The 61,198-nt window shown below is 43.8% G+C and overlaps 2 protein-coding genes, 1 long non-coding RNA gene and 1 pseudogene across 3 annotated transcripts; 2 read left to right on the top strand and 2 right to left on the bottom strand.

The window, feature by feature from the left end:
- Positions 1-4,513: 4,513 nt before the first annotated feature.
- Positions 4,514-5,402, bottom strand: LOC121454442 (annotated as a pseudogene).
- Positions 5,403-9,173: 3,771 nt separating this feature from the next.
- Positions 9,174-20,780, bottom strand: Plgrkt (plasminogen receptor with a C-terminal lysine). The gene is made up of 6 exons (XM_041661675.1): positions 20,627-20,780; positions 19,725-19,785; positions 17,417-17,503; positions 11,520-11,650; positions 10,912-11,021; positions 9,174-9,575 (listed from the first exon to the last, which is right to left on the bottom strand). Exons 3-6 carry the CDS (start codon positions 17,495-17,497, stop codon positions 9,454-9,456), a joined length of 444 nt encoding a protein of 147 aa, XP_041517609.1. The 5' UTR covers positions 17,498-17,503; positions 19,725-19,785; positions 20,627-20,780; the 3' UTR covers positions 9,174-9,453.
- Positions 20,781-20,854: 74 nt separating this feature from the next.
- On the top strand, positions 20,855-24,219 carry LOC121454374. The gene is made up of 3 exons (XR_005975226.1): positions 20,855-20,998; positions 23,422-23,472; positions 23,943-24,219. It is a non-coding gene; the product is annotated as an uncharacterized LOC121454374 (long non-coding RNA).
- Positions 24,220-27,154: 2,935 nt separating this feature from the next.
- Cd274 (CD274 molecule) lies at positions 27,155-46,615 on the top strand. Its single transcript, XM_041661647.1, has 7 exons — positions 27,155-27,206; positions 31,858-31,923; positions 32,894-33,229; positions 38,616-38,900; positions 40,975-41,082; positions 42,713-42,772; positions 43,822-46,615. Exons 2-7 carry the CDS (start codon positions 31,872-31,874, stop codon positions 43,842-43,844), a joined length of 864 nt encoding a protein of 287 aa, XP_041517581.1. The 5' UTR covers positions 27,155-27,206; positions 31,858-31,871; the 3' UTR covers positions 43,845-46,615.
- The last annotated feature ends 14,583 nt before the right edge of the window (positions 46,616-61,198 follow it).

Below are 61,198 nucleotides of genomic sequence, written 5' to 3'. Positions count from 1 at the left end.
ATGGTATGATAGACCACGACCTCCCGAAAACTTCCTGTGACCACCCTCAAAAAATTACTTCACTCAACTGCCAACTGAGATAAACCTGGCACACAGGTTACACCCTAAATGATCTGATTAACAGCACCCCCATTCAGCAGGAAGCAGTTTGGAGAGAAAAAACTGCGCCCATGTTCCCAAAATATTGTTTGTAAATGTTCTTTTACATTTAAAGGGGGAAATGATATAGGTATGAGTAATTTGCATTGGTGTGGATTTTACAGTTAATTTTGTTATATGTATATGTATTTCTGATCTTGATTAAGGTATTGTGATTGTGTAGTTCATTTAAAAATGTAATGTATAATTAAGAAATATAGGTTAATGGTTAATCATCAATAATAGTCAAGCTTGTAGTCATGTTAGTTAGATTTTCTAAATATATAGAGATACATTTCAGTTAGAGAGACATTCTTCATATCTTTCAAAGACTGCAGGATATGGCATTTAATGTTTTAATAACTTAGGACTTTTCATGACAATGAGACATATCTGCTCCTGGTGGCACCAATCTACTTCGAGAGGAAGATGGGCATCGAAGAGGATCCTTATGGAGTTGGATAGCCATTTGGGCAAGAAACTGCTCTTGCCTGGACTGTTGCATAAAATGGACACAGAGAACCCGCAGAGAGAGGACTGCTAAACTTGCCTAAAGGTGAGACGGTCTTTTGGGGTTCATGACTCATGAAAGAGTCTGCGAGACATTCTGCAGGACACAGCAGATAGTGACTGAACTGTCTTTGAAATTTCCTGCTTCATGGAAATGTCTGCTGGATACTATGGGCCTGAAGGCTGAAGATGGATGCCCCAACCATACAAAAGAACTTTGGGTGACTGTCCAGGCAGCAAGATGTCTCTGTCATTTCTAGATTTTTCTTATTTCTTGTTTACTTAGGTAGTATTATATCCTTCTGGAGTCTTTGATGGAGTTGAAGAATGAATAGATAGTTATAGTTTTCCTTAGTTATGATAAAAGATAAAATAGATATAAATATTGTAACTGTAATTCTTGCTTGATAACTGTTTTGCTATATGTAATTTTACTATGTTAAAGTTAAAGCCTTTCTTTTTTGTTTAAACAGAAAAAGGGGAAATGATGTGGGAGTGATTTCTTATTAATAAAGAAACTGCCTAGACCCATTTGATAGGCCAACCCTTAGGTAGGCGGAGTAAACAGAATGGAATGCTGGGAGAAAGAAGCTGAGTCAGGGAGTCGCCATGATTCTCCCACTCCAGACAGACGCAGGTTAAGATCTTTCCTGGTAAGCCAGCTCGTGAGCTACACAGATTAATAGAAATGGGTTAGATCAATATGTAAAAGCTAGCCAATAAGAAACTGAAACTAATGGGTCAGGCAGTGTTTAAAAGAATACAGTTTCCATGTAATTATTTCGGGTAAAGCTAGCCGGGTGGCGGGACACAGCCCGCCGCTCCGTATTTCAACAATCCTTCCTCCCTGACATTGCGTCTTGTTAGATATTTGGTCACAGTGATAAGTAGCTGAAACACCTATGTTGTAGTAAGAGGGCTGCTTGTTCGTTTTGGTCTCCCAGAACTGAAATAATTACACAGAAACTGTATTATTTAAATCACTGCTTGGCCCATTAGCTCTAGCTTCTTATTGGCTAACTCTTACATCTTAATTTAACCCATCTCTATTAATCTATGCATCACCATGAAGTGGTGGCCTACCAGCAAAGTTTCAGCGTGTCTGTCTCCAGTGGCAGCTCCATAACTTCTTTCTAACTCTGCCCTTCTTTCTCCCAGAATTCAGTTTAGTTTTCCTTGACTACCTCTATTCTTTTGCCCTATTAGGCCAAGCCAGTTTTCTTTATTAATTAACTAATTGTATTCACAGCATACAAAGGGGAATCCCACATCACTATGTTAGCTGTGGGCTTATTGTATATGGACTTGAATGGACAGAGGTATGACGTTCCTTCTATGCTTAATTTGTTGAGTATTCTCACCATGGATGGGCATTGAATTTTATTGAATGCTGTTCCTGCATCTGTTGAAATGATTGTGTGCTCCGTCTTTTATATTATTAATGTGGTGTGCTAATTCAGTCTGCTTACTCATTGTTGGCCTGTTCAGGTTTTCTGTTTCTTCATGATTCAGTGTTCACAGAAATCTACCTGTTCCTTCAAGCTTATCCAGTTTGTCCGTGGTAATGATTTATAGCCATCTTTCTTTTGATTTTTAAGATTTATTTCATTTTTGACTCAGTGTACATGCGTCTGGAGGGAGGAATGTGCACATGAGTGCAGGTATAGAGGGAAGTCAGAAGGCCTCAGATTCCCTGGAACCGGAGTCTCAGGTGCTTGTGAGTCACTTTGCATGGATGTTGGGAACTGAACTGTGGCCCTCTCTAAGACATCTGTTACAATAAATGTCTCTCTTATAAATGCTTTTGCAACATCTGTAAATTTGGAACATTGTACTTCTATTTTAATTTTTCATGGTTTTTCAAAGTTTCTTTTCAGGTACAATTGTAGGTCAGGAACATACTGTTTAATTTCTACAAGTTTCTTAATTTCCCAATGTCTTATTATTTTCTAGTTTCAAACTATGATAGTCAAAAGTGTGTTTGATATGAATTTAATCTTCTGAAAAAAAATTAAGATGTGTTTTGTGACTTAGCGCATGATCTCCCATGCAGAACGTTCCTGAACAGTTCTTAGGGTTGTGTTTTTGGCAGCTGAGGGAGGAATGGAGGTCTGCTTGTTCTGAAATGTAATTCAGCTCCTTTGCTTCTTGTGTAGGGTTTCTGTCACCTGACAGATGATATTCAGTGTTGGTTATCTTGCCGAGATCCTCAGCAGCCTAGGCTGAGGCTGTCCACAGTCATGGTGGTAGCTGTTGGAGTCTTCAATGGCAATGTCCTCAATATCCTCCCAATTTTTCTTCCACTGAAGAAATTGTGGCTGAAGGCATCCCTTTGGGCACTGTGTCTGGCTTGCTCTCCATTTGCTGGTGATGACTGCATTATGGAATTCCATAGACCTTAGTCCTGAAGCACATGACAGTTCTGGGGCCTGGGACAGTGACAGTATTAGTGACTATCAAACTTTCAATAATGATGTACGGGATTTAGATATTGGTGAGCCTGCCAAGCAGTCCAGAATAAAAGCATAGGTGGACACCAAGTCAGAGGTTCAGTGACCCCAGGGTCAGAATAGAAAGACTGATATCCAGAGCATTGGTATGCACAGAGAAATTTTGGTGTCCAAGTACGTAACAGGAAGAGCCCACTTGTTCATCCTGGCTGCCTGGCTAGCTCAGCCCCAAAATAACCACACAGAAATTGTATACATTAAATCACTGCTTGGCCCATTAGCTTTAGTTTCTTATTGGCTAATTCTTACATCTTTTTTTTGGATTTAATTCTTACATCTTAATTTAACCCATTTCTATTAATCTGTGTATCGCCACATGGCAGTAGCTTACCAGGTAAAATTTCCAGTGTGTCTCTGGGGGATCCATGGTGTCTCTCTGACTCTGCCCTTCTTTCTCCCAGCATTCAGTTCTGTCTTCCCTGCCTACCTAAGTTCTGCCATATCAACAGGTCCAAAGCAGTTTCTTTATTAACCAATGAAAGCCACACAAAGAAAGAAGGACCTCCTACATCACAGGTACAAGTTAGTTCTGGATAGTGGATACTGGCAGGAGAACAGTGGATGCTGGCGGGAGCACACTGGATGCTGGCGGGAGCACACTGGATGCTGATGGGCCCCCAGCCTTTCCTTGCTGCTGGTCAATCTGGTTTCTCAGATGTGCATCAATGGGCCTGTCTATGTAGATGCTTCATTTTATTCTGCCCCGCTGTGTTGCAGATTTTTGATGGGCCCTCTAAGGTTATTTTGTTTTATAAATGTTTTGTTCATTTGTTTGCTTTTTGTTTTTTGGGAGGATGAAGGCTTCTACCTCCTACTTCATCATCTTGGTAATGTCACCTCTTTGACCCAGGTCGTGTTTCAGGATATTTTTAAAACCACATTGAATGAGTTCCTCTGAATATTAGGGATTTTTTTTTTTCTGCTCAACATCATACTTTTGTTTTCTAACGCATGTAGTTTCAAAAGTTCAGAAAAATCAAGTTTTCTGATCTGAAAGATTTAAGAAATGCCTTTCTTTTTAAAGATGGAAATGGGCATCATATGGATATATGTGTCATATAGAGAATGCCCACTTATGGGTCTCAATGACTATTATTCTACCATTCTTTTTTTTTGTGTGTTCAGGTTTCATGTTTTAATTAGCTCCATAAAGGACATCCTAAACACATCAAACACAACAGAGTATCTTTTCTTCCAGTATTAAAAAAATGACATTCACAAACATTTTTAAGAAGCTCTTCTATAACCAGGACAGTGCTTGAATAAAAAAACATGTCTAGGTAGTCATGATCTTGATTCAGATTGCTCATAGGTACATTCAGAAATCACTTTCTGGCCATAATAAACATTGTGTACAACTATTTTAAAAAGTCCCTAAATACATATTAATTTTCAAAACATTAGCTTGACTACCTTTCTGGCCAGAAATAAACAACTTTTTTTGGGCATAAAGGAATATTGGTGCCATAACCAATGTCTTAAAATTTGTCTTTAAAAGGAAAAATATGTTTAAACACATGGAGCTTTCTAAGAGGTCTTTATCAAACTACGTTGGGAGCTCAATTCAAAAATAGAACTTGATGTACTAAATAGATGTTTCAGCGCAGCTCCAAAAATCTTTATAAATACAGCAATTTGGAAGGACGATCCTGGATCAGAAGTGTTATTCCTTGTGTATATTATGTGTGCATGCCCCATCTCAGTTGTCATAATTGTCTCTGTAATTTCCTCCTGAATAGCGCTCATAACCACCCTGGCTTCTGCCACTGTAGTCTCTAGACCGGCCATACCCGTACCCATATCCTCCAGGTCTACTGTCGTTATCTTCCACTTCCATAGCCCTGGTCTCCACCACCTCTAGAGTAGCTGCGACCGCGCCCATGGGCCCCAAAGGCACCCCCTCTAGTTCCCCGGGCAGACTTGCCTGCATGGTCCACACGGATCTGGCGCCCATCCAGAGACTCTCCATTCATGGCTCTCATGGCGTCTGAGGCATGTTCTGGGTTGGTGAAGGTGATGAAGCCAAAACCCCGGGATCTTTGAGTCTCCCGGTCCTTGACAACAACCACCTCAGAGATAGGCCCAAAGCTGCTGAAGTGGTCTTCGAGTGCCTGCTCATCGGTGTTGAAGTTGAGCCCTCCCACGAAGAGTTTCCCCTCTTCAGAAGACATGGCAGAATGTAAATCCTGGAAAAATTAAAAGCCAAAAGGCCGGAGACACAGCGAGCTCTGAGGAACGGGGAGAACAGAGGTATTCTACCATTCTTAAGGTCAAAGGGTACTTCTACTCTTGTGTCTATAATTCTCTCTCTCCCCTCTCTTTTTGTGCATGCATACATACATGCACATACATACAGAGATACTATTACTTTATATAGTCTCTTACTCATTCAATTATGACAGTGAAAATTATGACAAAATTTACTATAATTTTAGATAATATACCTTGAAATGCACAAATATTAGGCATGCAATTTTGACAAATGGACACAATGGTGTATGCCAAATCTTTATCATGACACAACAGTTCTACTTTGCCTCATAGCCCTTTCTAGTCAATCCTCAGCTTTCCAGGAAAATGCTGCTATGATCTATTGAGGTTAGTGCTGCCTTAGGTTTCATAAATGGAATCACAATGCACAGGCTTTTTAATTTAAAGGGGAATTTCCCAGAATGAATCTCTCATTAAGAAATGAGAACAAAAGATGACAGAGAGGAATGAGAGTTGGGAGTGGATAATAATTGAAGCAATTTAAGTAATGGGTACCAAATGGGCTCAGGAAAAGCTGGTCTGACTGACGCTATCCCTGCCTGGTGCTCCCAATAGAGAGGAGTAAGAATTGCCCACAGACAGAAGTGAGTTCCTAGTGAAGACTTCTGACAGCATCTAATGTTCCATTTCAATACCAGAATTCGGCAGAAAAATTTATAGTAGAACTCTTTCTGAAGTTCTTCTTTGACCTTAGATGATAACTTAGACAGATGGAAAACACAAAAAACATGTAAATTTTCTGAAGTATAGTTCTGCTACTTAGGTGGGTTCTGTGCTTAGAACAGCAGAGTCACAGCAGTAGGAACACATACATACGTTTTGGTCGGAAGTAGCACACTTTTTGTTGTCTGTATAAAAACGAACTGGGCTGTGAGAGGACCCCACTCCCTACACTGGCAGTCCTGCATGGCCTGTCTACCGGTGGAAGCTTTCAAGTCAGCCCCCTTGCCTGTTCACCCCCTTCTGGGCCTTGTTTCCTGCCTGTACGTAGCCCAAGAACTGCTCTAGTCTTCATAAGACTGACCAAAGTAAGCATTAAAAAAACATCAGACACTGCTTTCTGCAGTTTGGTGGTATGCACTGTTTTCCTGGAGTTTCCTGTGGGTGCCCACAAGGCCAAACCCAAGGGAACATTTTCAGTCCTCTCACAGAATAGACCCCCCCCCCCCAGAGCAAGAAATACCACAATGTTTGAGTAACACCAGGCTGTGTTGATAATGATTTCTCAGCAGGGGCCTATTTCTTTCTCAGAATGGCAGGACAGAAAAACACATAGCTAGGTTCTGGCTAGAATCTCTAGAATATCACGTTTGGACATTCATACATTGGAACTGTTGAAATCTATATAACATCTCAATTTTCAGATGGTTTACATTTAGATCATATTGGTTGCAGAATTTTTGAAATTTGATATGTGTGTATACACACAAATACATATATATACACACGATATGTACCGTATATAATATCTTTAATATAATCTCTCTCTCTCTCTCTCTCTCTCTCTCTCTCTCTCTCTCTCTCTCGTGTGTGTGTGTGTGTGTGTGTGTGTGTGTGTGATGTTTTTATCTTTTATCTAGGAACTGAACCCTGGACCTCATACCTGCTAGCCAAGCACTCTACCACTGAACTTCATGCCTCACCCAATATTCATAACCCGAGTCTGTCCCTTCCCCGTTCTCTTCTAATCCAAGCACCTTTTGCGGTTTTCTGAGATAGGGTCTCGTGTAGCCCGGGCTTTTCTTGAACTCACTGTATAGCTCTGGGTGATGGGCTAACCCACGCACTTTTGACCCATTTTCAAACACTTTATATGGTTGTAAGACAAAGCAGATGGGGCTTTTTTTTTTTTTTTAAAGCATCTTATTTGTGACTTCTTTTGGTTTCATTTGTGATTCTAAGGATGGAGCCCAGAGCTCACACACACCATGTGTAGATTCTATCATTGAGCTGCATTCCCAGTTGGCCACTGGTTTTAAAAATTGATTTCAATACAGCCAACATGCTGTATTGAAAAGGATCCTGCCAGGGATTCTGGACACCATTGTTTAGTAGAAACTTCTCTTTTTCGATGTAAAACTTCTAAAGGTTTTGTAAAAGCATAGTCCCAGCTCCCCAAATGTTAATTGAAAACATTCGAAACGCTTGGGGGTGGGGGAGTTGAAGAGATGGCTCAGTGATTTAGAGAACCCAGCATTCCTGTAGCGGCTACCAAGCCTCTGTAGCTCCTGTTCCAGGAGATCTGACGCCCTCTGCTGGCCTCTGCGGAACTGAACACGGGTAGTGCGCAGCTAGATATGGGGCAAGCAAAACTATTCACAGAAATTAAAAATAAATCAGTCTTTAAAAATAATGCTTAAGTATCAACATCTCATCAATCGAATTGTGATTATCACAAAGTTATTCACGATTCTTTCTGCAGCAGCAACTTACCGGATGCTCACGGATGCCCTTCAGCCCTGAGGGAGACTTGTCAAATACACGTAACTCTGCTCTGCTCTGCCCGTTTATCTTGACACCAGGAAAGCCTTATGGTAAAGAGTTCGCCCACCAACTTTGTCTCTGACCATTGACAAAGACAGCGGGCGAAGTTACTACGAATCTCTAACTCTTTGTTTCTTAAAGATACTTCCGTCTCTTCTCTCCCTTAATATGTGTCCCCATTCTTCTTTGAAGCCCACAAAGTCTGGGATAATAAGCTAACTGAGGAGAGACCACAGCTGCTTCAGCACTTGGAAATTTACTAAAAGGTGTAATTGAGAGGTACTAAATATTTAATTAATGTCATCGGCTGAGATAATACAGGAGTGACAGATGAAGCGGTTGTCAGCTCGCGGTTGTCAGCTCTGTAAAAGGACGATGCGACAGAAGTTTTGAACAATCAGCAATGCGAAGGCCAGCTGAACTGGCGTTTAATCCAGCTGTGTTTAGGAGCAGTCACTCAGCACAGTGGCTTTAGCTTTGCCGCTCTGTGCACTTGGGAAAACTGGTAGGGAGTGGCCGTGTGGATGCGAGTCACCCACGAACTCGGCGCCTGCATCAGGACAAGGAGCTCAAAGGAAGGGTCTGATAGGCCAAGGCGGCCGAGAGCCCGGCTAGACCGCACAGCAGCTCAGCCCTCTGTGAATCTTTCGCACCACCTGAAGGGGCCTTAAACTCCAGCTGGTGAGCAGTGACATCGGCAAAGCTGGCCCAGCAAATCTAATTCTAAAGTTTAAACTCTTGACGAGCCATTTTGGGAACCCATAGCTGACCACTATTATGCAGATTGTGTGTTCGTGTGTGTGTGTTGTGTGTGTGTGTGTAGTCTTGCTATGTTGCTCAGCCTGGCCTCAAACTTAAGAATCTCCTGCCTCCACCTCCAGAATAGCTGCTATTATGGTAGTATTCCATTATGCGTGGGTCCGTCAGAGGAAATCTCCATCTCTTCCCTCTATAATTTCTTTTTCCTATTTATTTATTTGTTCATTCATTTACCCAGCTGTTTGAGCGTATCATATATGTATACAATGAAATAAGGACATATCACCCCATGTTCCTCCTCATGCTCCCTGCTGACTCGCACTTATACCTCTCGACTTCACCATCTCTTCCTCCTCTTCTCAACCCTGAATGCTGTAATTAATTTCGTGTTAGTCACCAGGGTTCTTTTGTGTGGGACAGGACACAATAACAGATGCCTGTAATAGTTGATATTGAGTGGAAAGTCTGTATGCAAAAAACTCAAGCAGCAGGACATGGGTGTCAAATTCAGAACAATATAATTTATTAATTTTGCACTTGGATATCTGTAAAACACACACACAAGAAATTTGATTCTTATTTAGAATACTGCCATGATTTGGTTGAGCATTAGAAATTTTGTTTTAAAATAGACCAACAAATTTATTTTGAATTTTAATATTCTAAAATAAAAATGCATTGTATCAAAATCGTGATCATGTAGAAAACTGTAAACACCGTGATTCAAGTCAACGCTTCCGTGCTTTGAGTTGCAGCAGGTGCTTGGAGGGTACACGAGACTTCACTTGTCCAAGACGAATCGACTCTGCTCCCTTCTGACTTTTTCAAGGCTTTCGAAGGTGATCATTCCTTTTGGCAGCTCCAACTTAGCCTTTTCTGTTTCTAATATGTCTTCGGCTTCCCCTTAAATAAAAGGCAGAAGTGTGTAAGACCGCGGAGGGGTCATCAGCATTTTGGGAGAAGGCCTGATTGCTGTTACAGGGGCACACTGCATGTGACACTCTATATCCGCGACCTTACCTCCCAGAGGTAAGTATTTCATCTCAGGAGAAGGAATGCACCACTGGGGGAAACACAATGATAAATTCTGGAAACCCAGCTGCAGCTGGGTGTCGTGGTACACACCTATAACTCTAGCACTCAGGAGGTAAGACAAGAGGATGATGAGTTCAGGAGCAGCCTGAGCATCACGGGGAGACCGTGCCTCAGAAACAATGAAGGAGAAATGAAGAATGCACGGAGGGGGTGGACAGAACTACCTGGGCTTGACCAATACACAACACATACATACAAACAATTGCAAGTTAACACTAACAATAAATAAACTGTCTGCAAAATAAAGAACACTTATAGAAGTTATTAGAATTCTTTCCCAAAGGTTTAAAATGTCCACATTTTCCAGCTCCTGGTCTAGAGATCAGGGTAAGCCTTGATTTGATGTTTGCCGGTTTCCACCATGTACACGCTGCCACCATGGCCAACCTCAAGCCACCAATGGGATGCTGCTGAGGCTGAAGCTGTGCCTGCACTTTGTTGCATCTGCATGCTGCTTCTACAGTTGCATAACGCAGATGCAATTGATATAAGTAATCTATCATTATATAGAATGGAAAAAGTTCTGGGTGCTTAATACCCTTGTTTTAAATGTAATTTAGTATTTATTAGAATTTAATTATAAGTCTGTATACACCTATTTAATTTAATTTTAGTAAACAACTATGCCTCTCATCCACCATGCAAAATTTGTCAAGTCAGTTCTTATGAGCTGGCAGGAGCTGACTTTATGCCACCCTGTTGGAGGGAGCAGAGATGTTTGTCATTAGAGTCTTTGGAAAATGATCCTATCAGAATCTACGTAAGCTTCAAGGGTTTAAAAGGAGGGGATGCATGTGCGTGTGTGTGTTCATATGCGTACGCTAGCATGGAGAAGCCAGAGGTTAACCACCAGTGTCCTCAGGCATTATCTACTCTGTTATTTTTTGTTTTGAGACAGTGTCTCAGACTGACCTGGAGTTTGCCAAGTAGGCGAAGCTGGTTAGTCATGGAGCTCAAGAGATCTGCCTGTCTCTGCCTCCCTCGTACCACTACACCCAGCTTTTTCACGCGGGTATTGAGGGTTGAAATCAGAGCCTCATGCATGCTCAGCAAGCACCTTACCGACTGAGCCATCTCCCAGCCTTGAGAGGAGATCTTGAATCAGAAGATTAATTAGGAAGCAAACTAGTTTAGGAAGACTTACTTTTCATTCTTTGCAGAAGAGTTCCGTAGCCCAGGTCATACTGGTAGGTGAAGACAAAGCTGAGGGGAACGATGGGAATGAGCAAGGCTGGCTTCTTCCGCTTTATCGCGCTGTCTCAGAAACAGAAAGATGGGTATCACAATGGTAACCAGCACACAAATATCTTGTCCTTGTAAGAAAAGCACCTGCTTTCTGGAAGAATGCATTCCACTTCTTAAATTATTTCATCAATCTGAGGCTTCTATAGCAATTGACTTTCTTTGCCCAGCATACCTCACCAGAGTCTTTGCTAATTTTTCTTTGACTTCAAGGCTTTGGTTCCTCCTTTTAAAGAATACAAGGACACAGAGATACCATTCCGGACCTCTGGGGAGCCCTCTTTAACTTATAGACTAGAGAAAGACAGAAGGAACTGAAGGAGCTAAAGGCAGAAGGGACTGTTACTGCTCTTGTTCTGCAGAGGAGAAAGCCACGGGTGGTTGGGCTGTTTCTTTGTTTACATGAATACTGTTGGGTTCAAAGTCCTACCTCAGCCAACTTAACAGTGCTATGATCATGGCAAAGACTGGATTATTTCAAAAAGATTGTCAAGTAAATTGTAAACATACCCAGATGTTAAAGAGATGGTGGCAATGCCAAAAAAGGTTCCAAAATATTTGAGGAATTCCCGAGACCAGGCGATCTGCATGGCCATTTGTCGCTCCCTCATCTCATTCTGCATGGTCAGCTGCCTTTCCAGCTACGCACAAAAGACAAAGGGGGGTTACTCATCTTTCATCTAGGACGGGTACGACCATCTGCTTTTCCTTCTTCATTCGTCTGGACGCGTGTTTTATCATTTAGATCACAATAGACTTTGACTAAGTCACTCTGAACAGCTCCGAACAACTGTCCCTTTGCAGTGACAGCTCCTTCCACTGGGCACAGAACAGACAGTGCTCCTGCTCGCTGAGGTCGACCCCAGCAGCCTTTTCTGTTTCACATGAGGAAAAAAAATCTACGGACCACTAAACGCACCCACCTTGCCCGCCTCTGTTGTTAGTATTTGCTTGGAAATCATTTCGCCTCCCATCGTGCTGCCTTCCAGATACACCCAAGCACAAGTTGAAATGCCAGGTCCTCATCATACAGTGTGTGTGGAGGGGGAGTTGCTTTGAGGGGTCAATAGATCGATAGAGATCTTCGCTTGTCACCGCCTGTGCTTTGTGCCACTTTAGTCAGTGCCTTGGCTTTGAACAGCCCAGAACACAGGATGTAATACCTGACTGGCTTTTCAAAGAAACACACAGAAGCAGCAGCGGTAGCAAAATGAAAACCCAAGGCCGTGATTTGAAGAGTCTGGGTCTTCAGAGGGAAACCTGCTTTCTTCCTAGCCTCTTAATTCTAAACACCTGACAGTACAGAGCACCAGCAAAGTTCAGAAACAGAAAGCGAGAGTTCGTGATGGAAGAACAGTAAACAACGTGACTCGGTTTCCAGCCGTGTCCTCGTTCAGGCATGGCAGGAACTGAGAGTAGGATGGTGTGAGGACAAGGCCTGGCCACCTCCCCTTTGTCCCCCCTCCCCCTACAACCCAGGAGAGTGTCAGCCAGACTTCAGGCGGGCCGGGAAGCCTCTAAACAAGGAGCATTCTGGGAGGAGGAAACCAAAGCAGAGAGACAATGGTTGCAGGGCAGGCCTGGGTTCAGAGCAGGCCCGAGACAGTTGGGTTAATCTCAGCTACCCAGGAGTCACTGAAAATTAGAAGCAGGTGGCATACCAGAGGGTCACTAAATCATAGAGCCAGGAGAACTCACAGCAGACACTTGGGTAATAAGTCAGAGGTGGTAGGAGAAGGTTTGGATCTCAAGGGTCCACAGCATTGAAAAGTGTAGGTCACGGCCAGACTCACCTGGAGCATGATCAGTGCCCTCAGAGCAAATCACCTCGTTTCCCAGGTGGTTGTAAACAACAGCAGAGAGGTTTCCCTCAACTAGAGATGCCTCCTCTAATGGCCGTGCCACCTGAGGTCACCTAGGCCAAACCAAGATTGTTCCAAGGAAAAGTAAACAGAGAAGGAGAAAGAGCAAGGACCACTTAAGGCACTTTGCCTTGCCAAAATTTGCCTTTATCAGTTTGAGTTCCATTAAAGATAAATAATATGCCTTTGTATGCAAGGATATTGAGGGTGCAACTCCATCCTTGCTAGATGACTTATTTCCCAAACTCATATAATAATGCAGATCTCCCAAAGTGATATAAATACAGCAATTAATAATTTGCATGCATATAAAAAGGTATCTAAATTAAAAAAAAAGGCAGAGAAAAGCCCAACATCAGTGGTCCAAGTTATAAACATCTGTGGAGTTCTTCAAAGTCCCAGTTCCTATCCCAGCAGCCAGAGCAGTTAGTCCATGGAGGTAAGGTCAGCATAAGTTTCGTTTAAGTTTATTTTATTTATTTCATTTTGCTGGCGGCCTAGGTTGTTCTGGAGTGCAGTTGGGATAGAGAACTACCGCCTAAGGGAGCTATCACTGGATAGGTCCCCCCCCCCCCCCCCCCCCAGTAAACATTAAGCAGATAGAAGTCTGAAATTGATGGTTGGGAGCTTTGTAAAGATTGTGGGACTAAACACTATGATGTTGTGGTGAACACCAGATACCCTCTCCTTGTCATATGCATAAAGCTTATGGTAGAGAGTAAACCCAATGTATCAAAAATTTTATAAATCAGCCAAGAAGTTAGAGGATGCCCAAGATGGGATGTGACTATGGCGAGATCCCGTGACTGCATGTCACTTCTGTCTCCACCTCCCTAGTGCTGGGATTAAAGGTGTGGGATCCCAAGTTCTGGGATCACCTTTGTAGGAGCAGTTTTTCTTTTAGACAGATTCAATCTCCTGTAGCCCAGGGTGGCCTGGAACTCACAAAGAGCTGTGTGCCTCTGTCTGGATTAAAGGTGTGTGCCACCACTGCCTGGCCTGCATAACTGACTAGTATGGCTGCTTTGCCCTCTGATCTTTCTCTGTGAGAGGCTTCCATTTCCATTCCGCCTCACTGACACACTAACACCACGCTTTCCAGATTATCTGGACGCTGTAAAGTTGTTTATGTGCGCCACCTAGTGGTACTTTGGAAAAATGCTCAGCAACAGGGGTTGAAAGAGGTAGTTTCTCTCCTTACCCAGTCAAACTTCTCTTTTTCTTGTCTCCCCTCCCCCATTCTCCTCCCTCCACTCTTCCCCTCCCTCCCCCTCCTCCTTCCCCGTCTCTCTCTAACTGTGTCTCTATTTGCTTGCTGTACTGGACCTCATGCATGCTAGGCAAACGCTCTATCACTGAACCATAGCCTCCAGCCCTAATACATTATATGAAATTCTCAAAAACGAATTTTTATGTATTAAAAAACCTTCTTTTTTTCTGGTTCCTGAGGGGAGAAACAAAGACCTCGTGCATACCAGTCTCCAGCCATCTATACAACTGTATAATCTCCTGAACCTGTGCAGGGACCCTACAATAGTTAACGTTACATTCTCTGAATGGGAAGACGGACAGAATTCAACTGGTGTAGTCTGAGCAAAGCTTTCAGTGAGGAAGGGAGGTTGATCCAGTTCAAGACACTGTCAGGTATAGTAAATAATGTGTCATGTTTGTATGGAAAACTCAAGGTGACCAAATCTCTCCCATTCACGAACTCTGACCCTCCTCTCGGGGTGGGGGTGGGGGGCTATAGAAACAGGAAGTTGGGGAGGAAGGTGGGAGATTGCAGTTGAGCTGCAGGGAGTCCCTTGCCCAGTACACCAGCACCCACTTCTGGACACGGCTTCCAGGTCCTCCGGGCTTTGGTTTGCTAAAGCTGCCTCTCCCCTAAGAGGGCCACAGCCCGGCTAGTTCATGCAATAGATTTTTTTGTTTTTTTGGTCTCAGTTCTAGAATCTAGAAATCCCAAATCAATGGAGTCGAATCCTTGACAAGCTACGGGGAGACCTCTGCTCCTGGCTTGGAGATGACTGTGTCCATATTTGGGGCACATGACCAAATTTACTCTTAAAAATTGCCAATGTACCAGATTAAGGTCCACCCTAAGGATTTATTTGAACTTGATTACATCTATGAAGACCCTGTCTCCAAATGAAGTCATATGAGGGCTAGGATTCCAGCATACAAATTTTGAGGGGACTTAATTCAGACAGTAACTGAAGGGTCCGAGAGGCGAGACAATCATGGCTTTTTTTTTGCTGAGTTTTGTTTAAAATAAGTTTTGTTCTGTGGAAGCCTTGTGATCTTGCGGTGTGACATCTCCATTGTGGGCTGGGGAGTCCCAGACAGGGACGGGTACAAGGGAGGGGCCTGTTGGCTGCTCAATTGAAGATGGTGTATTTGAAGGTACAGGGGTCAGGTCCTACCTCACCTTCCCTCCACTGTGTGTCAGTGAAGGAGTCATTGTGCTAGGGAAATTTTCACCCTGTCTCCTTCCAAATGAGAGAAAGCTGCTGGCTCAAGAGGGGCTGGGTTCCTAGGCTTGGGCTTGCCATTGGTTAAGATAAACTGAAAACGGATGACCTCGAGGCCGCATCTGGAAAATCTGCTCACTGGGATTGACTGTTCCCTTGCCTCTGGTCAGTCAGGTGACTACCAGGGACCACGAATACCCCTGCACATCCTTGAGGGGTGGATCAAAAAAGTCAGGCCCTCACTACTGCAGCCATCTTTGCTTGTGTGTCAGTGAACAGCCCCACAGGATGAAACACAGCAAAGGCCTCCGCGCTTCTCTTGCTCCTGGTTCACGGTAAAAAGCCATGGATTCCCCTCCTCTTGGGGTTCCCCATGCGTGACCTACATCCACAGAGTGCAGCGCACCCACTTAGACTCACGCCCATCGCTGTCTCCTCTGTGAACTTTGAGCAGCATGAGGAAGTGACACCAGCATTACGCTCATGCAGCTTTGGAGCAGTGACGAAGTCCTCTGACATAGGACTCTGTAACTTCCAAGAGGAATAAACTCCCCAAGTCTTCATAGCACCTGAGGTCATGTGGGCCGATTAAGAATGAAACTCCTGTAGTTTCCACGTACAGGTGGCTCAAGTTCCTGACATACTGGGCTGATTCCTATACTGTGGTCACTTCTGGTCACTGCTCCGTTACAGGAAAAAAAAACCAAAAAAACAACAACAAAAAAAAACCCCACCCCCAAATGAACTTGCCCATTCTTTCAAATTTTCCATTTCTTCCAAAGAAATAACCCTAGCACCGAGGAGACAGAGGCAGGAGGACCAGAAGTTCAAGGCCTCCTTAGTCTACATTACCAGTTTGAAGCTGGCCTGGGCTATATGAGACCCTAACTTTAAAAAAAAAAAAAAAAGATTTTAGTAGCAATGACAGCAACACCCAATCTAAGCAAGAGGCATTATATTATACACTCTGTATGGCATACATTCTACATGCTGTGTGTAATTTTTCCTTCCTGCGGCTTCTCTGGAGGGCGCATTGGCTCTAGGGTGCAGACCGGGAGACTGAGGACAGACTGTGCAGGCCATCAGGTTGATATGGAGTCAATCGCAGTCTGGTGGTTTACCTCTCATTTGTGTGGCCCAAGAGCAGTGCTGTCTACTCTGGCAGCCGTAACAGACCACAGGCCCTTCATGATCCCTGTCTAAAATCTTAGAAAAACAATTTGGGACTAACTTCTCAACTTTCAGCTGTGAGTTACAAAATTTTAAAATTACTTTGACAACTCACATTAGGCAATTCAGCAATCTCTTTGATTTTCTTCTAAACAGCTACTGTATAACCCAAGGTCAAGTGTACAGTCTACAGCAGTTTCCCAATGCCACTTTAACAAATTATTATCTGAGGCTAAAGGGCCAAAATGGGCTAGCATGGCTCTGTCTTTCTGGAGGCAGCAGGGGAGAATCGGCTTCTTTGTCTTTTTCAACTTATTGAGCCTGCCTGCCTCTTTTGGCCCTGACTCCCATCTTCAAAGTCAGTAGAGGGCTGCTCAGCCTGGCTTTGCGGTTAAGATTTCTATGTGTAGCGCAATATGACATCTTTGAATTTTCCCTCTTTCTCCCCACCTCATGCAACACACACACACACACACACACACACACACACACACACACACACACACGAGTCTCCTTAAAACGGCTCTGGGAATACAATGAACCCATATGGATAAACCAGAATAGCACCTCTTTATAGGAACACACAGTAAAGCCCCTTCCCGTGTAAGGTGTCACAGTCCTAATGTAGCCACAGGTTCTAGGAATCCCGGATACCTTGGGGGAAGGGTATATTCCGTTCATAATATACTCTAAACAATTCTGTGTGGTGTGGAAATTTTGAAACAAGTATCTGGATTGGGGGTGTGGGCCATTCGCCAACTAGGCAATCGTCCACTTCACCTTTGAGGGTGGTGCCCAAGAATGTTTTAATTGGGGGTCAAGGGGAGTCCAAGAGAACACGCCTCTAGAACACCATTCTAGAAATTCTAAGTGATTGGAGCATACCATCTTAACTAACACGTACCTGAAGCTGGCCGTGCATGATCATGAACTCCTTTTGGTTTTTCATGTTCTCGTTCATAGATTTGGAGAATATAAACCCCATCTTGACCTGAAGCAGGAAAATGCAAGGCAACTTTAAATAACTGGCCCTGTGCATCCTTATACAGGCCCAAAGTTATGATCAACAAGGTAAAAGGAGAGAAAAAAAATTGATTTAGAGACTAGTGTAAATACTTACTAGCTGTTTAACCTCAGGCATACTTACCTGGTTTGGCATCATTTACTTAGCCAAGACTAGTCAATTGAAATAATTTCCCATCTCTCCCTGCTCTGTCAATACACCGCGCCATGTTTCCTTATGTTTCTCCCCACTATCCACCTTCTGGCCGTCTGTGCAGTAGACAGGAAGGCCTTGCACCTGAGGATGCGTGTGCAGAAGTACTTGGGTCTGTCCCGCTGTAACTTGTGCTTTCAGGATGACATGTCTCACCGTCAGTGCATCAGTGCTCTTCCTGAGGTCTCACGCTCCTATCCCTCTTCGACACACATTTCATTCCCACCGTCTTGCAGCTCGTATCCCCTAGCTCTCCTCTCCCAGCCTCGCCCTCCTCCTCTCCATGTCACCGAGGCTCTCAAAAGGAGGGAAGTGAAGATGCTTACACGCTCTTGCAGGTACCACGGCCCATGATAACCCCAGGTGTTGGTCTTCGCTTTCTTTCCACCTTGTTTGAGACCGTCTATTCTGCTTGTTGCTCATCTGTGTACACCAGGCTAGCTGGCTGGGAGCCTTCCATGGATCCTCATGTCTCACCTCTGGGACTGCAGATTTCCATTGATTCGGGAGCTTCCACCACAGGTCTTCGGGTTATATGGCAAGCACTTCACACATTAAGGCATCTCCTCTGCCCAGAAATGCGTTTTTAAAATGACCACACTGTAGAGTTTCTCCTCTCCTTCCAACGGAAGTTACACCCCACCAACTCATTGTAAGTTGGAGATATCATGGAGAAAAACGCATTTACTACACCTAATATACTGAACATCGTGGTTTACCTTGGCCTACCTACAACACTTACATTAGCCTACAGCTAAGTACAGACATCTTTTTTATAATAAAGTGCTCAATACAATTTATTTAGCATTACCACAAAGCTGAGAACAGAATGGTTGATCTGTTTTACTAGCCCGGAAATGATTAAAATTTGAAGTTCGTTTTCTTATGAATGCACGTTGCCTTTGTCTCTTCGATACCTTAAAAGCAGTGACTGAGCCACACAGACACACCCACGTCAACCACCTGCAGTTTGCATCTTATTATCAGTAACAACCACCTAAGAGAGGGCTGTAAACTGGAGGTGAGTCAGAACTCCTAATTGCGTTCTAAGTCCAAGTGAGTCTGTGCAGCAAACATTTTCCTTAGTTATTGGTTTTTCTTTCAGAAGACTAGAGGCTCAGGGGACACCACGACTTCTCCACTTTCTTCAATGTCACTTTCGTTGGCTGTTGAATACACCATAATCTCGATGCTTTCCAGCCAGGATTTATGTCTATTCTGATCCCAGATAACAGCTGTTTCCACATCTTTCCTCATCAGGAAACCCTGGGTCTAGAGTAACGCAGGAAGTGAGCGGGAGGAGGACAGGGGGGTTCACATCAGCTGGAATGTTTTCCCTATTAGGAGTGGGGGCTGAGGGTCAGTGACTTCCGTGTATTCCGACAAAGAACACACCCTGGAATTACGTGGCCTTGAACTGGAATTACGTGGCCCAGACTGCAGAGCTGGGCAGAGGCTGAACTACATACTAGGCCTGGGAGGTCATGAGGATTCCTTCCTGCCTGCCTTTGTCCCACTCGGCACCCTGCAAGCAGACAGAGGACACTTGTCGGGGCAGGGGACCTAGCAGGTTACTCTGCTATCTCAGCAGTGACAGCCCAAGTGAGTCACTTCCAGCTGAACTTGCAGGGGAAAGACTGTCAGCCATCTTGATGGTCTCTGTGGCTTCTACTTGACAAACACTTGCACAGAATAGGAATGATTCGACCCAAGAAAACAAGGCTACCCGGCATCCCTTGTTTGCCTTCCGCATATAGGAGTGGAAGGTGGAATTTTTATACCTGCTGCAAACATCTTCAAAGAAATCGACTGTTCTCTGGCACACACGCGCGCGCGCGCGCACACACACACCCACACACACACACACACACAGATCCCAGTCCCTTGGCACACTCTTATTTATAAGGGGTGAGCTCTCCCTTGAAGTGGTGGGACAATCCTCATGCCAGTCTGCTAGAGAGGAGAAACTCTTCAGAAAGCTAGGGTTCAGGCTTACCTCTTTCCAGGCCTTGCACTCTTGGACTTTGGATGTGTCGGGGAAATCTCAGGTAGACGGGCTAAAGACAGAGGGAAACCAGGAACAGTGTTCAAATGCGTGTACCAGCCTTGTAAGTTCACCTTGAACAGTGCTTCCAATTCCTTCTCCCCTATACCCATCAAAGTCATTGGCACCCCTTCCCTAGGGTGTTCCAAATACCCTCAATTTTCTCTCTCCTAGAGACAAAATATTATCAACAAATGAATAAGAGTGGCCTTGAATCGACGTTATTGCTAGTAACACAGGAAACAGGAGTGCAGTGTGGGGGTGGCTTTTGGGGGGCATATTATTGTTCCAGCTTGCCAGCCATGATTCAAATTACTGTGGAAAGATGCGTTTCTGGGGAATGTTGATTGCAAAAATCCCAGACAGATTTCCCCTGGTCGCCCTGGGAACCAAGATTTGATTTGGAAAGAGAAAGAATTCGTTACTTCTGTCATCCAGATTTCTGCCCTGTTTTATTAATTAAATTGGTCACAACATCACAATCATTCTCAATAAATATTCCAAACTATATTCCCTAGCAAACTTAAGCGGGAAGCACATAGCCTCTGGAGGTGTTTTCCTGTCATTGTTTCCACTCTGGCTCTGAGGAACCAGTTTCCTGTCATTTAGGTATTTCGCGTAGAGTTATCCCATGTCCCTGTCCACGGCACTCTGTAGACTTCCCAACTTGGTGACAATGCTAAGGAGAGCTCATTCTCGCTCACAGGGCCGGGTTGGCAATATCTGTCAGCCTCGGGGGCATTAGCAGAACCCAGAGCCCAGGCCTTCTCTGCCCCAGCTGGAGCTGCAGCTGTGCAGGGGCCTTTCAGCCGAATCAACCCTCCCTCCCTGCCGTCGGATGCAGAAGCACTCACGCGACTCGGTGCTGGGATGGTGACCACAGCGGAGGCCCCTAGCCAGAGTCCCTGATCGATCTGGGCAGGACTGCGCTTTGCTTGGCAGAGCCTAGGGATTGGCTGGTTATGACAGCGGGCTGCGCTCTTTAACCAATCAGCGTGGCCTTTGGATCTTTTAAGGGCTCCGGTTCCCGAGGCCTGGGGTGTCCTTCCGGTGCCGGCTCCGGGGCGCCTAGAGCAGAGAGGTGGGTGGGGCGGGTCAGAGCCGCAGATTGCGTCCTGCACCTATTGGATGGCTTAGAGGGAAAGTCGAGGAAGCAGCAGGGAAATGCCGTTTCAAGTCCTCCGAGTCCCAACCCTGTAAAAATGTCGCCATCAAACGGCTTAAAGGTAAACAGGAAACAAAAGCAAAACAGTGATCAGAATTTTCCATGTAACCTTTTGCCCTTCCCGTATTACGTACTCCTGTCAGCAATGTCTGTCTGGAGGAAGGCTCTCCAACCTCTGAAGAAATACCCGAGGACCCATTAGCACTCTTACCCTTGCTACCCAAGGGTTTGTGGAAATAGCCTCACAGGCTCTTTAGGAAGAGCCCTCTGCCTTGACCTTGGCTAACGCCACACCGCAGAGAAGGCGTCTACCCTCTTCCAGGCCCAGACCTCCCAGGCCTGTGTAGATGCCCTCGACTTCAGTTCTCTGTATTCTGACTTCTAGATTCTCCATTTCAAACATGATTTGTTCAGGAGCCGGATGGGAAAATTGCAACAATATTTTTCTTTCTGTTTGTGGGAGCAGGTGTACTACCAAGAGTAAAAGCTGAGCAGCAGATTCCTGATAACGTTTATGCGTGCAGACAAACCAGGCCTCGATTCCGTTCGGTCTGCAGTAGGACTGAAGCCATCTGATTGTCGCATAGTGAGGGCTAAATGAGAAAACAGACTTAGATGCAGACACGGTGTTCAGCCCTTGGATAGCATTCAATAGCTCATAGCTGGCAACAGTGGGAGCTTCTGTCTTCTTGAAGGGCCCAGGAAGAGAGGGTGGTTACTAAAGCCAGGTGAGAGCTGGCCCTTAGGCAAGAATGCCTGACAGGAATGTTCAGCAGAGAAAGCCGTGTCCACCTTTGGGCAGAGAAGGTGAGAAAGGCAACCTTAGGAGGCATAACTGTTCTTGTGCCCACAGATTAGCACCAGCGGAACCAGAAATGTTAAGCAAGCAGGGTTGTATCTTCAAAGGGAGAGATGTATAAGCCGTTTTCTGCCCAGAGGCTGGGAGCGGAGGTAGTTAATAGCCTGGTGACCTTTTCTTTATCTGTGTCACTGAGACCACATCAGATCCTCCCCCAGACCCCTATCATGAGCTTGTTCTTCTCAATCTATAGAACCTATCTTTATGGATGATGTCACATGCAGGTAATCTACAGAATCCATCTTAATTTATTTTCTATCTTTTAAGACTTGATTATTTTGGACAGTTCCTATAAACAAAATGGTCTTTACTGGCTTCTTTTACTTTGACACTATTTTCCATGTTCATCTAAGTTAGAGCACAGGGACTGGTGAGATGGGCCAGTGGGTTGATGGGCTTACCACCCTGGGACCCAGTTCTACCCCTGGGATTCACATGTGAAAGGAAAGAACCCATCATATTGCAAATTGTCCTTTGGCATCCATAGGTGTTCCATTCATGAGTGGAACACTCACACACACACACTAAGTAAATTTGAAACAGAAATTAAACAAATAAATTATAGCATGAATCATTGCTCCATTTCTTGCTGGGACTAAATAATATCCCAATATGTGGATATAGCACATTTGGTGTATTGATGGATTTTTGGATGGTTCTATTTTGGCCTCTTACGAAAAACATTGTAAGTTTTGTGGACATATTTTAAGTTATCTTGGGTGTATTTGTAGGGGTAGAATAGCTGGGGCATACAGTGAGTCAGAGTTTAACTGAGTGGGCTGAAGAAGCATCCAATGTGCTTACAGCTTGACGGCAGTAGATAAGGACACTCGTCTCACTGGTATTCGCTGGGTAGCAGACACCAGAGCCAGAGCTCCGGGTCATGTAAGCTTTGACAAGGTACATGAGCTGTAGGTCTCCATTTCAGCACCTTACAAGAAAGCCAACTTCAGGAGCTAAAGCTCCTAAGGCTGTTCTCCAAGTTGGGTAGTCTCATAGGTAGACGAGAGTCTGACATTTTTAAATACGACCTGTCTTACGATCACTGATACTTCTAATCATGTGATTGTGGTATCTTATTAATCAGTTTCATCTTATTAATCTGATAGCTTTTTTTTTTCTTTTTGATGATGCTCAGCTTGCCAAGGTTAGTCACTGAAACGCAGTAACTGAAGATGACAGTAATGGAAGAGGGGGCAGAAAGTCGAGGAAAGCTGTTCTGAGCAGGGGCCGTTACAGCTCAGAGGGTAACCTGAGTCGGAGGAGGCTTCACGTGGTCCACTCGAAGCATCGCATAGCATCCCAAGAGTCATAAGCCTGACTGGGGACGCGTGAGGGGAGATTGATACGGGCGTGGACTCTCCTCTCTCAGCTGTATGTAAATGCTCGGCACAGAGGACGAGCAGGAAGCTCGTAGATGATTCTCCTTTGGGAGCTTTTCAGCTGTGATGTCACAGTACCATTTGACTAAACCCCTGCTAACTTCCTCCTTCTGGAACCCGTGCAATTCACATGACCCTGTTTTCAGCCCGTCCATCTCAGGCTCCTGTCCCAAGACCTGCAGCCTGGTCCCCTCCTCTGATAACCACCACCACCTCCTCCTCTTTTTTCTCCTTCTTCCCCAGAAAATAGTCTCTAAACTCTAAGAGCTGCGGCTGGAGAGAGAGCTCATCCAGGTAAGGGCACTGGTTGCTCTTCCAAAGGACCAAGGTTTGGTTCCCATATGGCAACTTATAACTATCTGTAACTCCGCTCCCAGAAGGCCTGACAGCCTTCTGTAGCACAGTCATATACGGAGACCAAACACCCATGCAACAAAATTTAAAAAGTAAAATAAAATGGTTTGCCCTATTACATGTGATATCCCGAGACACACACACACACACACACACACACACACACACGTGTGTGTGTGTGTGTGTGTGTGTGTGTGTGTGTCTACCCTTTGGGTTTCCATTCCACTTTCTGGCATACAATTCTTAGAAACCTGTTATAATTGTCTGATTAATAAGGGTGCTTGGTAGTCTTTTGTTCTGATATATGACCACATAGCTACCAATTCTTGGGAATTTCCTGAGAGATAGACATGCTCTTCATTCCAGTGAAGTCACTCTTGGTGAGTTCCTGGTTTTGACCTTGTCATCAGAATGACCAGACTGTGGGCAGAGAGAACTTGACACTTTCACCCCGAACTCCTGTCCTGCGCAGAAGGGAGAAGGGCTGGAAGCTGAACTGATTCCTGATGAAGTCTCTATGAAAATCCTCTGAGCTAGAGCTTCAAGCAGCTGGGCTGCAGACCATCTGAAGGGTCCTGGAGGGTAGTGAACCCAAAGAGGAGCACGGAAGCTCCCTCCGGCTCCCACCTGACCATACTTTGCCTGTGTACTCTTTCGTATGTATCCGTGGTGATGTCCTTTATAATAAACTGATTCTCATAGGTAACCTGTTTCTCCCAGTTTGTGAGTTACTTTAATTAAACAAACCAGAGGGAGTCATGGAAATCCTAATTCATCGCGAGACCATCAGAAGCTCTGAATGCCTAGACTTAAGGTTGGCATCTGCCATATGGCGCTTCCCCTTGGACTTGTGGGGTGCGACTTTACTTCTCCACAGGTAGTGTTGGAATTGAATTAAAGTATAATGCCATCTCCTCAAATCTCCTGGCTTCCATGAACACAGGCTCCTCAGCCTGCCTTCTTCAGCTGGCTAGAGTGTTGTCTGTAGAACACCGTCATAGACTCCTCTGGCTGAAGCTATCCATGGATGTGCATACAACGAGAATCCAACCTTCCTCCTCCAGGCACAGCAATGCTTGCTCCCAGAATCTACCAGGCTTCTCACCTTCACAGCGCACACCAGTTCCTCCTTCCGTTGAGCCTGCCCCTCCTGCAGATGGCTCACGGTTCTCTCCAGAATTTACTTTGTGCATTTCCTCACCGTTGCTGGTTAGTCTTCATCATCAGCTAAGCAGAACATGAGCGGTAAGGAGGTTTCTGTCTGCCCCAGATGAATAGGGCAGGTGAGATAGGAACAGGAAATGAAGACATTAGAGATGACCCACGTGTTCTACAATTCAGTCTTAGCTAGCCACTGGTTTTCTCTTGTCTGAATGTTTCTCTTTATTTTGTCCAAATCAGAAAACTGATATTATTTTCAGGGCTGCTTCTCCCTTACTTAGGTTATTTGGGCTTATTCAATAGGTTTTGAAACGACAAAATAATTTTTTTTAAATTAAAATCACGTCCTATTTTTTTCCTTCTGGAGGATACCAAATTCATTAAGGAGCATGATCGACTTCATGGGAAAATGAGCGTCTGAGGTGTAGGGCAGGTGGAGAGGTGAGGGTATTTTTTGGGCGACTCACATGCAAATCAGTGCGAGCAGCAGGTTGAGCCTTCTGCAGTTCCCAGGGGCAGCCCTGGGGGAGGGCGAGTTTCAGTTACCTCCAGCCTTCTCTGTTGACTCTGCGCGTCGACCCTCAGCAATGCTTTTGTAAAAACAATAAAAAACAAAACACCTCCCCCCTGTAGCTTTAAAAATGATTCACATGGTAAGAAACTACTCAGGGACTATGACTTAATTCTCACATGTCAAATCATCATTTAGCTAAAGAACTCAGCCAAACAGTGAGTCTCTGGAGTGAATTTTTATAGACCTGAGTTTTTATACGACCACACTAACATATCATAAATGTGCCCTGGGACTTGGCTATTGTTTATAGAGAAAGGAACTGTTAACTAGAAATGTGTCTGTGGTTGTGTACATACACACATATATGTTTACACTGGATTTCTACATATAAAGTCTATTTTTTATTTTCAGTCAGTCACTAAATTTGAGAAAACTACTTTATCCCACTATTGGGGTTCAAAAGACATTTGGAAGAGGGAGTAGCTCAGCTGCGGCTTCAAAGGCTACTCCAATTTTATTGATGATACTGAGAGATCCACATTCTCAATAGATCCTCCAGCATCTTCAGAGACCAGAGATGCTGTGAGAACCTGAAAATCCAGTTACAGCCAAGCCAGTGGTCTCTCAGTGCCTGCTTTAGAACTGCAGTTTTAGTGAATAACTGGGAAAAGCAAACCGTAAAGAAGGCCCTTGAGGTCCAACAGTGAGATGCTTGAATGACACCATACTCCACGGAGTTCCCATTGCTTCGTCTTGGAAAAAGCCCACATTTCCAGTTCCCAGAAGAGCTTTCTCAACTTTACCTAGACTAGACTTCCCCCACCTGGATCCCGAGAGGGCAGTAAAGGGCTTGGCTTGACATGGGAAGTTCTTGAATGGCAAGGCAACTCAAGTTTCATTATGTCGAGGAACTTTGAGGAAGTTACCAAATCCACGATTTAAAAATATGTTTCCTATTATATAGATAGACACACCTACTTTCTAGAATTAAAACCCAAGATTCGTTCTGTTGTTAACTCTTTATGCTGTGTAACTCTGTATGTAAAGTTACGTCAATATGGTCACAAATCCAGAAAGGGCTTGAAAGAGGTGGGGAATCGGACAGTAGTTAAGGTATTTGGATTTTGAAGATAAAATTGAAGTCTGAGATCTTATGACTTGAGATGTTTTGTTTTTAAAGTGCTTACTGCCCAAGAACGGAAGATTTAAAGTCGGGTCCCCCAGCACCCACAAAAAAGAGACTGAACCCCGGAGTGAGATGGTATGGGGGAAAGGGGCGGGGATCCCTGGAGCACACTGGCCGGTGAGTCTAGTCAGCTGCAAACGCGAAGTTGGGTCAAAGAGACCCCCTCTCAAAGAGCAAGGTGGGGAGATGTAGAGGAAGACAACCTAAGGTGGATCTGAGTCACAGGCACCCTCCCCTCCTCCTATCCCTACCCTTCCCTTTCGCCGCCACTCAAATAACAGCTCATAGTTGTTGATTCAGAACCGGTTCTTTTAGGAAACCCGATTTACAAGAAAGCGAAGGCAAGTTTCACTTTCACTTTTAGTTTCGTTTTTCAAAAAATAGTTTTCTGTTTGTTTGTTTTTTCTTTCTCACGACAGGGTCTCACTTTTGTAGCCCTGGTTGTCCTGGAGCTCGCTGTGTAGACCAAGCCCACCTCCAATTTATAGAGATCCACCTGCCTCTGTCTCCGGAGTACTGGGATTTAAGGCGTGCGTCACCACGCCGGACCCTAGTTCGTTTTTCTATAACTTCAGTATCTTATCCCAAAGTTGACCCTGAAGCCTTCAGCAGGAATTCCAAAGGGACAGGTTTTTCGCGCGCGGCTGGGAATTTCGGTTTCAGGGCGGAGGTGCTCAGGGTTCCCGCCCCGCTCTGAGTAGGCGGGAACCCAGAGTGGGCGGGGCCTGCGCTATAAGGTCGGGGGACTAGCTAGCGTCTGGCCACACAAGTCACACAGCACCAGCAGGTCGCCGCCTGTTTCCCCGCCTACAGGTAGGGAGCGTCTTCACGCCGAGTCCCGAGACCGCGGCTTGCAGGGCACTTTAGAGCCAGACTCCTAGACCCTTTGAGGATGGAGAGAGAAGAAGGCAACAGGGAAACACGATGGGTTAATAGGCAGCAGAGCCCTGCACGGCTAAGACCTCAGAATCTGTCTGGTGATAAGGCACCGTTAGCGTTAATGTGTGTGTTTATGAATCCGGTCTTGGGGTAGGTAGCTGGGTCAGAAGAGTTGTCCTAGCGCGGCTTTAATGGTTCATTAGGAATGACTAGGTAAGTCATCCCACTTGAAGCATCTCCTGAGGTCCCTTCCTCTGCCAAGATCCAGGACGCTGGAGCCTAAGACTTTTACTCTCTCTACCCAGAGGACCTAAAGGAGTCTTGGGAGAGGAGCAGAAGAACTTAACATAAAAATGCCCAGACATTTCTTAGACACATTGACCTTGGCTATATCAAGGTTTAGCTTGGGGTTATCGTAAGTACAGTGTTCTGTCTTATTTTTAATCTGAACAAATGATTGTGGATGTTTTCCTATGAATTAAATAGCCAGATTTTTATTGCTGTATTCCATTGGGTTGGATAATTAAGGGCACCACTCTCCCACTGATAGATGCCCAGGTTATTAATAGCAGGTTGCTAGCTCAGTCATTCACTGGTCATCACTATGTGCGGTTGCCTGGAACATAGCTGGGCATTTCCTTTAGATAAACTCTTAAAGCTACCTAGTTATGTCTGGCTATCTGAAAGACCTTTATATGGAAAAAATAAACAAGATGCGTTCCAGAAAGCATATGCAGCTGACAATGGCAGTGACTGGCAGTATTTAGGAAGAACTTTATACTCTGAAAATATTGGCCTTTTCCAGCTGAACAGCACAGACGGGAGGTCGTGGCAGTCCTGAAGGTGGGAGTGGGAGGGAAGGGGTTCAGGCTTTAGGATCATTTTTTTTTTTTTTTGGTTTTTCGAGACAGGGTTTCTTTGTGGCTTTGGAGCCTGTCCTGGAACTAGCTCTGTAGACCAGGCTGGTCTCGAACTCACAGAGATCCGCCTGCCTCTGCCTCCCGAGTGCTGGGATTAAAGGCGTGCGCCACCACTGCCCGGCAGGATCATTTGATAGAGTTAGAAACGTGGGTAAATCTTCACTCTTAGTTGTGAGAAAGGAAGCTTGCGGCTGCTCCCTTCCCACCTTCTGTGGGAGACAGAGAAGCTGTGCTCCAGGGTGCTCTTCTGGACTTCCCGGGGACAAACTTATTTCCCCATCTTGAATGAGCTGTCATTTCTTCCACTGTTCATACTTTGGTGCCCTGTCTCTGCTCTCGGCTGGGAACTCATCAAACAGTACAGTTTCTTGCCCAAGGAAGAAGAAGATCCTGTCCTCTTAGACCAACTAAGAGGTGCTGGCTCAGAGGTCAAGACCTCGCTTATTTACTTGGTCCCTGGGCTTCCTCTTTTCCCCTCCCTCTACCAACAGCTGACAGCTCAGCTCTGAGAGCCAGGGAAGGGAGGGTATGGTACTGAATTAGGTGAATATCAGACCTAGCTCAGCGTCCTTTGGTATGTCATCCTGTCTCATCTCCTTGGGCAGATGACTGTAGAGAAAGATTTTAAATATGTGCCCAGTGTTAGCAAGAGGATAACGAATCATTCTATTTTGCTCTTCTGATAAATGTCTCCCCCCCTTTTTTAAAGACAGTGTCTCACTATGTAGCTCAGGCTGACCTCAAACTCAAGATCCTCCTGCCTTAGCCTCTCAGCTGCTGTTACATCCTGCCCTTTTCTAACCTCAAGGGTTTATAATAGTCAATAAGAAGCCTATAACCTTAAGAGACAAAATAATTGATCAAATCATTATCATGAACTAAACATTTCTTCAAAAAATATTCAAGTTGCATTTTTCAAGAATTGAATTAGAAAAAAAGTAAAAAAAAAATAATGTCGGCACGGTGGGAAGATGCAATGGGACCAATTTTCAGAATGTGTCACGAATTGGGAAAGTGCTTTCTCCTTTGACCAGCAATTCCCGTTAGGGAAATCTGTCTTCCAGGCCTAATCTTGGACCTGGCACACAATAGGTACTCACCAAACATTGGCTAAATACACAAATACTTATGATTTTGAAAAAAGGACCAAAAAAAAAAAAACCCAACACCTAGCAATAAAGGAGTTAAATATTAAGGCCCATTAGATACAAGACTTACAGAAATTATGTCACAATCTTACACTTTTTTTTTTTAACAATTTTACACTTTCAAATGGCTAGTAAATGTATAGAAGAACTGGGACTAGAGAGATGGCTCCGGGCTTTCAAGCACTTACTGTTCTTCTTGGGGGACCCACAGCCCTCTGTAACTCCCACTCCAGGGAATCTGATGCCCTCTTTTGGTCTCTGTGGGCACCGGGCACACATGTGGTACCCATACATACAAGCAGGCAAAACATCCCTACACATGACATGAATAAATCTTAGACATGTAGAGAAGAGCTGTCTCATTGTAGGGAAAAGGCGGAAAGGAAACTATCTACAGACACGCTCAAAGTGGCCACAGTTTCTCCATCTTTCACCAGTGGCTCTGTGGGCCAGCTCTGTTTCTGCTGTCGGGCGCTGTCCTATGTCTTGGGAGAGGTCTTGGCAGCCTTCGGGCCTCTATATCATCACATCAGAAGCGGCTCGCCTCCTTCCCAAGCAAACTTTGGCAACCAAATCTGTTAGCCAATATTACCGAATGCTCCCTGAAGGGAGTGTATGTGATGGACGCACAGTTGTTTCTATAACAACGGCAGAACATTAAAATAAACTGATGTGGTCACTTCACCTCAGTGAAGATGTCTAGACTCCATTTCCAGGGTCCTTGCCATTCCATCACTTCATCACCAAACACTCAGGAGTTTGGTGGTGAAATCATTCATTTTATTCTAACAATGAAAGTAAAGCATCCGTTTATTCACTCATTTGAAAGTTGCGTGCACACGTGAAAGACAAAGAAACCATTCATGGTTCCATCTCTCCTTTTCTGTCTTTCTTCCTTCAAAATTACAAACGGGTGAGAACTTACCTGTGTTCCCTATAAAAGTCACGTTGCACTGCAGATAATCATGGTTAGGCAGTATCTCCAGACGGGCTTGAGGGTTTCTTTAAACCACAAGTATATTTTTGCATCATACACTGCCCTCCAAGTTCCTTCCTACGACTTTGCAGACTCATTCCCTATGCATGTACTAAATTCTGCCCCTCATGGTCTTCAGAGTACATACAGGTTTATTGGCCTTGAAGCTACGTGGGGTGTTTCAAGTCAGGGGCTGTTGTTAGCCCTGTCATTCCTGCTAGATCTGTGTTTGTTTTCCTATGGTGGATTTCTAAGACAGGGAAAAAGAGATCATAGGACATACACAGTTAAAGTTTTAACAGAGATTACCATACCGGTCTTTAAAAAGCCGTACAAAGAGTTTCACATCCTTAGCAATGAAAGTCCAGAAATCCTGTCTACCTGTATTTCACTAACACTAACTATGAGGAAGCTATAATTTTGGAAGAGCAAAAGGTCAAAAATGTTATCATAAATTTTCAATATACTTTCTTAGAAAGAGTGTCCTTTCCTATGTCTGTATTTATTGTTCTCTGAACTATGTGGGGCTCTTGTTTATTTTCCTCCCAACCCGTGTATAGTTTTCTTACTGAGTTGTAGAGAGTGAATGCCCACAGCCCTAGTCTTCCACTTTCTATGGCTGTCAATAGATTGTGTGTAGACACAAAGGCCAAGGAGCCGCTAGGAAGGAGAACTGACTTTCCTATGAAAGTTGTAGACATGAGTAACACAGAAGAGAGAAGATGTTAACGAATTGGCTGGGGTATAGTACTAACTGTCTTTGGCCACCCCTTTTGGACATCAGTTCCAAGGAAGAATGCCTTCTATTTCTTGCTCACTGCTCCTCAGTGCCCCCAAACAGTGCCAGACTCAAGAAGAGATATTCAGTGTTTCCTGAGTGAATTAGAAAAATGTCAGCAGAATAGAGACCAGGATCTAGACAGCTACATCAGAGAGTGGTCCGGAGGCATCCAGACCTTAGTAAATGGGCCAAATCAAATTCTCCCTTCCCACTCCTGTTAGTGGTATACTTTCTCTCTTTATTGGGAAGAAGTATTATAATTTGGAGTAGGTAAGAGGCAGAGGGGAGATTTAAAGATTTTAAGATTTCAAATTCAATTCAAGCATTGAAAAGTGAAAGTGAAAATCGGATTTCCTTTCTCTGAAGCTTTGCCTAAGGCAGGCTTTACAGGTAATTATCAATGTTGAAAAGCGTGGTGCAGCAGGAGGAGTTGGGGAGGTATTTTTCCCTTGCCTTATTTTGAACGTACATTATCGACTTGGAGGGCTTATAACTCAATGTGAAGATGTTCGCCTCACCAGACCAATTTCTCCTCACTTGGTTCCGTAGAGCCTTGAGTTAGGAAAGGAAAGTCCCGACCTTTCAGCTTTGCAGCTGTCTCCACACTCACAGAGTGTACTTGGTTCCCGCCGGCTTATCTGTGCATCCCATCCTGGCTCCTGGAGGTTATTTCTATATGAGCAGGACAGGTCTTCTACTGATGGCACACTGTTTGGCTATTTGAGTTAAGCAGCACTCCTTCTGTGTTTCCCATTTCTAGATAATTCCAGAAGCATGAGGATATTTACCGTCGCTACATTCACAGTCTGCTGTCACTTGCTAAGAGGTAAGTCTCCAAATCTTTTCAGTGGGTTCTGTTATTTTCGGTATTGTAACCTTGAGTTAAACATTGAAGTACTTTGTGTGTGTATGCATATGAAGTGTGTGTGGTGGTGGGGGGGGGGGCGAATGCACACATGCATTTGCTAGGCACACATGTAGAGGTCAAAGGGCAACCTTGAGTGCTGGGCCTCATCTTCTACCTTGTTTGAGACAAGTTCTCTTATTTGTTGTTCATTGCCAAGGACTGCAGGCAGCTGGCCCCAAACCTCCTGGGGATTCTCCTGTCTCTACCTCCCACCCCACTATAGGAGAACCGAAATTAAGATTGCAGGTACATTCTGTTGTAGCTGGCTTTTAACATAGGTTTTGGGATGAACTCGGGTACTCATGTTGCATAGCAAGTAGCTTACTTGCTGGGCGATCACTCAAGTCCCCAAAATAATTTAAGGGAGTGTATCTTGCTTATTAAAAGCACACTCTAGTTTTCCTTCTTCGTAAATAAGTTACTTGTATCATTGTAAAAGATGAAGGAAAATGCAGGAGCTGTAGGTAGAATTTAGTAGTGGAACTCTTGCCCAGCGTGATCAAACTCTGAATTCCATATCCCAGCACTGGAAACAAACAAAAGCAAACATAAAAAATTTAAAAAAACATTACAAAGACCTGCGGGGGGAGGTGAATATAAAAATAGAGTTACTACAAAACAGAAAGATTGTCTGTTTCCCATGGACAACTCCTAAAGATCCCTGGGAAATGGCCCATTGGTAAGATATTTGTATTTATAGATTTCTTATAAACAAGGCTGGGAATATACTATCTAAGTTGCTTGTGCTCTTCCCAGTGAAGATATTTTAAAGAAGAATTTTAGTGTTCATGCAATTCAACAAATAAAATGATTGTAACCTTTTACCCATTTTCCAAATGTGTTTGGAGGACTTTTCTGTCTTCTGAGGGCCGGTCCACTTTCTTTTCAGCCTTCACCATCACGGCTCCCAAGGACCTGTATGTGGTAGAATATGGCAGCAATGTCACGATTGAATGCAGATTCCCGGTAGAACACCAGCTGGACCTGCCCTCCTTAGTTGTCTACTGGGAGAAGGACGACCAACAAGTTATTCAGTTCGTAGATGGAAAGACAGACCGGCAAGACAGTAGCTTCAGGGAGAGAGCCTCGTTGCCAAAGGAACAGATTTTAAAGGGAAACGCTGGGCTTCACATCACGGACGTGAAGCTGCGGGATGCCGGGGTTTACTGTTGCATGATCAGCTATGGCGGCGCAGACTACAAGAGGATCACACTGAAAGTCCATGGTAAGAGTTCCTCCCGATAAGGAAGTCTTGACCTACATTTAAGACATCTCTGTAATGCGGAGAGTTTTGCATAGTTGGAAGTCCACACCTACTTTTCACAGAACAATAGCAGCCTGTTCATTCATACTCTCCGCCAATGAATACTCCTAGCGTCTCGTGTTTGACAGTCACTTGAGATCCAGTACCAGATAATGCACAGCCATGCTCTGCAGCACTGTGAGCTTTCAAAGGCTAAGTGCCAGGTGTTTGCTTTTTATTATTGTAAATGCAGTATATACACTTATAAATAATTTGGATATCATGGAAAGGAATAGAATCATAAAATGTCCTTCCTCCCTTCAGTACCATCATCCATGGCGTGCATATGCTATTTGTGTATCCCTCCAGAACCTTTTTATTGGATTGGTTTTTTTTTTTAAAAAAAAAAAATTCTATCAGGCTTAGCACATTTTCCTTCCCTTGAGTATCTCCATACAAAATCCAATATGTATGTATGTATGTATGTAAATACATACATACACACACACATATGTAGCCTGCTGTAAGATTCACATTCAAAAAGACAAGGTTAATCTATGAAGGATGAAAACTGATGATGTTAAGTATAGAAGAAGCCATTCTTCCACAGAGAAGCCACGCTCATCTCCAGGGCTTGTGCCAGGGTCACTTGGGAGTACACCGAGGAGGCACTACTGGTATAAGTTCCTGGAAAAGGACTCCCAGAAAATATCAGCAGGTCACTTGAGTTTAAGGCTCTGGATTGGAACTAGCTAAGGGAAGGAAATTACCTTACTAACCACCCTTGCTTTCGCTGTTGGGTTTCATAGAACTGAGAGTTGCACCCCTCCCAAGCGTTCACACAGACAATCCAAACGCCTGCCAGGACAGAATTTCCCCAAGGCTCCTTGCTTCATATACTTCCCAAAGTGGCGTCCTTTCTGTTTGGAACCCCCTTCCGTGGTTTGCCAAAACTTCTCCCTGATTGACAGCGAGCTGAACTCTCTCTTCCCCAGGTGTATGCTTGAGATGATCTGCCTGCCTCTTTTGGTTTTCATAATAAGCTGTTAAATATTTGACTAGAATTAGATAATCTCTTGTAATCCTTTTATTCCTAAACTAGTGTGAAGGTCAGTATTATGAAAAAAGAATACTTCTTCAAAGTCATCAAGATAACTATTTCCTAAAACGTTACGTAGAAGTAAGGATAATGTGTCCAACTGATAGCATATGAATGGGTCTCTGATGCTGGATCTTTTGAAACTACCATTGTTATAAAAATATCACTTGTCTTTATTTTCATTGTCTTTTGTGACATCCATGAATGAAGGGATGTGGTTGTTCATATCTTGAGCGCGTGTTAGCTCATCAGCAAATATGAAGTGTCTATTTTGTTCCAAGACATTTAAAGGCATTATGAAGCCTGAAGGTCATGATCAGTCAAGGTTGCTGAACCTGAGGTAAGGGGAAAGACCAATCCTAGCAGTCAGGAAGAAGGAAGTCTCTGTGTCCAGACGTCTCCTGTGACTTGTTGGGAGTAGCTGACTTTGTGGCGAGGATGACTGTCTTCTAGATTATCCGCTCCACAATATCTCTGATGCAAAAGGAAACCTTCTGGCTGATGACTTCTCCGTGGAGAGAGATTTGGTGGGACAAAGCTGATGACCAAGCAGACTTGAGGTCTGCTTGTGTGAACGTTTCTTTTTCTTTTAGACATCGCTACCTTGGCGTTCTACTTCCATCTCATCTTGTCATTTGCAGCCAGTGGTTTGGGAGCTTAGATGAGCTAGACCAAGGGTTTGAACCTGAGCTTTGTGGCTTTGGTGAGTGTCTGGGCTCAAATCCAGCTATTTGAGAGGCCGAGACAGGAGAATCACAAAGTAGGGCAAAATAGGGCCTTGTCTGGGATATATATATATATATATATATATATATATATATGTATATGGGATATATATCCCTTGTCTGGGATACACAGACACACACAGACACACACACACACACACACACACACACACACACACATATCATGTTCAAGGTCAACCTGAGCAACTTTAGCAAGACCCTTTCTCAAACAAACAAACAAACAAACAAAAAGATTAAGAATAGGAACAGGACTGCGGACATAGGACATAGCTCAGCGGTAGAATACTTGCCCAGTGTGTGTGGAACCCTGGGTTCCATCTCTAGCACCTTGGTGGCTGGCACGTAGGAGCTTTGCATGCAGAGGAAGTAGAACTCCTGAGTCATCTCCCATGCAAATGATTTCACAGTAATGCTGCTGCCCCTTTTCTCTTCCCATTACTGCAAGTGTGTGGCAGTAAAGCTCCCTGGGAGGGTGGGCACTCACCCTGGGATTTTAAAGGTGAAGCATTTTAAAACTGAAACGTGAAAGGCTGTAGTTTTGTATTAACTCAGTTGCCATGATCTCTTCGGGTGCTATTATACTTTCGAAAGGTTACAGAAGACCCCCAGGTATCCGGCTTTCAATTGAAATCTTTAGCTTTAATCACTGAAATTAATATCGCAAAAAAATGAAATGTTCATTTAATGTTTCTGGGCCTTAAATGATATTGAGCAGCTGTAGGAAACATTTTAATCATATGTATAGATGATTAAGGCCAACCAGATCCCTAAGTCCTGTTTAAATCTTTTCTATGTCATCTGTCTCCATCTAGTATGTCTCAGAATCTCATATTTATTCTCTCTTTCCTTCATCTGGATCACAAACCGGAGGGGCAGGGGTTGGGTCTGTTTTATTCATTGTTGGGCCTCTATGCCTTGGTTTATGATGACATTCCTGTGCAACAAGAAAAGAGAAGAATATTTGTTGAAGGAAGGAATGGTTGTTTCAAAAACCATTAGCTTAAGATGTTTGTTCTCTGAACTGACTTGAATATGGGAAAACTGACTGCCAAGACTGTGTGCCAAGAGCTGTAAGAACTTTCTGAAGACCCACTGAAGAAGTGGTAAAAAAGGGAGGAACACTGTGTTCCTGGTCCTCCTCGTCTGGCTGGTGGTAGCGGGAGCAGTTGCACAATGCTTAGGCAACTCCTAATACATGTTAGGCCATGAGCCTGGGCTTTTTGCTCATATGAATTAATCTAATCTTTAACATGGCACTGTGGAGGAGACCCTTGATCATGGCCATTCTGGGTTTTTTCCTTCTTACTATATTTCAAATCTGAATGTGTCTTTCAATGGATGGCATTTTAGATTCAATATTTAGCCAAAGAAGTAATGCATCTAAAATGATAAAGCCAGGTCCTAAACCTAACTAGCTCGTTTCTGAAATCTGTGCCCTTACTAACTGTGCTTTGCTGCCTAGCTTTGGGCCGCTGGAGTGTGCATCAAGCTGAACAATGACTTTAAACTAAACTGAACTTTACTTGGTCTTGATCAGCCAACTAGGTAGCAGAGTATTATAGATCCGAGCCAGAGTTTTCAAAACAAACAAAACAAAACTTGCTTGTCTAGCCTTTCTGTAAAGTGCCACAAACTTGTATGTGATTATAAAATATAAATTTGGCACCAATACATAGTTTATATCATAAGAAATTGTCATTTTAAAGATCAAAAGAAGATAACTGTCATTGATTTCATATAGTTGGCTCCATCTAACACATGATCTATTCTTGAAATGGACAAAAATAGACAAAATCCCAAAGGAGAAATAATTGGAATAAACAATATGTGTAATGTCTTGCCAATCGTGACAACATCAGTGTATATTATGATGAAATTCACCATTAACAAATGGAGATGGTCTCAATAATCTTGAAGCTTATTTTAGCCAATGTTTCATTGTATCCTACTCAGTATTTGTTTTTAACTTCAGAAAGTGGATGATGAAGTCACTTCTGACATTTTGTTTTGCTTTGTGTGGAATTGTTAACATCTTCAAGCCTCTGCTTCTATAAGGAGACTTTTAAACGAGCTCATTAAAAAAAATAGGTTAATTCAGTTAAAAGTAGACACGGGGAATGGGTCTGTAGTTCAGCTGGTAGAGTGTTTGCCTGCCAGTCATGAAGTTCTAGTTTAAAACCCAATGTGGTGGCACACGCTTGCCTGTGATTCCTGCACTCAGGAGGTATAGAGTTCTCTTTCGCTACACAGCAAGTTCAAGAGGCTAGCCTGATCTACGTGAAACTCTCAGCGTGGCGGTGGTGGCGCACGCCTTTAATCCTAGCAGAGGCAGGCGAATCTGTAAGTTCAAGGCCAGCCTGGTCTACCAGAGCTAGTTTCAGGACAGCTAGGGCTGTTACACAGAGAAACCCTGTCTCGAAAAACAAAAACAAAAAAAAAAAATGAAAGAAACTCTTTCTCAAAACCGAACAAACAAAAAAAGGAGAATTTGAAAAATCCACAGTAACCCTCTTTGTTCCTGTGGCCGACAGTGACGTACAGTGGCTGCCATCAAGGGTTTTGAGGCATATGTAATTTAACAGGCACTATAGCAAACACAGAAGTAGTTCTTACATTTTAATGTTGCGTCTTCATGCATGTGTCCATCTTAGCCACGAAAGCTCTGGGGGTTGAATCAGTGTGGACGAGGCAACTCTTCGGTTCACCACATTCTCCTTCAACTAAGGCCCCGGAAAAGTGAGACTAGAAAGCAACTATTTCACTCCAAATGTCTTACCATTGACAGTGATTTCAAATGTAAACCTTTAATTCCCAGAAAAATTAAATCTTGTGCAATGTGGGATAGACTCTATTGGGGTGACATTATTTCACCAAGTGCCTATTTAATAAGGTATAATCAGTAGTTTTACTTTTAATTGTTCTTAAATATGACAAATACAAGACTAAGGGCTCAAGTGTCCATAAAAGCCCTTTTTGTGTTTTGAAATCATAATTATACCTATTTTATTGGTGGTCATTTTCTTGATTCAAGGGCAACAAAACATCATGTCATTATTTCAGTTTGCTTTATACTAGCTGCTCTGTGTCAGATTTCTGTGAAAATATGTTGCAACACTCTTATTATGTCTTTGGCTGGGAGTAGGTAATAAAGTCTCTCTCCTAGGCTCTAATAAATGGCTCACTAAAACACTGAGGGCAGAACAATGATTATTGATTTAATAGATATAATTTATATTTAGATAGAAAGACCTTTGGTTTCAAGATGATAATTTACTTTATTTATTTGAGACATTTAGTTTGAGCCCAATAAGCTCGCTGGTGTGATTTATTCCTGCAATGTGATTGTTCCTTAAGCCCAAACGTGGCCCAGATTTGAACAGAAAACCTGAGGCAGACTAGCACACACTCCCTGAGCTGAGCTGGAGACATAGTTCCCCAAGAACTGGCCCAAGTTGACAGTATTTGTAATCAGACAGCACCTGCGATGGGAGAGAGCCTTGACCTCTTTTTGCTTATGACCTAGCCCCGTACCACAAAATCAACCACAGAATTTTCATGGATCCAGCCACGTCCGAGTACGAACTAACATGTCAGGCTGAGGGCTACCCAAAAGCTGAAGTCATCTGGACCAACAGTGACAACCAATCCCTGAGTGGCAAGACCACTGTCACCACTTCCCAGACAGAAGAGAAGCTTTTCAATATGACCAGCACTCTGAGGATCAACGCAACGGCTAACGATGTTTTCTACTGCACGTTTTGGAGATTACAGTCAGGGGAAAACTACACAGCTGAGTTGATCATCCCAGGTAAACTGCCTAATTCTGTCCCTTGTCCCCTCGCATGACAGCTGTCCGTCATAATCACCCAGTGCCAGCTGACCGAGTACATGGATAAACAGCACTTATGTCTATTAAATGTATGCTATTTCCTCATTTTCTTGCACGCTAGCCATAGTGCTACTTAAAAAAATATTCAGCAAGTGTTTATTGAGTATTCACCCATGACAAACTGTATGTTAGGCATCGAGTGTTCACAGATGAATAGGACAAAAGTCACCGTGCTCCAGGAGAACAGGGGACAGCTGCAACGTAGGAAACACTGTCGCAGCTGGGGCACCGTGGGGGCATGAGATAAGGACTCAACTTATGCTTCAGGAATCAAAACGTTATCATACTGGAGCTGCTCTCTTCTCTCCAGGGCTTCTGTAGTAGGAAACAAATGCTTTGTCCTTTCGTCTTAGTCTCAGTGTGAAGGGTCCTTTCCCCCTCTGTTGCTCTGATGTTTCAACTCCAGGAAGTCTGCCTTGTGCATAGAACATGAGCCTGATATCTTTTGGCAACCTCCTAGATTTCTGTGTAGTTCACGTGCCCTGTAATGGTTGTAATTCACCCGGCAAGGCTATCGGAGAGACACAATGAGCTGTAGATAAGTTCAGCTGTTTTTTTAAGCTTGTTACCTTACAGGTATAGACGGGATGGGGGACAGCCAGGTGAGAGGCTCAGAGCGTTAGGAGAACTTAAATCCAGGGAATTCTGAGGAAAGTTGCTTCTGCTTCATCTCCTCTCCAATGTCCACCAGCAGTAGTGCTCTAGAAAGTTTAGAAAAAAAGAAATAAAATTACACAGAAAAGTCAACTAATATGAAAATTCAGCCCAGGATGGACTTGGAACCAGAAAGAGCAAACAGGTGTAGAAAACCAGGAAGACGGCCTAACTGAATTGGGCGCTCTCGTAAAAGCTGTCTTACTGGGTTCCTGCCATTCAATGCTGTTTTATGAGGCTGGAGATGTAGCTCAGTTGGGAAAGTACTTGCCTGGCATCCACAAAGAGCTGACACCCAATACCAGAGAAGCCTGGTGATGTAGGACTCACCTGTAATCTAAACACTTGGGTGGCCAAGGCAAGAGGCTCAGAAGTTCAAGGTCATCTTCAACTACTTAGCAAGTTCAAAGCCAGCATGGATTACAAGAGACTCTGCTTCAGAAACAAAACAAGTGAACATCATCACAATAAAACAACAAACGCTGTTTGATGGCAATTTATTTGTGGGGCATCCTGGAGTAACTTACTTAGCCCCTCTGTCTATTTGCCTGTAACTTGGGTTTGTTTGGTTTTATAAGAACCAGTTGGTAGGTTTAACATCTGTTACTTTGAAATGCAAATACAACATTCGTGAACAGGCTTTATAAACCGTGTAGTTAAGTATTGTGGATCTCAGTTGATTCATAGTGGGGACAAACAGGAACTGATTTACAACAAGAGATGGGAGTTGGCAATCCCAAAGCATCCTTGTGCCCCGGGACCTACCTTTCCCAAAACTTCAGACAGAGACCCTGGCATGAGAAGCCAATGACTAGAATGTCAAGAGAGTTTCAAACATGAAGGAATAAAAACACACATTGGTCCGTGATCACCACCACAGGTGTGGTAGGCAGAAGCTGCTTAACAGTGCCCAGTGGTCTTCCATGTTCTAGAGTGGGCCTTCCATGCCATGTTGGCTGTTAGTGTCTATATTACAGAGTGCACAAGGAACTTACTTCACCAAGGCCCCCATTTAATCTTGCAGTCACTTTCTGTGGCACTATGCTAAACATGTCACAGATAGCCACACAAGACATCCCTAGCATTTCTGTTTGATAGGCTGAAACCTTTGGAGGTTTCAAAGTCAATCCGCAGCGGTAGAATTCAGTCTTGGAGGTTTCAAAGCCATTTGCGGGAGTAGCGTTCAGTCTGTGGCACGCGTGCAAGCCTTGACTGGCCATTGACTTTTAGTAATTAAGATTACCCTAAAGCCAAACTAGATTTCAGGAATGACCATTCTCCTGACTATTTCCAAGCAAAACCTTCTCTTTAGTCGGCATCTTTCAATTCTCTTTTTCAGAACCACCTGCAGAATTTCTCCCAAATAAGAGGACTCACTGGGTACTTCTGGGACCGCTTCTACTGTTGTTTGTTGTAGTCCTAGTCTTCTTCTGCCTAAGAAAACAAGGTATTTCCTTCACCACTGTGGTTTCTGTGCTGCCTGGGGAAAGTCCGCGAAGGTCTTCTTACCGCGATATTGAGTAGGCAGTGTCAGAGACAGCACCTACCCTAACTTGATAAGGGCAGCCCCATACTACAGCCTGACCCAACAGGCTGGCCGAGCCTTCCTGGGAAATACTTGACCTTGAAGGTTGTGCCTTTCACTTTCAGTTAGACAAAATAAGTTTGAGCTGTGACTCCGGTGAGCCGAGTCTTCCTTCAGCCCTGCTCACGTAGCTGTTCCGCTGCATCTCCTACCTGGGAGTGTCCCGTTGGACCGTGTTGTATTTTGGAGGAGTGTGAGTTGGACAGGGTTTAGAAAAGCTAAAAGACTTAGCATTTTTTTTTTTTTTGGTTTTTCGAGACAGGGTTTCTCTGTAGCTTTGGTGCCTGTCCCAGAACTAGCTCTTGTAGACCAGGCTGGCCTCGAACTCCCAGAGATCCGCCTGCCTCTGCCTCCCGAGTGCTGGGATTAAAGACGTGCTTTTGAGGCAGCACTGCAGCGTCTGCCGTTCAGTGGTTCACAGTAGAGTCAGGCGGCGCCACTGTGTGCAGTGCAGGGGTGTTGGACGGGTAGCGGTGGAGGCTGAAGAAGACAGCTGTAAGGCTCCTTCTTAACAAGTAAATAACCACAGACTTTGAAAGACCATTGTGCCCATTGGTCTCAGTTGAATTCAAGTTGAATCCCTTGCAACATCCTATCGAACTGGGTTCTGGGTACCCTAAGTAGGGAAACATTTCTGTCTAAAACTGCTATCTTTACCACAAAGCATTTTTTTTTTGCAAACTTTCTGGAATCATTATGACATAGTGGTTTAAATAATTTTCATATATTGATTTCAGCTTTTACCCATAAGAATGATTTAAATCTAGGAAAATGAGTGCATCCAAATAATGTCATCCCCTTGTAAGATGACTTAGAGAAAACCTTTTCCGCAGTGCTTTGAAGTGTATACCCAGAGAGCCAGTGATGTATGGACTTGCCTGAAGCCAAATAGGGAACTAAAATGTGGAAATGAACTTCAGTCTTCTGAGAGGAATTCCCCTTTAATCCTTCGGAGGATGAGTGTATGCGGAAAGCCATATAACTGAGGGGGTAGCGACCAGCTGTGTCCAAAGTACAGACCCTAACCAGAACCAAGAGGGTGGCCAAGATGTGACATTAGGTTTCAGTGGCACGTCTGGACTAGAACTAGACTTGGGCTTGCGCAAGGAAGAGATTGTTGCCAAACTGAGTCTGGAAAGGATTGATGGAGAAGGAGTGTGGTAGAGTTTCAGTAGGTAATAGAGTAGTTCGGGATGTAGGCCAGCTCTGAGGATAGGACGGGAAACAAAGTAGACAACCCTAGAGAGAGAGAAAGAGGACAGAGAGGTGGGAGGAAGGGAAGAGAGGGAGGGAGAGAGAGAGAGAGAGAGAGTGAGAGAGTAAGTGTGTGTCCTAAGTTGTTGCATAATTAGCTTTGGGGTTTTGTACTTGGAATAAGAAAGCTTGTGGACTAAAAGTCCAGTGATTAAGATTGAGTTGAAACTTGAGTCACTGTGGGTTGGGTCGTAGTTTTGTGCTGTACAGAATTAAGATTGATTTTTTTCTCATTCAGTGAAAACCCTAGATGTGGAGAAATGTGGCTTCGAAGACACAAAGTCAAAAAACCAAAACGGTAAGTGTGACAAAAGGGATGGGTAAATGGAAGGGCAGTGCAGTTTGGTCCTGCAGGGTTGTGGTTCCAGAGCTCTGTAGGCTGAGGCAGGAGGATAGTGAGTTGCAAGCCTCCTGACCCACATAGCAAACAACATAAACAGGAAGAAGAAAAGGCTATCATAACAAGAGAAATCGACTAGTCGTGACCTCCCCTCCTTCCAAAGGAGCCTGTTTGTGAGGACCGAGGACTCCTCTGCCTCACAACTCCCACAACTGAGGAAATTCTGGGATGGTCCTGCATACTAAAACTCAGCCCAGGGCTGCAAAGAGTTGGGAGCAGGAGGGGAGGGGCGCTTTTGTCTAAGCTGCTGATACCTTGGTAGCCCTGCAACCAGAGAGAGTGCTGAGTCAGATGAATGTGTAACTAACAAATGGTTCTGCTGGTCGGTCCGCTGCTAACTCGTTCTTGTGTGGGATATGGAGTTCATTTCATCACCCGCCCTCAAGCACTCTTATAAATATGAGAATATAAAATAAGGTGGCAGGAACACTCAGCCTCGCCATACGCTTTCATTCCCATCCTATGGCCTCCACTTCATTCTGCTGCTAATGTCTATGTTTCTAGGAGTAGAAAACCCTCACTGCCCTAATTTTTTAAATAAGCTCTATCAAGTTTTCTAATTCACTGTACTGTGGTTAGAACCTAAGGGTACCACTGAGCACAGGCAGGATTAAAGCTGGCTCGTGAACTTGAGCAGCCCGGAGTAGGTTCCCTTGTGTGCACTACCGTTTATGCTGCTGAGTTCCCTGAGGAACCAGCCTAGCTTGCTCAGCTTGAGGGTTTCTCAGTCCAGCAAGTTTTCCATTTTTAAAACCAGGGCAGTCCCGGACAAACAAGGGTGTTTAGTCATCCGTCAGCATGCAAGTGTTGCCAAATTTGTCTCTGTCTTATTGCAACCTTATCATATGATCTAGCAATATCCAACTTGTTTGTCTTGCACGTCTTCATGCATTTCCCCCGCACATTCCCTGCTCCTGTGAGATTACTTTACTATGGTCCCTCTCCAGATACACAGTTCGAGGAGACGTAAGCAGCACGGAAACCTCTGATCTTCGAGGCGGGATTGGCAGTCTGTGGTCTGTGAATGAAGGGGCCCTTGGGATGTGGGTCCAAGGACTCGAAATGGAACCTGGGAAGACAAGAGAAGAGAGAAAAAGGCGAGCCTGGGATAAAGGACATTTCTGCAGGAGATACCAACAAGCAAGTTACCCATTAATCATCTTGGGAAAGTGGGCTGAGAACCCCTGGCTCAACATCTGGCCCTTGCAGAAGTGCCCTTTCCTTCCTCTCGGTGCCTGGATGGGCAGCGGAGAGTCACAAGTGTGGAAGTATGAGTGTTCCTATTTATTTTGAGTTTGTGTATGCTTGTTGTGGGAGTGTGGTTGTGCCTGATGCGTTCTAAAGACATAATAGATGCTAACATACAGTCACCAAACTCTACTGCTGCTTACCATCTTGTCCACAGGCAGAAACGCATGTGCACGTGTGAGGTGCTTGGTGTCCTCTGTGACTACTGGTATAAGCGGGACCATGCTTGGTTCAATAGGGCTCTTGCTATTTGACTTGAATAATCTTTATTCTCAGTCCTTGAGGCTCTGTGGTAGTAATTGTTCCGTTGAAGTGTCAGTTTTACAAGTGTCTGATACTATATGCAACAATCTCATTTCATCTCCATAGCAACAACCCTCAGGGTAACCTCTATTATACTCACTTCATAGCCCAAGAAGCTGAGCAATTAAGTGATTTGCCTACAGAATAACAGCTATCAGATTTCTGTCCTTCAGCCACTGTCCTTTCAGGATTCAGTTTGTAGCTAAGAAATGAATTTAAAAACTGCCTAAGTAGCATTGATTTCACACAGCCTTGTGTACCATGCTGGCCCTGAGCATAGAGATGCAAGCCAGGGTACTGGTTGGATATGTGTATGCATATGCTTAAGTTCAATACTCAAAGCAATGTTCATTAACAAGGAGTCTATATTTAAAAGACTCTGGAAGTAACTCTTGAGTTCCTTGTCTAGCATTAGATTTACGTCTTATTTGTTACCTTCTTCATACAATCTCACATCCTCTTTGTAATATCTAGCATTGCTTAAAAGTTCTTTTTTATTTTTCTATCTAAATGATATTGAGGGTTGGGGAGATAGCTCAGCTATAAAACACTTTCCTCATGAGGTATAAAACCCTAAGTTTGTTCCCCAAAACCCACATACAAAAACAGCTGGGTATATCTGCATGCGTTTGATCTCAGCACTAGGGAGGCAGAGACAGGCAGATCCCTAACTCTCGTTGGCTAGCCAATCTAGCCTGCTTGGTAAGCGCCAGGCTTATGAGAGCTGATACCTCAAAAGATGATGTAGATAGTGCCTGAGAAATGATGCCTGCATACACACATACACCACACACACATGCACACACATGTACACACATGCACACACACATGCACATGAACACACATGCAATCCAAATACATGTCAATAGGGTGCTGACTCAGAATGGTCCCAAAGACAAAATAAAACTCTATTCCATCGCCCTAGCCTTGCTAGCCCCTTCCCAGAAGCAACTGGTGTTGCTTTTTGCACATATATTTTCCCAAAGATGATTAATAAGTAGAAATATATGTTAAAGTACCTATATTTTTTTAATTCCTAAATAGTAGCTCACTGTGTATTTGCATATTTACCCTTTTTATTTAATGTACTGATCCTTATGCAGCTGCTGGAACCTATTTAAAGATCCAAGAAGGGAACTGCCCCCTTTCTAGGGTTTTCCTTCCCATCCCTACAGATGTCTCTCATAGTGCCTAGGCCAGGCACTGTGTCTGTTGTCCCTACCTGTAAAATACCATTTGTAGAGCACTTACTCACTGACTGAGTTTGTGTTTGGTTTATTTTATGTCTGCTCAAAGGGAGACCATGAGTCCCCAGGGTCCACTGGGTCTACCCAACACCGAGGAGTGGGTAGCCTTCTCCTTCACTCAGCACACCGAGGAGTGGGTAGCCTTCTCCTTCACTCAGTACACCGAGGAGTCGGTAGCCTTCTCCTCAGTCAGCACACCGAGGAGTCGGTAGCCTTCTCTGTCACTCAACAAGACGCAGATCTGGCGCAGTGCTGGCACTGCTGTTTTCCCTCTGCTTCTTTTCTCAAACACAGATGCTCTGCTTGCTTATCACAGGTTCTCCCTGGAAATCCCAGCTTTGCTCCTCCTGCTGGTTGCCCTGGACCTGCCCTTGTACCAGGAAAAGCCCCTTAGCTCTGCCTGAACCCTTGAAGGTCACTGCCTCTCATTGCCACAGGGGCCTCAAAGATAATGTTTTCTTGAGGGAGGAGGGGAGAAAGAGCCCAGAGCTTTCTTTCAGTCCTCTTTGTCTGGTCCCATGTCAGGGGTGAAGAAACAGACCAGGTACGGTGGTGCATACAAGTCTCTAATCCCAGCCTTCGGGAAGAGAAGCAGGCAGATCTCTGTGAGTTGAGGCCAGCCTGGTCTACATAGAGCCCAAGCCAGCCAGGGCAACATAGTGAAATTCTGTCTCAGAGCTAAGACTGATGAATCAGAACCCCCAAGGGAACCCTTCTGTTACCCGTTCACGGGATGATTCTCATGGCAATGTTCTGTTTGTATGAAGTTTAAGAAAATATGTAGTCGAGCGAGACTCCACTCACTTTATTTGAAATCTTAACACCGTCTCACGGCGTTGGATTGTAACGGCACTTTATACCTTTGTGTTGTGGGTCGCCCTACATGTAAATTTTATTTTGCATCTAATTGTCATTGTATTGCATTAATTTAATAAAATATTCTTATTTATTAAACATTTTTTTGTTTCTTAAACCATTTTCAGTTTAATCTCCAGTAGGAAGGAGTCACTTTGAATACCTAAGATCCCTGTCTTTATTTCCCCCCCACCACGCACACAGAACTTTTTTGCGTAGATGGCATGTTATCAGTCAAAAGTCTTCCATCCAAATTGGAGATCTGGGGGTGGGGTGGGAGGATAAAGCGGAATCCCCAGAACCAGGGATGTGAAGGGGCTTGGCTTGGAGAGCACGCATCACACCGCGAAGCTGCACGCCCCTCAGTCTTCAGGTTCTGAAAAGGAAGCGAGAAACCCAGAACTAAGCAAAGTTCAGGACTAGGACCCAAGACTTCTCAGGAACCATAAGAACGTCTACAGTCTTTTTAGACAAACACTATCACACGCACCACTAGGGAAAGTGTGGCTCTTTGAATGTCTTGTCTCTCTTGGCCACTTCCTCACAATTCAGCTTGAAGAAGCTTTGGATCCTTGGCTAATTTCTTGAAATCAGATGCTCTCAACACAAGGTAACTGCTCCGGATGTTTTCAGAGGAAGATCTATATCTTTATAGTAATAATGACCCACCGTCTATGTCAGTCCCTGGACAATCAACGGGTTTACCAGCAGAAGGCTCCATGACAGGATCGGATCCTGTGCCAACATGTGGATTAGTGTCTTTTCTCTGAATGGTTCCTTCCACCTCCAGTTCCTGTTTTGGCAGTCTCAGGGTCAATCTACCCCAAAGTTGAGATATACAAAGTAACATTTAGCTTCAGAAATCTCTTCCACTTCCTCTGCTAATATCTCAGTGACTCACAATTAGATTTTACTGGGAATTGTGAAGAACACTCCGCGGCCTCAAGGGGCTTGCAGTCTTGCTGAAGACACAATGTAAACAGTCGTTCAAAACGTTAGTGAGCATTAATTTGTGTGTTAGAATATGAGAGTTTAGTGCTGCCTGGGGCCAGCCAGAAGATAAGATGGTGAGTTCTGAATAGACGAGTGTGACTTGGATCTGGGTTGTCCCTCAGACAGTCATCAATTGGAAGCTTGGTCCCCAAGGCAGTGGTATGGCTGGGATGGAACCTTTAAGAGCTGATGACTGGTCCTGAAGAGGCCTTAATGGTTTTCTGTGGAAAGTGAGTCAGCCCCATATGGTTACAGCAGGAAGCTGACTTCTTTCTTGGATGGTTTGGATGGGATTAATTCATATCACGGCTGTTTTCATGAGATCTCAGTTTCCTTCACGGGCTCTCTCTTTTCATCTCTTCCTCTCCGATTCCCTTTGCACACCGCTCACTGCTCTCACCTGTGTTCCTGACACACGATGCTACGCCACCACGCTTGGACTCTATCAGAGGCCTCTGCCAGGTGTGCAGCGCCAGCTTGGGCTGTGAAGCCCCTGAAAACGTTAGCCAATGAGACTTCTTTTTCTTGTCAAACAACCACTCTCAAATTTAAACACAGAGTGAATCCTAAGGCCTAGGGTTCTTTTCAGAGGACAGCTGAGTCGTCATGGCCACCCTTGATGGCACAAAAAGTGACTTCTTCCAGACGGTGTAAATGGGACAAAGAACCTTGTTGCTTACTTACACAGATGGTGGGGAGGTCAGGAGGCACTACCACCTGTGGTAGATAAGCTGCAGTTTCTGTCAGATTACACATGATCCAGAATTTCCACTTCTACAGCTTCCCACGTGTGATAGGTCACACACACACACAAACTTAGCCATTGTACCCTTATTCAGAATGACCAAATGTTTAACACGACCCAACAGCTGTTAACAGGGAACAGATCAAACAGATGCGGATACCGCTCAACAATAGAATACTTTAGTAGACAGCTACGAAAACAAAGAAGGAATCCTTTTTAAACTGATAGGGGAACAACAATCTCCAAGATGGATCTATTGTTAAGAAAAATATTGAAGAAATGCTAAATTACAGTGCACTTGGGGCATTATATTAATTATATATAGAATATGCAGCCTTTGAATATTCATTTGCATGCTAGGTGCTAAGTATGGACAGATAATCTGTGCTCTTAATCTATACATTATGAGCTCTATGTGTCTGTCCAGAAAATACAAATTTTGCACTTTGAAAAAAGAAAAAACGTGCATTTTGCTTGTATCTGCAACAAGCACATGTTTAGAAGGAGGAACGAGAATTTGATAGAAAATGCCTTATGTCGAAAATTGGGACTATAGTAGATAAATTTAAACTATAGAGGTAAGCCTGCTATCTCTTATATCTTTTTTTGAAGCTTCTTTTTCTCCTCTTCTTTTTCTTTTCTTCTTCTTCTCCTCTCTCTCTCTCTCTCTCTCTCTCTTTCTCTCTTTCTTTCTTTTTTTTTTTTTTCTCAAGACAGGGTATCTGTGGGTATACCTGGCTGTCCTGGAACTCTGTATTCTAGGCTGGCTTCAAACTCACAGAGATCTGCCTGTCTCTGCCTTCCAAGTGCTGGGATTCCAGCTGTACACCACCACTGTCTGGCTGCTTTTGAACGTTGTAACCATATTGTCATTTCAGATAACTACGTTGTTACTATCTAAAAGTCTGAGATCAATTATTTACCTTCCAGGGTCTTTCTTTCCTTCACTTTGAAGAAAAAATTTCATTCACTGTTAATATATAAGGATAATACAAAAATCAACAGCTAGAGAATTTAAAAGCTTAATTCACTGTCACTTGAATTTCAGTGTGACCCTGAGCTCAACTGAATTGATTCATTTTTTTTAAAATAAATAAATGGACTTTATTTGACCATATTGTAATGATTCATTTTTCTTTCATATTTTTTTTCTATTTTTGACAAGTCTTCCCAGCACAGGCTCTGACCTGTGGACACCCAAGCAGATTGTTTATTAAGGGGATCTGATTATATAGCTGTACGGTTGGATCTGCATGATAAAGGTCATTACAGAAGAATAAGGCACCATACCTGCCCATTGTTTATGTTCCCATGGATGAAATAATTGAGAGATCTAGAGCCCAGCCAGCGTGCAGGAATGGTCCTCACTTCTGTCGGTGAAGTCTGAGAAGTGAGTTTTAACACACTCTTGCAAGTGAATTTTAGCAAAACAGAGGTGGGGTTTTTTTGATCAGTAATTTGGGGCCTTTGTTGAATCTTGAAATCCCCTAGGACAAGGCTTTCCCTCTCACTTAATATCTGGGTTTCTTCCGGGCAAATTTATCTGTCTGCTTTGAAATTAGATACCCAACTTTCAAAAGACACAAACATTTGTTATGCGGAGAGGAAGGAAAAGAGAAAGTCTCTGAGATGTTACTCATGGATAGCGACATAGACAGAGCTGAAAGTCCTTGTGAGAACTTCTGCCGCGGTGCTGGAAACTGAAGAGAATGCCAGGACACATCCATAACAGAACAAAACAAACAAACAAGCAAGCCAGCAACAGTAGCTGTCAATCAACCAAACAAAATCCTCCCCGACGCAGCACCCAACAGAGAGCAGGCCTTATCCTGTCAGTCATCTCTTCTTTCTGAAGACAGTTTAGTAAGCATGAGCTAAGTTAGGAATGTGAATGTATACGAAACCAAATAAAATGATCTCTCTCAGACACTGGAGGTGTTGATGACTTCAAAGCGATTTTAATAACCCAGGTATCTAGGGAAAAACTGGGGGGAAAAAAAAGGATGAACAAACAAAGAAACAAAACAACAAAACCAAACCGAAACAAAAACCCTTTTGTACTGGTCAGGACTCTTAGTTCTGACTGTGAAAGGGAAGCACGGGTCTGTACCTAGAAACCTCCCTGTGTTTGGGAAGAACAGGAGAATGCCTTAAACACCCGAGCCACTCCTGACCTTAGGTGTGTCGTCTAGCTTCCCTGAACCTGTTTTCTTATGCTAAATGGAGTCGGGGCTAACCGCTTAATATTTAATGTTTCACAGGCAGCAATCATCGGGGAGTGACTTATTAAATTATTTTAAGATCCAAAAGCTCTGTAAGCTGTGAAGTACTTAAAAGGTAGCTTAAGTTTATTAAGTTTTAAATTATTTTTAAGGTTGGTTTTTAAAAGTTTTTTATTTATTGTATGTTATGGGTAGGAATGTTTTGCCTGTATGCGTGCAAATTCCCCATGTGCATCCCTGGTACCCACAGCGGTCAGAAGAAGACATCAGATCCCCTGGAACTGGAGTCATGGATAGCTGTGAGCCACCATGTGGGTGCTGGGCACAGAACCCAAGTCCTCTACAAAGCAAGGCCTGCTTTTAGCAACTGAACCTTCACTTCACCCACCTGGCAAAGTGTTTATCTCTTACACCTGCCTTTGACTAGGATACATGCTAACTGAAGCTGTGGCCGACTGAAGAGCTAAATTGACACACAGTGACTTTGGATAATGTCAAAATTAATTGGAATTTATTTTTACTTTGTGCATTTAAATTCTGGCATCAATTTCTTTAGAAACGTTTGGGTATCTTGTGTCAGTGTTGAATTTCGGCAAAGCTAAACATAGACTGGATAGTATATTAAGGGTAATTCAGTGAATGTTGATTTGGGATAAACCGCGTTTCATTTTGTTTTTAGGAAAAATGCTTCATTCTTTGTTTTACAACAATGAGCCTTTTTTTTTTTTAAAGCAGGAAGCTATCCCTCTTTTCAGACCTCAAATTAAACACATCAGTCTATTATTGAGTCAAATAGAAAGCAAACAGAACGCAACAATGACCCACCTGGTTTCTGCCTGGAGTAGGGTCTTGACACACAATAATTGATAATTTAGCTTCTCTCTTCTCTGTTCACTGGATGTGTACTGTAACCACTTGGCATTTTGGGGAATCCATAAAAGATTTAGATGTCCATCTTCAACAACATGAAGGCCGAAATATGCCCTCAGGTTTATGGGCATAGCTTCTCTTCCTCCAAAAGCTGAACAGTATAAAAGACAGAAAACTGTCAAAAATAAACCACGGGAGTCTATAATCACTTGTCCATCTCTGTCGTGACTGGGACATAAAATTTCCTGAGGGAAACCCTTGTTGTGTAGCTAACTACCCGCGGGTCACTTAGAAGTAGTCTGGCTCACCATGTCAGCTGTCTCAAGATTGCAGTTCTTGGGTCCGAGTGACCCTTATTTCACTTAGTAATGGTCCTAAGCCCCTATTAGTGGTGGTGATGGAAGTTGGTATATATCAATAAGAAGTCGTAGTATGCTTCCTTTTAAGTGTAAAAATTCTTGACTCAATAAGGAAAAAAAATATATCCCAAGGCTGCTAAGATCTACTTTACAATAAGGCTTTTTGAGAAAGAGAAACTATTCCTATTTTTTGCAATAGCATATTATTATAATTATTCTGTTCTCATAGTTTTAATCTTTCTGTATATAATCTATAAACTAACATTTGCCATATATATTACATATATGTATGTGTATGCCATGTAGATATGTGCGTGCATGTAGAAAACATAGTGTATGTAAGGCCGGTACTGCCTACTGCCTTAGACATCCACAGGAGTCTTGGCATGAAGCCCATAAATGAAAGGCATAGAGTCTAAGGAGATGACTCAGCAGTTAAAAGCGTGTACTGCTCATGTGGAGGATCTCAGTTTGGTTCATAGCACCCATGTCTGCCACATGACAACTGCCTGTAACTCCAGCTTCAAGGAGATTCGCTGCTTCTGGTCTCTGCTTGCATCTGCACTCCTGTGCACATACTTATAGACAGAGACTGTGCCTTCATCTCCCGGCCACCCAGACCAGAATAATCACACAAAAACTATATTAATTACAACACTGTTTGGTCAATGCTCAGTCATATTCCTAGCTAGCTATTATATATTAAATTAACCTATTTCTATTATTTTACATTTTACCATGAGGCTCATGGTTTGTTTCCTCACATCTTACTTCTTGGGTGGTTACACAGTGTCTGCCTGACTCCACTTTCTTTCTCCCAGCATTCAGTTTAGTTATCCCGCCAAACTATATTCTGCCCTGCCATAGGCCAAAACAGTTTCTTTATTAACCAATAGTAATAAAACATATTCAGAGCATAGAGAGAGGAATCCCACATCACATACCCCCACACATAAGCACATACATATACATAATTAAAAATAAAATAAATAAAAAAGAAGAACAGACACAAGAGGATAGACTGTCTATCCTTGTGATTTTGTTGAGATCCTTAAGAGGTCCTAGATACAAGTCGTGGACAGATAGGTGAACTGAGACTGTCTTCCCCTGCAACTGTTGATGTATTTATTGCCTGTTATCTGTCTTGATGGAATTACTCGGTGAACAGAAATTCCTTGTACATATATCAGCTTCTCAGCCTTTTCTGTATGGCTAGCACTGTTTTTGCATACTGCTGTAAGTGGCTTGTGATTACTCAAAATTAATGAAGAATTATTTCCCCCTTTTTAAAAATTTGCTCTTGCTTTGCTTCACATTTAGATAAATCCTTCCAGAACTCTGTGTGTGTGTGTGTGTGTGTGTGTGTGCGCACGCACACACACACACACACACACACAATATGATACAGGGATCAAACACATTTTTGTATGTGGTTCTGATTGTCCTTGTACCACTTACTATGTTGAAAGAAAGAAAGAAAGAAAGAAAGAAAGGAAGAAAGGAAGAAAAAAGAAAAGGAGGACATGACAGCTCCTAAGGGATTCGGGTTTTTATTAGAGACTTAGGGGAGAGCACAGGCAGAGGCAGAGACATTTGGGAAAGTCCAGAGTGAACAGGACCAGCAAATAGAACCTGGCCATGGGATGAGAGGGGAGTGCCAGAAGCCAAGAGGCCAGGAGAGCAGGAACCAAGAGATTAAAACTGCAAGAGACAAAAAAAAGAAAAGAAAGGAATAAAAGGACCTTTGTAGCCAAAATGGTTGGGTTATATAGGGAAGAGCAGCTGGTGGAAGAGCAACCCAGCCCAGTTCCTGGGCTGGAGAAGTTTAGGGTAGGGGTTGGGGTTGCTGTCCAGGAGGACCCTATAACAGGTAGGGACTGAGGGATGCTGGGAAAACCTGGTAACCAGCATCAGCTTTGATATGATTCTTGGGATAAGTAAGGATTTACCCTGTAACCAGAATGAGACCATCTTCTACTGGGCTACCTGGAGAAGGACATCTGAGTGAAGCCTTGGTCTTGTCACCATGGGCAATGGGGTCTGATGTTATATATGACAGTGGTGCCCTCTCCAGATCCTAACAGCCTTGTATAGACTAATTGTAGCCAGCTTCTAACTAATTTCTGCTTCCTAGTTTTAGTTCCATTTTTTTTTTTGCAATACTTATGAAAAGGTTAGCAGCATCCTCAACCACACTTCTGTCTTCATGGCTTCTTCTTGGTCAGGGAACCTAGGTGGTTTTGTTGACTGAGAGACAAGCATGAATACTGTAGCCCCTCTATTCAAGACCCCCACAATCAGACTCTTACCTATCCTTCAGTCTTCATTCTTTCTTTTCTTTTCTTTCTCTTCTTTGCCTTTTCTTTTCTTTCTTTCTTTCTTTTTTTCTTTTCTTTTGTATTTTTGAGAAAGGGTTTCTCTCTGTAGCCCAGGCTGTCCTGGAACTTGCTCCGTAGACCAGACTGGCCTTGAACTCAGAGATCTGCCTGCCTCTGCCCCCTGGGTGCTGGGACTAAAGATGCAAACCACACTGCACAGCTTGGTCTTCCTTATAACACAGGCGGCAGACATTTTCTGTTGATGGCCAGACCTGGAATATTCAGTCTTGAGGGTCTTGATTGCTCAACTCTGCCCTGGTAGTGCAAAGCATCCATGTATATCATGACAGTCAGTTTTGGGTCACTGCAACAAAATAGCTGAGGAAAAAAAACAACATAAGGAACTATCTTCTTTGTTTCACAGTGTCAGAGAATTTGGCCCATGAGTAACTGGCTCATTGTTTCTGGGCTTGTAGTGAGAAGAACATCCTGGCAGAAGGCCTGGCATAGGAAAGCTGCTCATTCTATGCTGGCCAGGAGGGAAAGGAAAAAAAAAAAGGAAGGATAAACTATACCCTTTGAAGCAATCAACTCCAGTTACATACTTCCTCCAAATAGGCCTCCTATTTTTATTAATAGCCCAGCAAGCATAGACAAAGCTTTCAACACATGAGCCTTTGGGGGACTAGAGAGGATTTCCCTCTTGTTGATTGGGTTTTAAGTCAAATTAGAGAGCTGTTGGCTACCAATGAGGTATGTGTGCTATTCCTGCATCCTTAGAGCTTTTCTCGTGATGGCCATCATGGTTTATAGACAGATTAGGTTATCGATTAGATCCATCAACTGATTCATATATGGGGATTTTCCCTAGGGCTCGCTCTTAACATTTCTAGGCTGTGTCTCTGCTAACTAAGATAAAAGGCTTGTTTCCTCCCCACCTAATCATGCAAATCACAAACCTGGGTTCTTCACCCTTGCGCCCAGGTGCCCACAAAATCCTATCTCTGATTCTCTCACTTCAAAACTGTAGCACCGAATGACGAGAGTCACAGGTAGCAATGCGATTAAGATTATAGATAGGCCTGTAGATACCAAAACACCGCACGAGGATTAGATGATTAGAGGCCTTAAACCCCCTCCGTGCCAAACGTCAAAGGATTTCCCCAGGTCTTTGGAAACCCAAACCTGTTAGAAAGACTAAAGTTGGATTTATTATTTATTTATTTTGCTCATTTAAAAAAATTTATATCATCAAAGAATGTAACAAAACTCTAAAACATTAACAGTGGAATGATCATGAACCAGAGTTAGATCTGGTTGCAATTACAGCTACGCTTCTGCCTATGTATCTGAACTTGAATAGGTTATGTAGCGTGCATCTTGATTTCCTCATCTATGTATTGGAGCCAGTGACAGCATCTGGCTAGAAGAGTTACTAGGGCAATGGCAGGAGTTAACACATGTGAAAACATTGTTTAGAGTGTATATAAATTGGTCAAAAGCATATGTATGTTCAGTCTTAGACATGCAATAAAGTTCACATCAGCAAACAGTCGATACAACCGCCTTGGCAGGCTGTGTAGTCATTCAAGGTGACACACAGGTGAAAACCACTCAAGTCCCTTTAACATAGGGTTTTGAGTTCCCCTTGGAAGTGCTCCATATAACTTCAGCAGAAGATTTTCACAAGTGCACATGGAATTTCTCACATTGCGTTGGGTGACAGTACATGATGTGTGTGTACTGGACTGTCTTCTGTGTCGTCGTCTTCATGAGTCCAGCTGTGCCTGCTTGCACAAGTTCCCGGCAGCTGGGTTTGTTGACTGTTGACATTCCCCATAGAAGGAGGGAGAGCGAAGGAGGGTCATGGGACTCTCACCTGCCTCTCTAGCCTCACCCTCCACCCAGCTGTACGCAACTCTGCCCTAATTGCTCATGGCCCCAGGAAAGAACTAGAGGACAGTGGCTGGGTGAGGAGGTGAGGGGGCTCCATCAGTCATGGGGTAGTCATCTACGCTGAGCTCACAAGTTCCAGTGTGACTGTGTGTCCCCTTGCAGGCCCTTAACTGCTCACTCACTGTCGGTGGGTGAGAGTAATACACTCGTTGATTCCTCCAGAGTGAATTAATGGTATCTCACCTCTTGTCATGGGAACTTAGAAATATGACATCCCACCTCTGTCGTGCGGTAGATGTTTACATCTCCTTGCAGAGGAATTTTAGCCACAGCCGGCAGTGCCTGATAACAAAGGAAGCTGAAAGATAGCTTAGTTGCCCCAGAGAAAGTGGTGCATGCCCACAGTAAAATGTGATGATTTTTTATAGAATTTAGGCTCTACTGAGTCTTTTTAGTTGTTCCATAAAAGTTTTTAAACAGTTTTGAAAGTTTTATTTATTATTTTATGTTATGAGTATTTCCAGAATGCATTTATGTTGTAGTATGTGTGTGCAGGGCCTATTGGATGTCCTGGGATTGGAATCTGAGAAGGTTGTGAGTCACATTGTGGGTGCTGGGAATTGAACCTGAGTCCCCTGGAAGAGAAGTCAGTGTTCTTGACTGCTAAGTCATCTCTCCAGCCTCAAAACATTTTTTGAAATTATTTTATCTATAGTCTAGACCTATGAATGAAAAATACTTCATTTTTTTTTATTTCATTAGTTTTAGGATTTACTAGAAAAATTTTACTTTTGGGGTTTAAAAGCAAAAATATTGGTAATGGATTGTTTTGCTTTGGCCGCAAATCTTGGAAATATTGTCATGTTTGGCTTAGGAAGACCAGAAGTAGTTTCATTCTTTCAGCTGAGTAACATTTGTGGAACATTACTAGATGTCAGGCTTCCAATCCAATACCGAGAACAGAGAAGGAAGGTCCAGAGGGAGCAAAGAGCAAGGCTCCTGCTCTCTGGGAAACTCACATTCTAGGTGAGACATGAATATGCAGATAACGCAAAAAATTGAGCAGCCTCATCAGTGCAAAATACTAACCAATCAGGGGGTCATGCTGATGGGTCGCAGAATTGGGAGCCAACTTTAAACAGGATTGGCAGGCCAGGGGCTTCTTGTAAACAGCGCATCTATATGGACCCCCTATTCATAACCTGAAGAAGCCGTAGAAGCACAATTTCCACCAAAGCGCTAATAAAGGGTAGTTGAGTTTACCAAGTTCATGGGAAGCCAGAGAGTGATGGGCAAGGGTGTGGAGGGCGCAAGGTGAGAGGAGTCCAAAGCTTGCCATGCAGATCCCCAAGGTACATAGTGCAGTTCGATTCTGTTCTAAATGCAGTGAGAAGCATTTGGAGGTTTTTATGTAAGTGCATTATCAGCAGGGCTGCGAGACTGGCTCTGCTACGGAAACAACGTCGCGGGGCCATGGAAGCAGTGGCCGTGGTGTTCGGGTCAAAGCTTGGGGAAGGCAGGCAATGGGGAGGCGATCTTAGGAAGCTAATGGATCCTGACGTCGAGTTTGTCCTTCTGGTGTATCCCCAGAGAGTGACTTGCCTCAGACTTGGTATTTCTCTCTCCCCCCTAGCCCTACTTCTGGTCTAAGTCCCTTGTTAGATGGTATGGACCATTGTAACGGTTTAAGTCCTTTCTGAATCCTAGAACACATATTCTGTATTTGTTCCAAAAGTAAGAATTTCACAACACAGCCTGGAAAGACATGGCCGTGTTTCTGGGTGGATGGATCCAAGGATTTAAGCTGTAAAGACTATGGGAACTGTAAAGAAAATGGTTCTATAAAACCTACCTTGCTCTTTGCTTTTACATACGGGACTCCGTCTCCTTGTTGGCTTTTGCGGGGACTTTGCGGATTTGGGTATAACAGCTACAAAATATGGTTACATGTAGATCATGTAGCCAAGAAAAAGGTTATTTGATACTTACCTAGATTGTGTGAAAGGGAGACCCTGGGAAATTCTGTGGAATTTGAGGGTTGGGAAAACTCAGGTTTGATTATGAAACCATCGACACAGGGTGAGGGTGGAGAGGTGACGTACAGTAGGAGGCTACTTCCTCAAATATCAAGACGATTCTGAGAATCGCTCTGGTTTGAACTTCAGGTTACTGGAAATGGGAATTGCATGCACATGCATGTGCACGCAGCATCCATACCTCTCAGAAAGAGGTAGTGTTGGCGGTGGTGGTGCACACCTTTAATCCTAGCACTTGGGAGGCAGAGGCAGGTGAATCTCTGTGAGTCTGAGGCCAGCTTGGTCTACAAAGTTCCAGGATAGCCGGGGCTGTTGCACAAAGAAACTGTGTCTCTGAACACCAAAAAACAAACAAACAAACAAAAAAAAAACAACAAAAAGAGAAGAAGAAGACATAGCAAACATCATTTTTTTTTTTAGTTAAAATACCATGTCTTGCCAATAAAAATCTCTTGCTGAGAGAAAGGGGCTAAAAAGGGGGCTGTTGGCTGCCAGTGTGCGCAGGGTCAGGGAATGAATCCACTGTATCCATAAGAGAAGGGTGCTATGCCCTCTCTCTAGAGTAGGCATCCCTCAAATTGTGCCGCTCTTCTCCCCATCCATTGCATGATGGTTTTCTGATTTTATCCTTTGCTCACCTTTCTGTCTCTCCATTCTGTTTATATAAAACAATAGTTTTACACATTTATACATGTATTTTGATCATGTATAGTGATCTATCCATCCCTACATCTCTCTGACTCTCCCTATGAGCCCCGCTCTGTCTCCTCTCCAACTTTGTCGTTGTTGTTATTAATCTTGAGTCCATTTCGTCCTGCCCATGTAGATGTGATGTGAAGCCATCGTCCTTGGGTGTGAACTCTATACCAGCGTAAGGAGAGTGACTCTCTTCTTCTCTTAGCAGTCATCAATTACCAGTCGATACTCCACTAAAGGCGATGTTTTTAACAGGTAGAGGTCTTATACAGGTAAACACATGTGAGATGATGCATTTGTTTATATTTAAGACAAGATCTTGCATGATAGTCGAGGCTAGTCTAAAACTTAATATGTATTGCAGGCTGGGCTTGAACTATCAACAATCCTCCAGTCTGAGTCTCCAAAGTACTGAGATTACAAACACGAACCATCATAACATAAGAGAAGCCATAACTGTTATGATTTACGGCACGAGTGACCTTTGGTGGATCCCATGGCAGGTGGGAGACTACGGCAGGTAAGAGACAGACAGATACATCATACAGAGACAGACAGATACATCATACAGAGAGAGCTTGGGTATGGAGAGTTTATTTAGTCAGTATTGGGAGGAAATAAGGGAAGGAAGGGTATGGGGAGAAGAGAGAGAAAAAGAGAGAAGTAGAGGAACAGAGAGAAAGGGAGAAAAGAGGAGAGAGAAGAAGGAAAGGGGGAGAGAGACAGAAAGCTGCTTCTTCATAAGAACAGCAGACAAAGAGAGAGAGAGAAGGGGAGAGAGCAGAGATCATCTTGCCTCAGCAGGAAGGGGGAGATTGGGAGTGGATGGAGTTTATCTCTTAAAGGGACAGGATACTCAGGTGACAGGGAAGACCATCTTAACAATCATAACAAGAGTGTCTCTTTATTCTTAGCACATCACTCCAAGGGGCATCTTAAAGGACCCTGGCTCATTTGACCCACTTGTTTTCCTGAGTGTTGAGGTTGTAATTTGAACTCGGATGTGTGTTTTAAAATGCAGAGTAAACTGGGTTACTTTCTCACACTTCTAGAAAATTACATTTGTGCAGACAAATAGTGTTTATGTGATATGGAGAACATGTACCTGCAGGAGAAATGTGTGTGTGTGTGTGTGTGTGTGTGTGTGTGTGTGTGTGTGTGTGTGTGTCTGTATTGCTGTGCAGGAGCTCATCTGAGAAGAGAAGCAGCAGAAACAAGAAGCAGAGAGGAAAGGAGCTAGAGCTGAGGAAGAGTGGAAGCAAAGCTGTCCTTCCTACAATCCCACTTCTCATGCAAAGCACTTCAAATGTCGGATAGCCGATAGCGCCACAAATCCACTTGTCGGTCCATTCCCCCATTCCTCTCTCAGGCTTGGTGGGCTCCACTCAAGGCCCTTGTTTGAGCCACTTTTGAAAATGGTGGTAGATTTTGCTGTTGTTTGTTCTTATTTTTTTGTTTGTTTTGTTTCTGTAGACCTTTGCCTGCTGAGAGCTGGGATTACCACGCACAACTATCCTGAGAGGATTTTCATCACTCTTGAGGTTTGACTTTGAGTTCAAGATTAGCTCTTCTAGAGTTTCTGGGACTTCTCTGTCCTCTTAGAAGGGCCTGACAGAAGAGAGCACCACAATGAAGAGAAGCAATGACGAGTAAAAGATACTCGGAGCTAAATGATGCTCTCTGTGCGACCTTCAATAGTCTGTTCGCTGGGCCTCAGTTTCCCTACTTACAAATGGGAATGAGGAGGCTGCCTCTCTCTTTGAGTTGTGATAGTGAAATGGCGGATATATTCAAAGCAGTTGTCACTGTCTGGCCATGTTTACACCTTGGCAGCGTTCAGTCTTTGTTTCTGCTGCTCTCCTTAGGAATGACTGCAAGTGACAAATTGTGACAAACAGTTCTACCCTAGCTCTCTATTGTCACAAGCCCACAAGACTCTACAGTGAACACACAGCTGACAGACAGCAGATCTGCGGGAAGTGTGTGCGTCCACATGGAGGAGCTGGTCTGTAGAACCACGGGAGCACTTGTCTTTTAGAAGGTCACTGTCAATTCTATAGAAATTTCTGTAGAAATACGACTCTTCCCCATTTAAAAGGGGACTCACCCCCAAAAATTACCTCATCGGTATAACCTTTTCTGCATGGAATGACCTTTCTACATTCCCCCACACCGTGGGGCCTTAGAGCGATAATATCCACTCTTTGTTCTAATGGTCAAATTTACAACTACCCTTGCTAACAGACCACATAGAAATTTCTAAAGAAGACAGGCATTGGGCTGGAAGGTAGCATGCTCCGCCCTGCAAACAAACAAATCTGGGTGTCCCCCAAAGCTGGTCATCACAGAAGAGATTGACCTATCTGGTCAGAGGCCTGCTTCCACATCAACAGCCACAACTCTGGGTCTTTGGGTCGCTGCATCAGCTCACCTGCTCTGCTTCATGGGCCATGGGAGGCCTGAGCCCTGAGCGGGACCTAGAGGCACGGGGTGGGGAGAAGGCAGAAATGGAAGTTGTGGATTTGAACTGCTGTTC

Source organism: Microtus oregoni, unplaced genomic scaffold (genome assembly GCF_018167655.1).
Source record: "Microtus oregoni isolate MIOR12 unplaced genomic scaffold, Mior012 000012F_ref0000307, whole genome shotgun sequence".
Lineage (NCBI taxonomy): Eukaryota > Metazoa > Chordata > Mammalia > Rodentia > Cricetidae > Microtus > Microtus oregoni.
The sequence above is the reverse complement of the archived record's forward strand: the minus strand, read 5'-3'. Positions and strand labels throughout refer to the sequence as shown.

Excerpts from the sequence above, each read along its gene's own strand:
- Plgrkt (XM_041661675.1), bottom strand. The coding sequence starts at position 17,497 with ATGGGGTTTATATTCTCCAAATCTATGAACGAGAACATGAAAAACCAA. Across the intron at positions 11,651-17,416 it reads TCATGCACGGCCAGCTTCAG|CTGGAAAGGCAGCTGACCAT; the intron begins GTACGTGTTAGT and ends TTTTGTGCGTAG. Across the intron at positions 11,022-11,519 it reads ACCATCTCTTTAACATCTGG|CGCGATAAAGCGGAAGAAGC; the intron begins GTATGTTTACAA and ends TTTCTGAGACAG.
- Cd274 (XM_041661647.1), top strand. The coding sequence starts at position 31,872 with ATGAGGATATTTACCGTCGCTACATTCACAGTCTGCTGTCACTTGCTA. Across the intron at positions 38,901-40,974 it reads AGCTGAGTTGATCATCCCAG|AACCACCTGCAGAATTTCTC; the intron begins GTAAACTGCCTA and ends TCTCTTTTTCAG. Across the intron at positions 42,773-43,821 it reads AAAGTCAAAAAACCAAAACG|ATACACAGTTCGAGGAGACG; the intron begins GTAAGTGTGACA and ends GTCCCTCTCCAG.